This window comes from Chenopodium album, chromosome 1 (genome assembly GCF_948465745.1).
Source record: "Chenopodium album chromosome 1, dcCheAlbu1.1, whole genome shotgun sequence".
NCBI classification, from domain to species: Eukaryota; Viridiplantae; Streptophyta; class Magnoliopsida; order Caryophyllales; family Amaranthaceae; genus Chenopodium; species Chenopodium album.
Window position 1 is genome coordinate 83,223,988 of NC_137834.1, and position 70,992 is coordinate 83,294,979.

Genomic DNA, 70,992 nt, shown 5'->3' on the forward strand with positions numbered 1-70,992 from the left:
TTTTTTTTTTTTTAAAAAAATTTCTTCAAAATAAAAGTTTTACTTAAAAAGATAGTTTTTGAAAATGATCTTCATGCACAACCTTTATCTTATTTTCATGCACGTCTCACATACATTCATTGTCGTGCTTCTCATGTCATGTCATGACAGACTCATAATAATCTCATCCCAAATCGATTGAATTTTGTGTTGGGATTACTGCAATAAGTGATTGCTCTCATATCGACCAAGTCCACATTTATAGGGACGGAGGGAGTAATAACCAATAAGTGTTGTTTTAATTTCCCAACTAAATGATCAAAAAGTGTGTGAAGAGGACAAGTTGGAAGAAGTATACAAAAATGGTAAAAATGGGTGGAATAAGTGTGGGAAGGTGGAGTGTGCCACCTAAGTCACTGACAATTGTCGCAATACACAAGTTGGAAAATCAAAATAGAGATGTGTTATAACACGTGGCTTTTGTAAATGTCGGGAATCTTAATCTTCGTTTTCTTTAACTTATTGCTTATTTTGCCTTGTTGTCGTTAATCCGAGGATTGGAGGACGGACCTACTCTAGAGTACTTCACCCACACAACGTTCTTAACAAATGTAAATACTTATACTACATTTTCTGTACTTTTATTCTTATTATTACCTCTAAAAAAATAGAACAACTAATAAACAAAGAATATCATTAAGAAAGAATTACTACTCCTAATTTTATTAAATGTTATAGTTTGACTAAATATGTATGTCGAGATACAAGTTTGATCATTAATTTATCTAATTATAGGTTAGTAAAATTATAAGAAAATTGATATTTTGAAAGTATACATTATAAGTTTATAACGAATCTAACAATGTATTATAAAACTAGTGAAAAAAGTCAAATTATAACACTATGGAGTAAACATTTTCTCATCTCGATAAAAGATTTCAAACATAAAGATAAAAAAAAGTGATGTTGTGAATACTTTCTACAAACTTTATTATTAGTCAATAAAAACTATGGAGTAATAATTTGTTTTAAGCCATATCATGTGTTGATCAAATTATATTGTGACTAATGTGAGACAATAAGAGTAATTAGTATTTAGTAGTAAAGTAAAATTATATATAATCGTTAATTATTATGAGACGGGGATATATTGATGGAAGTACAAAAACAGATGTAAACAATTTATCATAGCTACAAATGGATAGATTACCTAATCAAAAGTGGCTAATAACTTAACATGGCACCAAATAGTGTCTCTAATCAAGCCTCTATCCCAACTTAATTCAAAATGGTAAAAATTATGAGCTAATTCAAATAATTATAGGAGTATGTTTGCATGGTGTATTATTAGTTTATTACAATAATTTGGCATGATTTGATGGACCTAATATAATAATATTGCGTATATTAGAGTCAAATACAAGTAAATCGGAAAAGATATTATGTAGGTAATCGTACTCGATCTCTCACAATCCTTGCAATCTAAACTTCCTACACACATACCAAAGTTTCCTGCTAAGACACCTCAGCTTATTCTACAACTTGCATTGTTGCAATTTCCTTGTTACGTACGTATGTTTCATAAATGTATGATTAATGGCTTGTTCACACTGAAAACTGAACTGAATATTTTATAAATGAAGAAAATTAGAAACTGAACTGAACGGAAAATAAACGTATGAGAACAGACCCTAAATAATGACGCAATTTATATGGTACTAGTACTAATATAGTGCTATATATGATAAAAAGGTGTTTTAGAAAAAACTAAATTCTTTGGGGAAAAAGGGAGATAAATATGAAAAAGAAAATGAAAATGATGTATTGGAATGGGACTTTTTTTTTTTTTTGAAAAAAAAACTTTAATATACATGTAGGGTATGTACAATTATATCTTCTAGATTATCGTCCTTGATTCCTCATTCTCTCATAGTGTTCAAGCCACCCAATCTCTTTCTAACCCTTGATTATTTACCACCTTAATTTAGAGATTTAGAATCGAACTCTACCTCTCAAGGTTGGGTGGCGGAGATATAAGACTGGCTACCTCACCTACACTTGCATGAATTTCAAGAATAATATGAGAAATAGTGATTGTTGAGTTACGTTGGCTCTGATACTATATTAGATGATGAGCAACTCTTTAATTAATTTTCTATCATTGATTGCGGTGTACTTGTTGATATATTGATTGATTTTTACATCAAAAAATTGTCATTTCACCATTTGGCTTAAGATCGAGTTAATTAATGGCCTGTTCACTTTAGCTGTCAGTTCAGTATTTTCCTTCTATCATAAAATATTCAATTCAGTTTTGTATTTCCTTCTATCATAAAATATTCAATTCAGTTCAGTTCAGTTCAATTTAGTTCAGTTCAGTTGAGCTCCAGTTCTATTCAGTTCAGTTCAGTACAATTCAGATCAGTTCAGCAAATGTGAACAAGCCCTAAACACACCTCATTGTCAAGGCATATAGAGACTCCGCGTGATATACTTTTACATAGAGAGAGTAAAAGTCAATTATGCTTTTTAAATGATAATACGTCAGTGCACATATTATAGAGTAATATGATAATATATATATATATATATATATATATATATATATATATATATATATATATATATATATATATATATATATATATATATATACACTTGATTTGTGTAAAATTTGATCTGTATTGGTAAAAGAATGTTAATATATATATATACTTGATTTGTGTAAAATTTGATCTGTATTGGTAAAAGAATGTTAATAATATAAGAAATGCTATGTTTTTTTTTTTTTTTTTTCTTTTGGTGTTTAGAGAGCCATAAGGGCAAGTGATGAGAATCGATAGATCCCGAGATATCTTAGGATCGGGAGGAAAGTTTTAATCATTTGAGCTATCCTTTACTCTCAGTTATTATTTCTTTTATAGGTAAATGACATTATATATATATACAATCATATTATAAAACCAATTTAAAGCTGACCAACCCAACCTATCAAGTTATACGTAGATTACAAAAGGAGAAATGTAGACCGTTTGATGAAAAAAAATCAAGGGCTGATATTTGTTGATGACATTGCAAAAGAATAAAGTACTGGTAGTAGAGTGAATCATACAATGATGATGAGAGAGAAAACGCTGCGGCTAGGAGACGGGTTAAGGACACGTGGTTGATGCTCGTACTTTGCATTCCCACTTGACACGTGTTTATTATTGCCCATTCTCATGTTTTTTGGACGCGTGTCATACTATCTGCGACTTTCCAGGGACAGCCCCACACTATTTGCTTCTCTAACATTTTTTTTTAAATTTTTTTTAAATTTTTTTTAAATATTTCTTGAAACTCTATTTTTTTTAAAAAATTACTGCAAGAAATAAAAAATTAAGAATTTCTACTCGATTTACTTATTGTTGGAAATGGGGTTCTGGATTAATTATATTATCTGATGTAATTAAATTTTATTATTAGGTAATAGATGTACAGGGATGCTCAACGTGTCATGGTATCTATATAGCCACGTGGCATTTCTAGGCAATTTCCTTACCTAATTGAAGGGCACTATTCTCATTCTTCTGTTTTTCCCCTATTATCAAAAACATGAAGTGAAATAATGTAAACCGGATTTAACATATACGGACAAATTTTGATCCCATGTATCTCATGAGTTTTTTTTTTTTTTTTTTTTTTAATATATATATATATAATTTTTTTTTTTTGAATAACGGATCTTATGAGTTGAGTACCACCTAAAATGTTTACTAACCGAAGGTAAAATTACTACAATTTAAAACACTCTCTTTATCGGTTAATCTTATAATGATGTGCTTGTTTTTATTTTGCAGGCCTTTAAAATATACTTTGACCATCAATACTTTTACTTACACGTTAATTAAAATTTTAAAATTTTGATATCATAGAATAACACTTCGAGATGAATATTTGATCTCATGATTATATATTAATGAGAATATTTGGTAAAAAAATTAATGTTTGACTATAAAGTCTATATAAAACGGAGCTTTTATTTTGGGACATATGAAATAAAATTAAACAACTTTTTCATTATATATTTGTTTGTCCAATTTAGAATAAAGCATAGTTTTTTTTTTTTTTTTTTTTGAATAGTAATGCATAGTTTAATATTAGGAAGAAACATTTATTGATTAATTAATTCCCTGATTTGCACAAATCAATTTCAATAATTACATATTCCTAATTAAATTATATTCATGTGAAGTGAACAATGTTTAAGAAAGATGATTCCTACATTTCCTTTTGGTTCTTTATATGAAATTAACTACGGAGTTTATTTATATGTACATTACACATGATGTGTTAAAGGAGATAAAAAAAAATGACATTAAAAGGATATAGTAAAATTGATTATAACTCGCTAAAAAAACGTAAATGAGCCGTACTTTTCATTCGACAAAAAAGGAACAAAGTAAAATTAATTAGATAACTCATTAGAAAAACAAAAACAAGTGTAAACAAGCCGTACATTCTTTAGAAGGAGTTGACTTTAACTGATTGATAGTACTTCGTGTCCATAAATACTATAAACCCGTTGTATACCAGAATCTATTACTGTTAATTTTTGTAAAAACATGCTTGAATTTCAATTCTAAGATTTAAAAACAAGGTTATAGAGTTATTAATTTACTAATCTTATTAATTTTTTAGTTTTTCAATTTGATTTTTCACCCCTTTTCTCCCCAATCATTAACTAGCAGAAATAGAGAGAGAAAACTAGAGAGAGAGGGAGAAAAGAATGCTTTCACAGTTCTCTTCCCTCTCTGATTTTTGAACACTTGAGGAAAAAAAAAAAAAAAAAAAAGAAACGATTGATAATTTCTTTCTTTCATACAAAACCCAAGAAAACGTTTTATGTTGTTTTCTGGGTTGAGTTCTCCACGTGTTTAAGATTAACAGTCCAATACCAAAAACCGTCTCTTTTCCTGTCTTTCTTCTTTCCTTTGTATCACTACTCATTATTTCACCCAATATAATTTTTTTTTTTTTTATTTTCTATTTTTTATATAAATTTTTTTATCAAAATTCTGGGTTGTTCTGAATCTGGGTTTCTCTCAAATTTCAGTTTCAACCCAAAATTCAACCAAAGATCAAAACTTTACTCAGAAAAAGATGAGAAAACAGCAAAACAATTTGGAATATTTTCTGGGTTTTTGCTGACTTTAGGTGGGATTTAGTTAGAATTAGTGAATGGATAGTTCATCTCAGTTATATTCAAGTAGTAGTTCAAAAGGGATGGGTGAAACAGTGAATATAAGCAGAGGATTTAGTATGAGTAGCAGTAGTAATAGCAGCAGACATAGGAGCAAAGAAATGGAGAGTTTATCATTAGAAATAAGCAAATATCCAAGAGATCTCTTGCAAACATTTCTGGGAAATAATACTAATAAAAATTCTGGTGGAAGAAATAGATCAGATGATTCAAAATTAGGGGAAGAGGAAGAAGATGATGAGGGTTTGAATCTAGGACTTGGTTTATCATTAGGGGGTAAATTTGGGGTAGATAAGTCTAAAAATTTGGGGGGTTTAATAAGGTCATCATCAATTGCTGGTACCATGCCTTTGTTTAGGGAGGATGATACCGGGGTTGCGTTTCCGCCAACCCCGGGAAATAATAGTAATAGTAATAGTAATAATAATCTGGTTAGAACCTCCTCCTTGCCGGTTGAGACGGAGGAGGAGTGGAGGAAGAGGAAGGAGATGCAGACATTGAGGAGGATGGAGGCGAAGCGGCGCCGGTCCGAGAAGCAGAGGGTTTTGAAGGAAACTGGGGGTGTTGGGGGTAGTGGAGGTAGTGGTGGGGAGGAAAAAGGGGTTGAGGGGTTGAAGTTGAGGGCTAGGTTAGAAAGGGAGCAACAATGTTTGGGGTTAACTAGTAAGTTGATTGGCTCATCAATGGGGAATTTGTTTGGGTCATCTAAACCACCTCCACCTAGTAATAATTTGGAGGTTAAAGGGAGGAGAACTACTTTTGGTAGTTTGCAAGGGTTCTTGATTGCTCAGGATCAAGCTCAGGCTCAGGCACAGGCTCAGGCTCAGGCTCAACCGCAGCAGGGTTCGTCTCAGGGCTCAGGGGAGTCACAAGGGGGTACTTCCTCTGATGCCTCTGAGCTTGAGAGTAAAACCCATCAAGGTATCATTTTCTGTCATTGATTGAACATAAATAAGCCCTAGTTTTTTTTTTTTGATTGATTGATTATGTATGTTTTCAGGTTGATCTTGTTATATCTGCTTGGTATGGTTCATTTTGTGCATCTTGAATTCTTTATATCGTTTGTGTTAGGATCCTCGAGAGATTGTTATATACACGGGTGCACAGTGCACCAATGAGTATTTTGTTCTCATTTTGATGATTGTTATTCATTTGATGGGTTAGTTGGGTGCACGGTGCACCTAGGTGTATATAACAATTTCAAAGGATCCTCGATCGATGGTGCTGTTCTTGTTGATTTTATAGTTTATGTACTTCAATTTGATTTGAATTGGATTGGATTGGATTTGGTATTGTGTCTGTAAAAGCTAGGTTAGTAGTTAAAAAATTGCTTTTGGATTTTCTGTTATTGTACCTTCTCTTTATGCTGTAATTTTGTTCGAGTGTATTGACTTGCTTTTTATTTAAACTTCAAATTTTGGGCTTCTAAGAAAGAGCATATTAAAAAGATGGAGGTTACGGAAATGCGCATGTTAAGGTGGATGTGTGGAAACACTTTAAGAGATAGAATCAGAAATGAGGTTATTCGCAAGAAAGTAGGTGTGGCGGGCATTGTAGATAAATTAAGGGAAAATCGTCTGCGTTGGTTTGGACATGTAAGACGGAGACCCGAGGGTGCACCGGTGCGAAGAGTGGAAGAGTGGGACCATGGAGGGATTAAACGAGGAAGAGGGAGACCAAAGATGACTTGGTTGGAAGGAGTGAGGAAGGATATGAAGTGCATGGATTTACGTGAGGATGAAGTTTTGGATCGTAAGGGATGGAGGAGAAAGATTTATGTTGATGACTACACGGAATAATCAAATTTGGTTCATGTTAGCCGACCCCACTTTTGGGATTAAGGCTTTGATTGATTGATTGATTGATTGATATTCAAATTTTGGATTCTTATAGTTGTTTGCACGGGTAACGTGCCTTGATAATTCGTCATTGTTTCAATTGGTTGGAGTAGGATGTTTAGTTTGTCGCCGTTTCCAGCCAATTGCAATAGTTTTTGGTTCTTCTATTGCTTGCTATTTGTGGCATCTCGTTATAGTTTAATTTTCCAAGATATTTTCGTGATACCAATTCATGTTTCGTTGTTTGTAGTTTCTTTTAACTGAAGTGATCCTTAAATTTGTCGCCATTTATAGTCAATATTGATTATCATAACTTTCCTGATGACATGTCTCCCAAATTAGTCTGGTCATTGGCTTAGCTATGTAGGTATCTTTCCATTTCTTGACAGTGGAGAGTGATGCTGTAATCACTAAACTGCAGGGCCATAATTATCTGTCTTTGTTTTCAATTATTACTGGAGAAGATTGTCTTCTCTGGTATGTCATTCACTCATTTGCACTTTAGAGAAAGAAACTGTATTTTGTTTTTCTTATTAATAATAGTTCGTTTACACTAAGAAAGGCGCTTGGGAGTATATAGATGGTGATGATGTAGAAGTAAATCAGATCCATAGCAACATGAATTTCTAATCTTTATTGGTTTGTCAAGGATTGGGAATGATTATTGCTTGATTTACTATGCTGGCGAAGAGGTATATATGGACTTATTGTTTTCTTTGTATTTATGTGCGAGTGTGCGACATTCTCTTTTTCTCATGAAGTTATTCGCAAGAAAGTGGGTGGCTTAAGGATTGCAAACAAACTAAGGGAAAATCGCCTGTGTTGGTTCGGGCATGTAAGACAGAGATCCCAGGGTGCTCAAGTATGGAGAGTGGAAGAGTGGGATCGTGGAGAGATTAATCGAGGTAGAGGGAGACCGAAAAAGACTTGGTTGGGAGTTAGGAAGGATATGAAGCATGTGGATTTGCATGAGAATGAGGTTTTTGATCGTAAGGGATGGAGGAGGAAGATTTTTGTGGATGACTATACGAATAATCACTTTTGGTTTATGTAGCCGACCCATTTATGGGATTAAGGCTTTGATTGATTCTCCTTTTCTCATCAGATAACGATTATTCCATATTTTTAATTTCAATGAATCTATAATATCACGTGGATTACGTGATTAATTTCTCACAAATTGGGTTATTTGCCAAGATTCTGTGGGAACTCTCTGCAATCTTAAACCATTTGATTCCAAACTGAGTGAGCAGAAGTAGGCCTCTTTTTCTAGGATAGGCACATTAGGTGTCTTTTTAATGAGTGGGAATGAAGAGCTCATTGCAAGAGTAATTTCGTGGATAGGAAGTAGGAAGAACAGGTAATCTTTATAGATTGACTAAACATGCCATTTCTTTTTCCGACAGTAAATCATCTGAGCGTGTGTCATTTATTACAGTTGCCCCTTGTTTCTGATCACTCTCTATGGCTCTGAATTAGGTTTATCTAACATTTTCTAGTGCAAACCATATCTTTCAATTTTAGATCTTCAATCTCCTTTTCAGCAAGTCATCATTCCTTATTAACCAGACTGAGAGATTTTGCATCCTTCCTTTTTTTTTAAAGGCCATAATTCACTATGTGTGAATCTTCTCCCCCTCTAACCCTAACATTTCATTTCTACTTCTTTTATTTGTATCTTATTCCTTATATCCTGTTGTAATCATTCTTAAAAACACACATCATTTTATTACATACCAATTGAGAAATTTGACGGGAAGGTCTTTTTTTCTATAAAAGCTAACGATTTGGACGTGTGACTTCAGGAATTTATTTTTCTCGTGTTCAATTCTCTACTTCCCTAGGATTGCTTGCCTAGAATTTATCCTCTAGGATCTACTTTTGGAATGTGTCTCATATATTGGAGCTGAGGGGTATAAGGTTCTGATGGGGAAACCTTGAGAGATTTTGAAGTTAAAGATCAGTGCGTTTATATGATTTTGCGGTTCCTAGAACTTATAAGACCGATGTCCTGTCGTCCTGATGTCCTACAAGCATCTTCTGATCTAAGTGTCGTAATTTTTTTTTTTTTGCAAATTTGTATAACAGTGGCAAAATGGTAGGTATATTGTTTCCTGTACCCTGTAGTACATGCAGAAAGAGTCAGGTACCTGTGAGTCGATATGTTTCAGTAATGTATTTAATTTACTTTTCATGAACAAAATTGAATTCTCTAGTTACTAAGTAGTTGTTGAACCAAAATGGATCACTTGTTTCTTGTCGGATGTGCAAACGTATATGTTGGGAATCTCATATTGTGTATTACTCCGTAGTTAGCAATGCTGCTGCCAGGGTTTTCAAGCAGTTCAAATCTTGATTAATTAGATGAGGATCTGGCTAGCTAATTTCACTTCTAATTTTAGTTGTCTTTAATAGCTAGCTGGTTCTTCAGAATTAACAGGGTTGGTTAGACCTTGAATTGATGGAAGGAACTTCTGTATGTTAAGTAAATCCATATACATTTGATTCTTCCCTATACCTCTTCTTACTGTTTTTTTTTTTTTTTTTTTTTTTTTTTTTTTTTTTTTTTTCTGTCATTTGGTTACAAAAACCTCGTGCCTATTGGAAGTTATAGAATTGAATATTTTTGTTTACATGCTCTATTTATATCGACGAGTACCTCATTGTGGAGATTTTGAGATGTACACTGAGCCGACTTTCCTACCTGGGAAGTTCTGGACTTTGTCTCACTTGAACTTTCGAATTACTGAAATTAATTGTATCTAAAGCGTTGATAATTAAAATGGGTTTCTGTTTATATTGCTTCTCAAATCTTCCTTGTGTTATTTCCATTGTTCATAGGATCAAGCAGCTGTGGTGATACAAGAAGCCCACCTAGTAGTACTCATTCCCTACAAGACCGAGGTAGCCAAGAAACCATGGGCCCCTCGGTAACCAAAGACAATCCTTTCCACCGAGCTAGCGGTCCTGAGCTGGAGAGCTCATCTAAGCAGCCTGAGAGCACAGACCATAAGAAGAAAGAGACAGCATCGGGTGGGATAGAAGATATGCCATGTGTGTTCACAATAGGGGACGGTCCAAATGGTAGAAAGGTGGAAGGGATCTTATACAAGTATGGGAAAGGAGAAGAAGTGCGCATAATGTGCGTTTGTCACGGGACCTTCCATTCTCCTAAGGAGTTTGTCAAGCATGCCGGTGGCAGGGACGTAGAGCACCCTCTTAGACATATTGTTGTTAGCCCGTCGACATCTCCCTTTCAGTGACCTCTGATGGAATTACCCCCTCTAATGCAACCCGGTGAAACCGTGAAACATATAATATTGGTTTGATTTCAATGTAGAGTTATTTGCTAATGGATATGTAAGCTTCTTAGCCCTCTTTTCTATTTATTTATTTTTATTTTTTTCTTCTCGAGGATCTTTTTGTTACCCGGAGTTCACTTAAATGTGATGAGAAATGGTAAGAGGCAAAACATACTTTTGCCTTAATATAGGCTGGGAACAATTTTGTTGTGCCTTTTTTGTTCTTTTAAATTCCTTAATCTAACGATGAGGTCCAACTAGGTATGAAAGTGATAGAAAGAAGAATGAAATCTTTTGCAAAGTTCTATATGAAAATATTGGAAGTGCCTTCAGGTATTTGAAGCCTTGAAGGTGTTGAAACATCTTTATGCACCATTTTTTTTTTTCGATGGTGAGATTTAGTCCTTGGTCTCAAGCTTGGATATAAAAGAACTAGCCAACTGCTCTGGCCTTTTATCTCGATTGTACTGCAACACTTGATGCTTAATGGTACCTTAAAAAGGATGTAGCAACTATAATTGTATTAGTATGACTTCTACATTGAAGTGGACGCAATTTTGAGAAGAAAAAACTTCTTAACTTCTTTGTATATTTTCTTCTAAAAAGTTTTATAGTGGAGCAATTTTACCAACTAGGGTCATAATTCATGGTTCACTCATGGAGAGAGAGTGAGGGATTGTTCAACTGGTTAGAGCTTCCTTTTCGATTCCCTTGTGTCTCATCACCTGCCCTTGTGACTCTCTAAAAAGAAAAAGTTCGAATTTTGCCATGGATGAAGTCAGGTTGTAAACCTGTCGGCTGTAGTTCATACTTCATAATGAAATTCCGATCCGGCCATGACCGGAATGGCCCTTGTAAAATGAGGGTGTTGATGATGGTTATGAGGATGTAAGAGCATACACGTTGAAGAATGAAGATGGTGTGCTACGTGCATGTACACCGTTGGTAATAACCAGCATCTGTGGCTTTTGTTAGGTTAAAAGGAGAAAAGAAGCAAGATCAACTAGTATTAGATTTAACTATTTAAGGCCAGCTGTTTGTACATAAATGGGGTAGTCAAAGATATAAGATGCATCAACAATATCTTGTTCGATTTCCTCGTCATCCATGTTTTTTTTTGCTTTTATTAGTTGCCTTTCATTCTATTTACTAGTGTCTCTATTAGACATGCCAAGTGGGCTAATTGCCTAATTGTTGCAAACCATTTTTAAAAAGTTCTTGTAGTTTGTAATACAAGTAACATTTTACATATTGATACTTTAATAAAGGGACTTTCTAAGTGTTCTAATATGGGAAATTCCTAGAATCTTAAGTTTATATTGCCCATTTTAATTGAAGATCAAACATGTAGTTAGAGCAGGGCATCGTGTCGTGCCGGGCCGTCACGCGCTATGCCTTGCCGCAAATTTTAAGATGCACCGTGCACTTAGAAATAGGTGCATCACGTCTATATTTGTGAACATTTAGTAAAAAATCTGAACAATTGCAAATTTTGAACATGTAGTAAAAATATCTAACATCGCAAATTTTGAACATTTAGTTTAAAAATCTGAACAATCGCAATGCATCACGCCTATACTTTTGAACATTTAGTAAAAATATCTGGACAATCGCGAATTTTGAACATTTAGTAAAAATATCCGAATATCGCAAATATCGAACTTTATTCAACAACAATATTAAAAAGAATTTTTTAAAAAAAAACATACATGATGATATAAGTTTTAGATTGATTACATAATTGAACTGAATTAAATAACGTCTTTTTAAGTCAAAATCAAAAGAAACTCAAAAATAATTATTTCTTTAAAAAACTAATGGCTTAATTACTTAAATTTAACTTTTATGCGAATTATGAGAATTTTAATATATATATATATATATATATATATATATATATATATATATATATATATATATATATATATATATATATATATATATACGCAATTGTAAGGAAAAAGTGAATTAAGTAAAGTAAGATTATGAAAATCTCTTTAGAGAGAAATTGTGCCATAAAATTTTTACAATCGTGTCAAGTTTCCTCTAGTCATCATCAATATATTAGGTCAAGGAGTTTTTGGAACAAAGTAGATGTCATTTTTGGATTTATTGGTGCAATAAATCAATGCCATTGTATGGAGATAAACAATTCTACTTAACTTTCTTATTAAGTAAAAATTATTTACTATTAGTAAAGAAAATTCACTACAAAATAAAATCTAATCTAAGCAAATTAACAACATAGATTAAAACTATCAAATATGATACTTCTGCATCAAAATTTTGTCCATTTGCTCCTACGGATGAGGCAGGCCGATAAGTCGATAACTGTGGAGTTGGGATCATCACTGATTCTGCCAAATGCTTTGGAAGGACAAGAAGAAGAATCCATTCTATGTTAGAGTCAATAGTAGCTTCAGCTCGATGAGGGAGACAATTCCTGTAAAATAAAGTTCGCAATTAGGTTGTTAGCATAGCAAATGGTATGCTTCTTTAAATTATGTAATAATGGCTCTTATATTAACTGAAAAAAAAAAAAAAAAAAAAAAAAAAAAAAAAAAAAACCACTCATTTAACACTACAAAAAGAAAATTTGTTCCACATAAATAAGCCAAAATAAGAGTTTAAAGTTTGGAAAATTATAGTTATAGGCAGAGCAGTGTTTGGAAGAGCTTCCAATTTGAAGCACTCAAAAGTTGAGAGAATAAAAAGAGTGCATTACAAATCCTAAACTTTAATGCTATGTTTGGATAACAAATTAGAAGGGAAATGGAAGTGAGGGAAATAGGAGGAAGGGGAAGGAGGGAAAGTGGAGAAAATGATGAGCTCCATTTTCCCTCCAAATCTTTCCAATTTTAAAGGAATGGTCTTTATTAAAGGAGGAAGGAAAATGGATCCCTTCCTCCCCTTCCCTCCCCCAACATATTATCCAAACAAGGAAGTTTGTCTCCCTCTCTTTCCCTTCCCTTCCTTTCCTTCCATTTTTTGTTATCCAAACATAGCCTAAGGGATTTGTTTTATTTATGAGTGAAGATAAATCACTCAATTATAAAGTAGATAAGGGAAATGAAATCCCTCACTCCATTTCTGAGCTCATTCTCTATTTTCTCCTCTCACTCTCTTTAAACTCCATCTCCCCGCACATTCTCTTTAAAGTTTTTTTTTTTTTTTTTTTTTTTTTTTTTTTTTTTTTTTTCGACACATCATTCTCTTTAAAGTTTAAACATAATAAATTCACCATTCTTCATTTCTACCAATTCTATGTAAACAACTTTTGAGTGCTATATGATTTGCAGCTGCCTCAAATATACTATATGCAAATGATTTTAGATCAGACCATGCACATTTCACTTCTCTTAGAGTAACAGAGTAGTCCCTAACTCCCTAAATATACATATATTATCAAGACACATTTTGAAATGAACAAGTACATCATGAATGAACTACTGTAACCTGCAGCCTCATGAAGCTATTGGATGAATTCACTCCCATTGGCAGACGGGTAAAAACAGTTATTAGTTGCTAACTGCCAATAAGAATCTTTTTGGAAGTCCTATTCAAAGCTTTTGGAAACATAATAGCCATACAGTAAAGTGAATCACCCAAAATACTTTTACCAGGATATAGATTATTTTTCTAAAAGGGAATAAGATGTTTCCTTCTTTAAGGTAAGAAATGCCACATTTCCACCATTTGCCTTGACTTTTTTTTTTTCCTCCCCCACCCCCTCCCTTCTAAATCCTCTATCCCGCCCTATTTAGATGACATTTTTCAGGAATGTTAAAGCTAAAATCCATAAAACTTGATTGTTCAGGAATGTTAGTCGATTTAATAAAAATGGAGGATGTACTTATACATGAGGGGCAAGAAGTAGACAATTATTTAACACCATCAACTAGGCTAAGCATATACATGCAATCAACCAAATAATGAACATATCCTCAATTAAAATTTCTATCAATCTACTCATTTAAATTCTTGCATCAAGTTAGTTTCTATTCTTTCATCTTTAGTTTCAATAATTTGGAGTTCTACTTCATATAGTAGCACTTCATTTTACAAGTCTGCCCCTTCAATATTTTACAAGGTATCTTTCATTTTCAACTGTCTAGCACGATCATTTATCATTGGTTCGAATCACATAAGAGGATGTTGAAAAGAAAATCATATTTCCACTTTTTCTAATCAATCATTCTGACTTCTTTTTGTAACTCCTTTGGCATTGTTTTAGTTTGACTTGCCAAGTGCCAACAGCCCAACAATTGGTGCCGCACCATGCAAAGCAGACCTCAATTGGAGATCTGTTTGTTTGAGGAAAGGCCCTTGCTCAAATGAGATGTGTAAAATCAAATAAGAGCAATACATGGATAAAGTTGACTACTTTAAGTCTTATCCTTAGTCATTGCATCACAGGAGATCTTTGCATTTGTCAAAACTTAGTTAATTCATATATACATATTAATTACTAGGTGGAAATCATAGGTGATTATTTGAATAATCCTTAAGCTTTTCCAACTTACACAATTAAATAATTAATGCTCCTCCAATTTTATTCTACTTCACAATGTCATCCAGCAGATATTATGCATTAAAACTTTTGCAATAAGCATACAAGATACACATTTATGGTATTTTACGATTTGTATGGTCGTTTTGATTGAGATTCGAAAGACTTGTGACTCAAACGTCTCAAATCAGCTGATTTTGATCTAAGACATAAGGATAATTTTGAGCTAGGATCTCCTGGTAGGTCCTTATTCAGGTTTATTTGTAGAGGACGACAATTGAAAATACTTCGTTTGAATCTCCTTAGTTTCCAAAACTATCCTTAGCTATATGCACAGTACAAGGTTATAAGTTTTGGAGCCAAACAATGTATAAATGGGAGTATAGTACATTAGTACATATACATACCTGATAACTACACACCGGTGGATGGAAAAATTAGACTCGGAACAAAACTTGCAACGCGAGATTTCCCCAACTTTTTCCAAGTTAAAATTGGTGTGTACTTCATTGGCTTAGAGCTCGGGTTGATAACCCCTATTGTTGAATCTTCCAGCAGGACATAAAACTTGCCGGTCCCTTTGAATCCAACAATGCCTTGGCATGATCTTAACCTCAAGTGTCTGGAAAGACGAATAGATTCTATCTTCCCAGGACCCTTCAACATACTTATAGTCATATCATCACGTATATTCATCCCACATTTAGACAGACATCCTCCCATGACACATAAAAATTTATCGCGATACACAGCATCCGAAACCAAATCCAAATCAACAGATGAATTAAACGTCTCAAGGGCTAAATCAAAGGCAAGAATCTTCCGACCAAAATCATCCACCTCAGACACAATCCAATACAGAGTCTCATCAACCAAAACTCCCTGCCTAGTATGGAATGCATAGGGGTTCCGAATAGGCTCCTCGCCGTGACTAAATCCAATCTCTTCATACTCATCAGTCCTCAATGAAACAATATCTTTATACAACTCATCAGAAATTCTTGTCCATTTATTCGATTTTGATGAAAAAACATGCACCCAAATCTCTCGAGAATCATTCAATTCAAGAATTCTAACAATCTTATAATCATCAATACTCGAAACATACCCAAATCCCCACGAAACCCGGCAAGGAGAATCAAGTGACAAATCAGGGGCCATATATTTCTTAAACTTGTCAGTAATTGGGTTCCATAAAATGAAGAAAAACCCAGAAAAAGAAGCTAAACAAACCAACCCATTACATATTCCAATCAAAACAAGGTCCTCACCACTTCGAAAATCAAACCCTAATTTCATCAAATTCTTGTCGGAAATATCATAAGAATCATCAGAATTACAAGAAAAGAGGTAAAATTTATTCCTGTATTGGATAAATATGAAATGGGGAGGGGAAAAGAGAGAAAATTTGAGGTGGGTATTAGCAAATTGGGAAGAAGAAATAGTTTCATACCATTGTTTGGAAACGGATTTGAATTGAAGAAGAGATTTGACGGGCAACCTTGTAAGAATGTGCTGGGTAATTAGATCGTCAGGAAGGTATCGTTGTTCTTCAACTGTGTTCGTTGCATCTGCAATTTCTTCCATAGTGTTGTTGAAGCTGGGAATTTGATGCAATTGCTTCGATTTTATTTTTTTGGAAGGTTTTGTGCAAAAATTTCGAAAAAATTGAGTTTTTATTGATGGAACCCTAGTTGATTTTCTAATCCTTGATAAATTAGGAAATCAAAATCTGAAGATATTGGGGTAAATCGGTAGTGGTATACCGATATTAAGGGTTAGCGGTTATACCTTTTTTTTTTTTTAAATCCTGATCTCCACTTTTTCCATTGATCAATTTGTATTTTCTCTTTTTTATTTTTCGATTTGGTATAAAATTAATTATCCGATTATTCATATTCTAATAATCGCTAATAAGTTTTCATGGTGTCAATAAGAGTTAAAAAATTCAAGATTTGTATTGTTTTTTTAAGAAAGTTTTGTACTCCATATTGATTTACTTCGTATTATGGATAAATTTGTCAACATGGACCGGATTTGAAATTTAAGCCCAGTGAAATTAAGATTTTTTTTTTTTTTTTTTTTTTTTTTTTTTTTGCGGAAAAGAAAAAATAGTTAGGATAGTGTTTAAAACCAATCATCCTATAACCAAGCTATTATGCTCGTATTAATTTTAAAATTGAGTGCTAATTGTCCATTAAATTTTACACCTAGCTTGAGAGAGAGGTTTTATGGAAGAAGTTTAGGGCAAAAAGAGAATTTTTTTTTTCATGCATATATTCTTACTAGTCAATTTACACAAAAACTAAAAATTAACGACTATCTAGTATTTACCAAGCATATTTACATACACAACTAATCAAATTAGCTAGTCGCTTGTCAAATTTGTTCATACAAGCAGCTATCATCTAACAACAAACCTCATGTCACGTCATCTTTTGCTCACCATGCATCTTTGGAAGAGAAGAAAAGGACATGGACTATACACCTGTATTTGAAATGAAAATAATGATTCAATATTAACCTGCTTAGTAAAAACTTGTACTAGTAATATATCTCATGATATGCGAAGCTAAATTAAGCTAAGCTATAATGATTAGAAGAATATGAAGCCAATAATACGTAGTATATTTTAACATTTGTAACCGTCAATAGAAAGGCACTTTAGCCGTGAGTTGCAAACTAGCCTCAAATGCGACCTTTCCTTTCATTTTCCATAGTTTTTCTTTATTTTTGACGAGTCCTTTTCCATATTTACGAAAGCAGATTTTCTATGAAAATGTTTGCATGAATAACAGGTGAGAATATCCTAAACGTATCTTTTTCTTGATTTGGCAAAAGTCGACAAATCTTCAACACGATTTTTCAACTCAGCTTACAGTCAATGTAATCCAATAATGTCCACCACATATACTGTTGTGGGGTTGAACTCATCCCTATCTTTCTGTCTCTTTAGGAAGACTGAAACTGCACTAAAAGTCTTTGATTCTGTAATCAAATGAACCAAGATGTTATTCCATGGGGATGATATTCTATTACTGATCCCGCTCCTTCACAGCAGTTTCCCTGTCAGCTGAAGCGAGTGCCCGTCTGCCCGACATATTGAGGTGATACATCAATAGACTTAGTCACCCTGTCTCCAAAATTCACATCCATGACCATGAACCAAGACGATATTATATGAGGATTTCCTTACTCTTTTCGTGGATGATCACACAAGATAGACTCGGATCATGCAGCCGATCCCATCTCTTTGGAAAAAAAAAAAAAGCTACTCCAACTCCAAGTCACATATAAGTCACTTTGCAAAGGGGTGACTGTCTGATGTATACAATAAACAGTATTGCACAAAATAAAACCTGCTGGCAAATGAAGTAAAGATACAGACATGGAAAAAAATACCAGATAAATTTTATCCATCTCTTGATATGTACATTTCAGATGCTGCAAGAACCAAGTTACAATACTCTCAAATTGTACCCTAACAGCTTTTAAATTGGGACAGACTAGTAATATCTACATTCTAATGAACATTCACAACAGGCCCCCTCTTAAATGGCACTAAAAAAATACATAAGATACACTACATAAACAGCCATTCGCTGATGCAAAACTGGGTGAAAAATACATAAATATAGAACTTACATAAACCTAGCCAAGTGGCCGAAGCTGCTTCAACAGTTGTACAACTTGCTTCATTGTAGGCCTGATTGAGAGTGTATCAACGGTGCATTTTACAGCCAGGTGTAACACCTCCACTAGATCATCATGCGGACCAGTCTCCCAGATTCCGGCTGTGAAGACCTCCTTTGCTCGACCCTGTCGCAATAGCATATGTGCCCAAGAGACGATATTGAATCCATTCCCATGAGAGGAAAACGAAGGATCCAAAGCTTTCTTGTCTGAGATCAATTCCAGCAAAACAACACCATAGCTGTACACATCAGCCTTCTCGGACACACGACATGTCATAGCATATTCAGGGGCTAGATACCCAAATGTCCCAGCAACACCAGTGGTGGCATGGGTTTCAGAATTCTCCAACAGCCTGGATAAGCCAAAATCAGATAGGTAAGCATTGTAGTTGTTGTCCAACAAGATATTACTTGGCTTGACATCCCTATGTATAACCCTTGGATTGCATTCATCGTGCAAGTATGCGATTGCATGGGCCACATCCAATGCAATCTTGTGAAGTGCTTTCCATTTAATGGACTTTGTCAATCTTTCTTGGATGAACCTTTCCAAATTTCCTCCGGGGAGATAATTATAAATGAGGAACATCTCTGTTTCACTGGCATGATAACCTATGAGCGTAACCAAATTAGGGTGGCGAATCCTTCCAAGGGTCTTTACTTCAGCATCGAATTGTTGAATGCAATGAAATCTTCCAACAGCAAGCCGCTTTACAGCCACAATCACTCCTGGAGATACCTCGGCCTTGTAGGTTGCACCAAAGCCACCACACCCAATGCAGTTGCCTGCACTAAAATTGTCTGTTGCCTTGACAATATTCTGGAATGTCAATGGGACCCCAATGTCAGCGAAAACTCTGATCTCCCTTCTTTCATACACTTGAATCCTAGAACTATCTCTGGGAGCACATTTCCTTGTATAAATGAAGAGGACGACAAGTGCCAGCAAAACAAGAACAATAACAGATGCAGATGCAATGGATGCAATCTCTATTGAGTTGAATTGGTTTTTCCCATTACCATATCCAGTTCCTGATGGAGAATCAGCATCAGCCTGCAGATCCTCATCATTGCTCTGTGCACTCGTGGCTGGCACTGTTTCATGTAATGATGAGTTGATTTCTGAAAGTAACCTAGCATTTTCAGATCTCCTTACCACGCTCTGAGCATCAGTGAATTTATTATTCCTATTTCGGTGGATCACAAAAAATTTGGTCTTCAATTGGAGAGACGAGATTCTCAAGCAAGCTCTACTGACAAAGAATGAAAGATATGCAGTAGGGCCCTTGTTCAACTGGCGAAAGTTTAAAATTTGTGAAGGCAGTGAATTGCAGGCTCCAAATGTGAATTGAGGGCCATCCCAAGAATTAAACTCAGCCAAGCTAGAAGCATGATTATTGTCTATGAGCTTCCTCGAAAACCTGTTTAAGCTAACATCAACATAAACTAGGCTTTTGCATCTGTCAAATACTCCATCTGCTCTGCCAATTAAGAGATTTTGAGATAAATTTATCATTTCCAAACGGTCACAACTATCCCAATTGCGCGAAATCTCACCCTCAATACCAGCCTTCGGAGCCCACAGAATTCTCAGTTTCGGCAATGTAGTGATTTCCATGGGAATCGAACCCTGGAAGATATTGCTTTCACTATGACTCAATGCACCATTAAACTCCCCATAAACCGGATCCTCAATATTCGACAACACAAGAACTGATAGGTCACGACAATTACCAAGCTCAGCTGGGATATTACCAACAAGGCTATTCCTTGAAACATCGAACACGTTGAGCTTCCTCAACTGGCCAAGCTCACGTGGCATAACGCCTTGCAACTTATTCGAAAACAACAAGAGCACTCGCAACTCCCGACAATTCCCCAATCTAATTGGTATCTTCCCATTCAATGCATTACCAGATAAATCAAGATACTTCAGATTTCGACAATCATTTCCCCAAACATCCGGAATTTCCCCTCTTAACCTATTCTTCGACAAATAAAGCCCCCACAACCTCGGAAAACCACCAACCAACACCGCAATCGAACCCTCCAACTCATTAGCAGCCAAATTGATCAATTCCAACCCCACCAATCCTGATACCGAATTCGGTATCTGCCCACCAATCCTATTCAACCCTAAATTCAAAACCCTCAATCTCCTCAAACCCTCAATAGAATCCGGCAACTTCCCAGTAAACGAATTCCCTTCTAGATCAAGCACTTCTAAATTCTCTAACCTCCAAATCTGCCCAGGAATTTCCCCACTAAATTCATGAAATGGAAGCGATAAAACCCTAAGTTTGCCCAATTCAGCAATCACACCCGGTAACCCCCCACCCAATTTCCCAACCCTAGCATCACAAATTCTCCTAATCCCTAATCCATAAAACGGAAACTCAGAAACATTAAAACAATCAACAACTTCCTTCAAATCATAATCAAATTTACCTGAATCACCGCCTCCTCCTCCTCCTCCGCCGCCGCCGCCGACAATCTTGAGCGACGAAACCCTAAATTGAGCGTCGCAATCAACACCGACCCAAGAACAGTGATGGGTATCGCTGGAATCATTCCCAAAAACCCACGAAGCAAGGATTCCCGACGGATCAGAAACCAACGATTTGAACTCCAGCAAAACCCCTCTTTCTCTTTCTCTCTCCTCCTTCAACAACAACGAATTCCCAGAAAAACTGAAAATACCCAGTAACAGTAGCAGCTGTATAACTAGAAAAGGGACTAAACGATGCATTTTTGGGATTCAATCTTGTCGAAATCTAAGCAAAGGAGAGAGATTTAGGAGTGAAAAAATTCTGGGCAAATGAGGAAATTTCTGGGTTATTTAATTTAATTAAATTATGGTTTTTTGTTTTTTGTTTTGGGTTTTTTGAAAGAGAAGGTTGGGAGTTTTACTGCTACTACTGCTTTGCTAAAAAGGACAGCTTTCTCTCTCCTATTGAAATTCTCTCTCTAGTTTCTCTCTCTAGAATAAATTTGCTGAGTGAGAAGTGAGGAGAGAGAAAGAGGGGGTGGCTTGGCATGGCCGCCGTTAAAGGTGGGTGGGGCCCAACGGAGGTGGGGAGAAGGGGAGGTTGGAGAAATAAATGCGGGAGCCAATGAATGGGAAACACGTGGCTAGTCCGGTTCGTAAAGTTAGACCGGGTAAAGTAAAATTTGGGAGGAGAGAGAAAATTGGTGGTGTGTTATGGTGGGGTCGGATTGTGAGGAGATTTGGAAAAAGTATGATGTTTTCTTTCTTTTCCACCAACGTATGTTTTGGGTTGGGTTTTACTTGGTCGTTACCAATGCTTGACTCCATGAGTCATGACTTGTAAACGTTACTCCGTACTCCCTCTGTGCCTTACCTGTTTGAGTTCTTTCATGGAAATTCAGGATATCGGAGGTTTTTTACATTAGTAAGTACAATTATACATGTCTGTACGTAATTAAGGAAGGAATGGAGGGACTAAGGGTCTGTTCTCATACATTTATTTTCAATTCATTTGAGTTCAGTTCAGCTCAGTTCTGTTCAGCTTAGTTCTGTTCAATTCAGTTCCTAATTTTCTTCTCTTATAAAATATTCATTTTAGTTTAGTTCAGTTTAGTTCAGCTCAGTTCAATTCAGCTGAGTTCAGTCAATGAGAACATGCCCTAAGTTATTGATATAAAGTCATATCGATATGTTCATATGTATAAGTATAGCGGTTTTAGTGTATATACTCAACGAACTACTTAAGTTTACCGTCGGAGTGCAATGGTGTAGCTGAGTAGGATGGTTTAGATGAATATGTGAAAAATGTTTCAACAATGGATTATATATTGGTTTAGATTGAATGAAGATTATTCATGCATCGTACAATTAAATTGGATTTAGATCAGAGGTAAATATTGTTTCCTATTTGAGATTGATCTTGGATGATATGTGGAAGACTCGGTTCTAGAAAATAGTCAATCTTTCCCCTTAGTGTATATTGAACAAATAGCTCGTCAAATCATGAAAGAGATATAACAAAAGTTTTATGTAAGGGGACTAGTAACCGGTAAAAAATACTTCCTCCGTTTCTTTTTACTTGCAACACAGCCTTGTGGCACATGTTTTGAGGTCGGGTTTATGTAATGTAAACGGATAAATTATTCATTATAATTTTTACAAATGATACTTAACCCTATTCTAATCTTCGTGTAAAAATTATATTGATAAAATCGCTCGTTTATCCTCACTAATCATCTCCTAAAACTGCGTGCCTAAAAGGTGTGTTGCAAGTAAAAGAAAACGGAGGAAGTATAACGTAACGTATAGAATTGAACAACGATAAAGGTTTAATTAATTAATATATTTATTTCATTAAAGTAAATTTTGGCTTAGAGAAGGAAAAAAAAAAAAAAAAGAGAGAGAGAAAGTGGAAAAGGAACAAGGGAAAAGTTTTAGCTTGCATGCTTATATTGTTGCTTCACATTTTTGCTCATGCTCACTTGGGACGTTAGAAACATGATAATGTGGATCATGCTCTCCGAACTAACTGTTGCAAGCAACTTTCATGAGTTTTATTTATTGTATTGCCTGAATTTAGGGTTTCCCCAAAGTTGTTATTACTTTTTGTAATTACTAAATCATTGTACAGCAAATCATATCACTATTATTAAAGGAATTCTATTATTTTCATTACTTAAATTGTAAACATATAATGTTAATTTCTAGGTTTTTTCAATTTATTTGCTGAACAATTTCTAACTTCTAGTACATTATGTACAGTACGTACAGTTTAGAGTATTCTTGTCAAAAAATAATGTATAGTGTTTAGAGTAATAGCATGATTGGAAATATTAGTTGAACTATTTAAACACTAGAATTATAATTAAAGTTAACATTACTAATAAACAATATATAACTATATAATTATCTAATTAAATAGGTTCCTAAAAAAGTTTCTACAAATTACATGTACAAATTTACACATTTTTCTAATATAGAAAAAGGCTAAACAATACTCGCGTTTGGACCAAAAAAGGCTTCTAATAAACCATTTTATACATGGTCGTTTACCATTTTCATCTTCTCCTTATGCTTCTAGATGATTTGTTAGGCAACATATACGTAACATGCCTAAGGCTGATAAATATGAAAAATACAAAGACTTCAATCTCATTCGACAAATCTACCATAATTGTATTATAGAGAAAGAAAGAGTTATATAAATGCCTTAATAATAATTGTAAGTGGATCGGAGAAGGAGGGTTGAGCACATCATTTTCTTAACGAGCACCGCAACAAGTCTTGCAAGAGGCACAAGAGAAACACGAGCAACAAGAGAAGCATGAAGGACAAGCGAAACAAGACGTGAAAGATGAGCATGAAACACAAGAGCAGCAAGAAGAGCAATTCCGACAAGAGTTGCAAGAGAAAATTCGAAAGATAGAAAATATTCCTTTATTTTTGGTTGTCACGGGTGGTGAAGGCGTAGATTGGCTGTTTATGTCTACTTGTTGTTGATGATGCCCTTTTTTGAAAGAATTCCTTCCCACTTCGCCAAATCTGAAAAACAATGAATAATTAGTCCGTTTACATGTGTAAAAATTACTTTAAATAATTAATCCGTTTACCTTGTATAATCTCAACCTCAAAATGCGTGCCGCAAGGCTGTGTTGCAAGTAAATAAAGTCAAATAAAAAGACGTATAAATGAAGGCAAACTTACACTGGGAAAGCAAAGGAAAAATTGCTATCTTCACTTGTGTTAGAGTGGAAGGAAATGCTAGATGAGTGGATATTTTGTTGTTTGTGTTTATTTTGTTGTTTTGTAGCTTCTTCATCATCTGTTTCAATTGTTACTCTCTTATCTCCTTTTTTATTCTCATGTTCAACTTTCCCATTATTTGTACACCCAAGCATAGTTGTTGTTGAAGTAGTGCTTACTACATTATTACCTTGATCATCACTTGTCTTAGATAAGCCTGCAAGTTTTCTCATCTCTTGTAAATTATTTCCATCAAGCTCGAATTCTTCTCGTGGTTTGGGAAATACTCCACCGTGATTCTTCAGCTCTCCGCTTAATAGAAGAGCTTGTTCTCTTCCTATACTAGAATTACCGATATGAATGCTGAATAATGATTCATTAGACGTTGCACTCCACTCCGCGGGTATAAGAGAATCACATCTTTCAAACACCGAGGATGGAATTCGTTGTGGATCGTATTTTTCATCATCTTTGTACATAACTTGGATAGATGGTTTATCCATTGGATATTCGGATGAACCTTCTGATGATAACGATGTTTTGGTAGGTTCAAATTCATGTTCGAGTTCCTCTTGTCCAAAGATGTTTGTAACAATACTAGTTGAACTCGAGTCAATTTCCATATTTGTATGAACATAATTAGGAGATCCCATAGAAATAGTATCATTGCTTGTGTTTGATTGTTCACCTCTAACCATTAAATTATGGTCTATTAAAATTATGTCCTCGGTTGAAGAATCTGATAAGATGGAGATTTGTCTATTATGTCTTCTTCCAATAATTCCCCTTTCAATGTTTGCTAATGGGAATGACTCATCAATTCTACCAACATAGCTTAAGTTGGACTGATTGCTATGTTGGCTATCATACCTTTGATGATGAACATTATTGTTGTTGATGTTGCTATTGGAATTGTTTGTGTCTTGGACAACCTCAGGAAACAACAAACGCCAACGATCTCCCCTTTCATGTGTGTTAGATTGATCAGCTTCTACAATGTCAGGTTGAGTTGAAAGTTGGGTGTATCCCGCTCTAAATAGATCACATTCAAAATCATTTACAACCATTTCCAATAGATTTCGACGATCTCCTTATATTTGCATCCACCAAGGTATGGCGATGCAGGAGCTTAAATGAGCTCAAGGTCATTAAATTATTCTTTGCGTTATTTCAGAACTTGTATCATCTATATTTAGATAGAATAATCTATCTGGTAAAGAAGTTTTATCACCTGTATGACAACCTGTTGCAATGATTAAACTACTTTTTAAAGATAAGAAAATTAAACTATTTTGTTGGTTTAGAGAGATAGAGTAGCAAAAAAGCCTATGAAACAATGCTTTACACTCCATGCTAAAAAATTGGAATAATAACATTGTTCATTGTTCATTGTTCACCTTAATGAAGCAATAAATATTCATCATTTACCTTTGGATAGAAAATTTTAATAATTCACTTATTACCTTATTGATCTGATCAAACTTGGTTCATTAAGCAAATTCAATAAAACATGATTTTTTATGTCTAAACTCTAAAAGTATATCCCACATCTCAGGGAAAATTATATTTATCATCTTCTTTTTTCTTTATTCAATCAAAATATTACTGGGATAAATTGTTCCAAATAAATACAAACTATTTTATAGTATGTACACACACTTCTTTAAAATAGGCATACAATCAATAAATCATCAAAGTTTACATAAACTCATTCAAATTATATCTAACAATAAAATTGATTTTTGTTTTTTGTTGATTTGGTTCATATTTTTTTTATTGAGAAAAACAAATAAAAATTATAAGAAAAAAAAAAAAAGTCAATTTTAATATTTTATTTGCAATGTTGAATTAAAAAAACTCACCTTCTTCTAAGGAAAAAAAAAGATGGAATCGACCATTCAGAATTGCCGCTATTGTGATATTTCTGAGAAAAAAATTAAGAAACAATTTAGCTTCTTACATTAATGTAGAAAAGAATTAAAATAATTTGAAGAATTTCCTCACCTTGATAATTCAGAAAAACTATATGAAATAAACAAAATGATTAGATTAAAGTGTTGGATGAGGATATTATGCCAAAAAAATTAATTACTAAAAAATTTCCTTACTTTCTAGGTAATCATTTTTTTTTATAAAAAATTATTAATGCATTGTTAGTTTAAGATTTTGGGTTCTATGAAAGGTATGGTGCAAATAGAGAAAAAAAAAAAAAAGAAAAGCGATAGAGTCAAGGAATAGGGTTGCTGACGAGAGGCATTGCGAAGCTCAAGGTAGCTAGACTTAATTATATTGATAAATTGAAACTAAAAAAAAAAGACCTTGCCTCAATATTACTTGTTCATTGTAATTCTTCAATAGCTAGCATTTTTTTTTTTTCCTTTTTTATTACAACGCATATTAGCGAATTTTTAGATGGTAATATCTTTTATCCTCATCTTATTGAGATGTTGTATTTGAATTAGAATTCAAAGTTGCCTTCCCTGAATAGATCCTCATCATTGACCCATCTCCAAAGTAACGAAAATTCTACAGTAAATGACGCGTACCGCTATGTACCATTAAAGTAATGTACCACAATGTACCACTACTAAATTTAATTAAATTTATTATATATTTTTTGTATGTCTTTATCATAGTTTGACTCTAGCTAAGATGGTAAATTGCATTATTGTTTTGATTAGTGGTTTAAGGATCAAATCTTTGTGCTCACCATATATTTTTTTTTCCCTTCTCACATATTTTTTTCCAAAATTGATAACTATATAATTAATGCAGTCTCTTCTCATTTTTTAAAAAAATTTTCCCTTCTCATATATTTTTTTTGAAAATTGATAACTATATAATTAATGTAGTCCCTTCTCATATGTTGAATTCATACCCCTAAATGTATCTTAAGGTAAAAAAAGATTAGACATGCATGCATGCCAAATAATGATTATAAACCCAAATGGTTAGAGCTAGAGCCGAAGTCAATACCTAATTTTGGTCTAAAATAAAATTGGCCCAAGTTGAACCTACTTGATTACAAGCAAATGCACCGTAGCTCATGACTTTCAATTGTTCGACTTGAATGAAACAATTTGGATTACTTATGTCCAAACGGAATATCCCTTTACCTATATCCGACTATACTCAATTTGAAATACCTAACCCTAGACCCAATTTGAACTCGAACCTAGAGGCGGTGTCCTTTCAGTTTTTGGTTTGGATTTAGGCCAAATCCAATCCGATCCGACATATGATTCGATTTTTAATTTTCAATCTGATCCGATCCGAATTACTTTCCCAATCCAATCCAAATTAAAGTTCGATTTTATCTGGATCGGATCCGATCCGAAAATCCGATTTATATTACATAAATTTATAGCGTCTAATAGACTAATACGATAATATCATAATAATAAGTATGCAATTATAAAAATAACATTTTGTCCAATCCTAAAGATTAATTAAAATCTTGAAAATAGTCATTAACATAAATTGTTTAACCTCAACTCAAAATAATTTGTTCAAAATAACTAGTACAGCCAAAAGGCAACAGCATTAGTCCATTACAACAATTACTCCATGCACTAAATAGCAATAATAAGCAGCAGCATTCTGCAATTTAAGACTTCAGACAAAATCATCCATATTATACATGCATAATTCTAAAATTTGGTTTTCGGTTTTGTTTGGATCCTATTAGGTTCAATTTGATCCAATCCAAAAGTCCAAAATTTCAAATAATCTCAATTCGATATGATCCGATTTAAAGTTCGGATCCAATTCAAATTGATAATCCGGTTTGAATTGAATTGGATTTCGGTTTTAATCCGAATTATGGACACCCTAACTCAAAAACAACAACTCGATATCTGAAATAACTTGAACCACATTTATCTTACACAGTTACGTAGTCCTTCACATTTTACACCACTCTCTTATTTTTTTACTACCCCCACTCAACTTTTTTAATGTTTTAGTTGATAATTCACTTTGAATTAAATTGGATTTCAATTTTAATCTAATTATGGACACCCTAACTTGAAACAACAACTCAAAATCTGAAATAATTTGAACCACATTTATATTACACGATTACGTCCTTCACATTTTACACCATCTCTCTTACTACCTCCGTTAACTTTTATTTGTAACTTTGGGGTAATATTTGTGAGACATAAAATATTCCAAAGTTGCAAATAAAAGTTAACGGAGGTAGTATTTTTTTCCTACCCCCACTCAACTTTTTCAATTTTTCCTTGAACTGCAATATAACGTTGTTTGTCACATACTCCCTCCGTTTTTTTTATATGCATCACTTTGACAATTGAACTATTCACCTATCATGGTTGACTTAATTTTTTCACCTCTAAAAAATGAATAAATGTTATTATATTATATATCATTAGATTCGTCATAATGTCTAGTTTCATAATATAATTTTGTTACAATTTTTACTAATAACAATTAAATATATTTAAGGTCAAAGTAGTGCCTCGGCAAATGTGCCGGTCAAACTGATGCATATAAAAAAAACAGATGGAGTAATCAATATACGAGCAACTGCAGTGATATAAAAATATCTTTTTTAATTTAAAAGAGGTGTTAAAAACTGACTCAACCGACCCAACTCGATCTAACTCGGAAAAACCCCAATTCATATTTCATCTCTTATAGACACATTAATTTAAGTATTTAACATAAGTCAATATTAAACAGACCTGACTCGACCTTACTGAACCCGACCCAAGTATTCAGATTACCCCATACCTCGATATTTATTACGCGTACTCCGTAAAAAAAAAAAATAAAAAATAAAAAATAAAAAATAAAAAGGGTATGTAGATGGTGACGTTTGTTGCTTAGCATCCAAATGATCTACTAGTGTGTTCTAATAACCACTAAAACCATGCTTAGGGGAGGAAGGTTCACATTTTACATTTACAGCGTACTATACACTATTACAAATACAAGTACAAGTTCAACCCATTAATTAGCTTGATTTTGCGTCTCTCTCCTCTTCTTTGCCGAAGTTGATTGATCAATCTTGAATTAGTTGACGGATTTAACAACCTAATCATTATCACCCAGGTAATATTTCCCGCTTCTTAGCTTCTTCATACAATTACTTTTGTGTTTATGTTAAATTGGAACAATTGGGTACATGTAATTTCATTTTTATGGGTAAGAATTTGATGGGGTTTTGGTGTACTTGATTAAAATTCTCTGTATTGTATTGGGTTGTTTGCTGATTTTTGTTTGGTTGTTTGGAATTGGACGAAAATCTGAGAGGATTAATTCATGTAATTCCTTGGTCTCGGAATTGATAGTCGCGTTGATAGTGTAATTTGAACTAGTTATGCGACAATTAAGTCCGAAGGGACGGAATTGTACTCCTTGCTATATGTATGTGCATATCCGGCAGTGTTTGTGGATGTGTTCGTTTGTTGTAGTTGTTGCAAATGTTATGAATATCAGTACTAGTTATCTTGTTTGTCAGCCAGTTGTTGTTGCAATTGTTATAAATACAATTTCTAGTAATCTCGTTTGTCAGCCAATTGTTGTTGTAATTGTTATAAATACAATTTCTAGTAATCTTGTTTGTCAGCCAATTGATATATGATGTAGTACTGAGTATGATCACCAGTTGAATTATTCTTGTCCGCAGCCATTTATTTGATTCATTGCATTGGCTTGATGCTTTTTTTCGACGTGCTGATTGTGTTCTGTGGTGTATTGCTTCTGAATTATTTGGTTAATTGAAAGAGAATATTGAATACTAAAATCATTTTGTGACTCTGGTGTATCAAATGAAACTCGCCCCCTTGAATGTTTTTGAATTTCGGAAATGAGAGATGTAATCGTAGTGAAAGTTGCTTTGTTACATAGTTTCCATTTTCCAGTATCAACTTCTTGTGCAATCAATCAAAACTACTTGATAGTGTATATTAAATTTTCTGGTATTGCCTTTGTAGTAAGACAATTTACTACATCCATTTCATATTATTTGTAACGATTTGACATAAAGTAATATGAAACAAAGGGAGTACTTGTCTTGTTTGCCATTGATTGAGCTATGTTGAATGGCTAAACAACGGTTTACATTTGAGGCGTCCCGTCTTCACGGACAATGGATAATTAATGGTAGAGATGATTTACACTATTATTTAAGCAAAAGTTCTCAGAAAACTAGTTGCCTTGACCACAAATTTAAGATCTAAAATATTATCCTTTATTATTGTGTAGTTAAAACATAGAGTTGTCAACAAAGTTTATTAAACTTGAAGGTCCAAGATGACCATGGTAGACCTTGAAATTTTATATGCTGTTGCCTCAAAATTATTACTATGATGAACTTGATACTCAAAGGCCAAGGTGTTCAATCCCTTAGTGCTGTTAGCGTGCCTGAAGTTGTCAGATATTTTAGTTAATCAAAGAAGTTTGACCAAGTTGGCATGAGGTGTTGCGGAGTTGCGGACTGCTTTACTTTTTGTGTAAAATTGCCTTATGTAGTTGATGTTACATTGTTACCACTTCTTGTACTATTGTTTTAAAAAATAATTCTAGTAGCACAATTATCTTACTCCTGTGTCAGCATTACTTCCACAATATGATAAAGTAGTATATGATACCCTGAACTTGCGTGTATGGAAAGGTGAATGGGAGATTTGTTATGAATTTGCAGGATTGTTGGGATTTTGCACATTTGCTGCCGGGAAGATTACTTCCTAGATGAAATATATTAGCATCTTGGAAATCTAAGATGGGGGGTTTAAAGAAAAGCCAAGTTGATATGTATTGATGCAGACTCTTGTTATGAAGTTCTGCAGATTTAGACAAGGGAGCATTTAGTGAAAGGTGATGGAGAAGTCAGAAAATTCTAATAAAGGTGTTCCCAGTGGTGGTGCAAGGGCAGGTGCCTTCGGGCATGCATTTGGCTATTCAGGTGTAAAGAAGAGAGGTCATGGAAGTCGTTCATGGATAAAGATTGAGCAGAATGGGAATGCAAAAGTTATGGAGCTTGATAAGTCCACTATTATGAAAAATTGTTCCTTGCCTTCTCGGGATCTTCGCCTTTTGGACCCTTTGTTCATCTATCCTTCTGCCATATTGGGCAGAGAGAAGGCTATTGTCGTCAACTTAGAGCAGATTAGATGCGTAATCACTGCTGACGAGGCTTTTGTGATGAACTCTTTGGATGGCTCTGTCATGCAGTATAAGACAGAGTTGTGTAATCGACTTCAAGCAACCAGAGATCATGCTGGTAATTTTAAAATTTTTTTAGATTAGATATCCTTTCAAAATTTATTTGAAACATATATGGCTGTAAACACGCAGACATGCTTACTAGTTATCTGAACATAGGAGTTTTCATAGTGGATATGCATCTTCTCAATGAATTAAAATGATACTTCTTATCTCCCAGCACACCTTAGTGTTCATTATCTCACCTCTGTTCTTGGAAATTTATTTGGTTTTTTTACTCTGTTTCACAATGTTTGTCTTGATTGACTTGTAACAAAGATTGGAAGAGGGCGATAACTTTCAAGAATAATAGCTCTTGCTGTATTAGTGTATTAATTGTAGAGTGGAATTAAAACCAGGATTCTCATTTTGAAATATGGCTAAATTGAAAACAAGACAACATTATGAAACATATAGAGTAATTTTTTGGAGCTTGATCACATTAAAATTAGAGTTACTGACATTATTGAATCTGTAGTGTTGTAGCATTTTTTTTCCTGAAACATTAGATTTGGTCCTTCAGATCACACTATATGAGCATGTGGTTGATATTTTCGTGACATTATATATGTAGTCTGCCTCTTGATTAAGTTTTACAGGGTAATTTTGCAAAAGGAAGCTGCTGCTGGTTGTAAATCAAATGAAAAGAAAAAAATACATGTCTGCTGAAAATTGTCTTTTGTCATGTGATGTGATTCGTGTCACATTCTTTTGCTGTGTCTTTTACAAAAATAGCTGTGGTAAATTGTTTGTGTTGTGTGCTCTTACAGATGGATTGCCTTTTGAATTTAAAGCACTTGAATTGGCTTTGGAATTAACATGCACGTCCCTGGATGCCCAGGTATGCATTATAGCTTGACGTGTCTTGCTTGATGCTAAAAAACCTGAAAGAAACATGCAATGATCTGTACTTAAAGAACATTCCATTGAAGTAAAAATGATTAAGCTTTCTGCGACATATTCCCTCTGTCTCACTGAAAGTGATAGTTTCCATTGAAGTTTCCTCCTTTTTAATTGAATGAATGAATGTTGTATATTTACCAATCATCTTCCCTTATTACAACTATTCCAATACAAAATTTTGTTTCACTCGTTATGTACACTTCTTAATACTCAAATGTTGGTTAACCACTTTCGATGGAACAAAGGGAGTATTCTAAAAATTTCAGTGTAACACACATGTTGACACCCAGAGTTTTTGTCTGGTTTGACACTAATTCCCAATTTTGTGAACTTGTGCATTCTGCTTGCCAGAACCAAAGCTTACCTTTTGAAACTTGATTTTATGTTTCATCATGAATTCTGTTATATAAATTTTGAAATTCTTCAGGCAAAAGAATTGACCTCAGAGATACGTCCAGTGCTTGACGAGCTGACATCATCTATTAGCACTTTGAACCTGGAACGTGTTCGGAGATTCAAAGGCAACCTCCTTAGTCTGACTCAGCGAGTTCAAAAGGTAAACTCTTCAATTTGCTTGATGCAGTGGTATTATTTTGTCTAAGGTTGAAGACTTGGCCCATTGATTAATTAGTGTGACTGAGGCAAGAGGCATTTGTGGGTTATATAACTTTGGGATGATGAACTCTTAAAATACGCTTGTGAAAAAGTGCAAGTTTGCATTCCCTGAAAATATTTTAGCTGGTCAGCTGGTGTATACTCCATATTTGAGCTGTCATAAAATTTTCAGGTGCGCGATGAAATTGAGCATCTCATGGATGATGATGGCGACATGGCAGAAATGTACCTGACAGAGAAGAAGGAGAAAATGGATGGATATATGTCCAATGATTCAGACATAGATAACATTCCTTCAGTTGTGGTGAATTCCGACATAGATAATATTCCTTCAGTTGGTTTAGATTCAGTGAAATGGTTATCAAAATCTGCACCAGTTTCACCTGTTGCTCCTGTTTCTCCTGAGGCTGTTACAATTGGATCTCATAAGTTGCAGAGGGCCTTTAGCAGTATTACCAGATCAAGCCAGCATGAAACGCTTACAACGACTTCATCCAGTCAGAAGGAAGACATTGTTCAACTTGAGATGTTGCTTGAAGCATATTTTGTTTTTATTGACCACACTCTTAGCAAATTGTCGTCAGTAAGAATTGATCTCTCTCTCTAGTTTAGTATATAAGATTTTACTTTTTGGATCTTGAAAGATGCAGTCTGTCAGCGAACTACTTCAAAGCTGTTACTTTATCATCAGATCCCCCCTCCCTCAACACTATTCTTGCGTTTTTCGGTTACTTAAAAGCCATCTACTTTTGATGCAGCTTAAAGAGTACATTGATGATACGGAGGACTTGATCAACATCAAACTGGTGAATTTTTTGCATTTTAAAATCTTCTCTATTATTTACTCCATTAAGCCTTTTGCCTTTTCAACTCAGAAGATCTAACAGCTTTTGATCAATTTGGTTTTCATTCTAACAGGGCACTGTTCAGAATCAGCTGATCCAATTTGAATTGTTGCTGACGGCAGCAACATTTGTTGTTACCTGTTTTGCCGTTGTCACTGGTGTCTTCGGGATGAATTTCGAGACCTCGGTGTTTGATAATCCATTTACATTCAATTGGGTCCTGGTCATTAGCTGTATTGGCTGTGGGATCTTATACTCCTGTTTTTTGATTTATTTCAAAGGGAAAAAATTAGTCCCTGTTTAGCTGTTTAGTTATGCCTTTGCATATATTGTAAACTAGAAAATTTTTGGCCATTAATTAAATTCAAATTTTATTAAGGGTGGTTGCTCCTACGTTTATTATTACTCACTGGCTGGAATTATATAAATACGTCATATGCATATAATCGAGTTATTTGAGAGCATTCTGGCCTGACATTGCAAATGAAGAGCTGAGATCAGCTGACAGGCTAAGTCAGAAGCCATTGTAGGAGCTTGGTAATGAATGATTCACAGAGACTGGCTTGTCCTTATGATATCATGCCGTGCCATTGTAGTACCTTGGTAACGATTCAAAGAGCACACTGTCACACTGACTTATCCGTAAAATATCATGCCTTGACTGAAAGAGTGAAAGTGGCAAAAACCTGCCCTTCCCAACTGTTGTTTGTACGTGAACAAGTATTCCTAGTGGTCAAGTGCTCTCAGTGTTACGAATCCATAATCAAGATCTCTATTCCATTTCAGCTGGATATCTGCTATGCAAAAAATCTTACCTGATATGTCTGGCACATATGGGATGTGCATGTTTCGTAACTGTGGACATGGCTGAAAATAGACGCTTTAACTTTGATAATCCGCTGTAACTTCAGAAGGCTCTCTTCACATTGGTTTCTAAAGCAATCCATGCTCTGCACTGTACTGGCAGCCTGACAAGGCAAGTCATCAAGCACACAATGTGCAAGAAAGATGAGCCACAGCTGCTATTGGCAGTCCATTGATGCAAACTAGGCAATGTTCTACGAGTTTTTAATGTCTAGACCTCTCTCCAGTCTTCTTCAGTGTATGTTACGTATAATCTGAAGTTCTGAACATCCAATAGCTTGTGCCATACCCGGCCCGTAGGCTGTAGGAGGGATCAATATTAAAGAGCAGAACATCTGATAATAACTACTACCTCCGGTCCAAATTACTTGCAACTTTGGGGTATTATTTGTGCTGACATATACGAATAAATATTAAATATGGCAAATAATAAATAAGTTGGCCCATTAGCTCAGTTGGTTAGAGCGTCGTGCTAATAACGCGAAGGTCGCAGGTTCGAGACCTGCATGGGCCACACATTTTTACTCTAATTTTAGTCATATAGAAATTTTATTATAATTATTATTTATATATAATGTGTCTAATTAACAAAAAGGGGATGTAGCTCAAATGGTAGAGCGCTCGCTTTGCATGCGAGAGGCACGGGGTTCGATCCCCCGCATCTCCATAATGTTTTAAACTTTTATTCTTAGCCTTCGTTACTTTTTTTTTGACCTCGTATTTGTTAGATGATGCCACCTTCACTGAATTACCTTACGACCTTAACCAAAATATATTTCTGTCATCGCCACCATGATCAAAACTATAGTACAAGGTGATGTGCAACGCGAATGTCTTCGTCCTACGACAGTACGACATATACAACCAACTTGCCTTGTGCATAAAAAGTAACATAATATACAAGTGCTAATTAGGCCATTATTGAGGACATATTCAATGCAAAGCATATTATGTAGTGTGAATGAAATAGCTTGCCCATCTACTTCCAGCCTATCATATAATTATCTACATAAAAGGCTGAAAGGCAGAAGGTTCTTGCTCAGGAAGCTTGATTGGTATAAGTGGTCGTTGCGATTTTGCCAAACTGGCTTATCACTAGCTTAATCTATAATTGACTGAAATAATTCAATCGATCACGTATCTATACAGCAGGGATAGCGAGAAGGGAGACCTATTGTCTAAATTTGAAATTGGCACCATGCTTCAACAAACATGATCCCTTACAAGGTTTACTAAGATGCCATGGTTGTTGCCGGGCAACTGTCCACAGAGCAAGCCAAGATATCCCGGTAATCCCTTGATATTGTGAATGAGTCATAAACTTTCCCATCACTGCTCCGCTTATACTCAAACAACAAGCTAGAGTGATTGAATGCCGTCATTTTAACAAATCCATAATCTTCGTCTCTAAATATACTCCAATTTGGCTTGAGGGTTGAAAATTCTGCAAGACTCGCTCCTCCACCACCTGCAACTACATGTATTGTTCCACCCAAGGTACCCTTGTAATGGTTCTTTTCTTGGTTGGTACATGTGTTCTGCAACAAAAGACATCAAAGCAATGAGACTTTGAGAGTTGCTATTCTGAAATGTCTAGAGAAAAGTAGTTACTTTCCTGAAAGACCTGAACAAGCACATCAGTAGATATAATGGATGCCCAGAAAAAAGTAGTTACTTTCGTGCTTCAATTAATTTATGGAAAGAAAACAGGAATAATTAAATCATTATGACAGGATATTTTGGCCAAAAAATTGTGAAATTCTAGATTCGAGGTTAAATGTGATTATATTGCAACTCAAAAAGGAAATGAAAACGAACCTGGTAGATAGGGCATGTTCTCTCGTAGTTATGTACATGACCATAAACAGCAATATCAACCTTGTATTTTTGCCACAACTTTTGAAGGCTCTCTCTGCCCATGGGCTCCTCAAATGAGCCTTCTTCAGCGTAAAAATCGCCTGAAGAATAACCCAACACACGATGTGCAAGAAAAATAAGCCATGGTTGCTTTTGTCTATCTGCAGATGCTAGACAGTGTTCAATGAACTTATATTGTTCTGTTCCCTCTCGCCAATCATGTTCTGTATCAGCAATACAAAATCTGAACATGCCATAATCGGTGGAATACCTGCAGAAGACAATAGATTCTTATTTCATTCTTATTACTGGTTTATCAATTTGTAGATCATACAGAATAACTTATTGCATCCCAAATTATGATATCCTATATATATACCAGAACTTTTCCCTGTTTTCAGCAGGAGTATAGAACATATTCTGAGCTAACACACCACATTCTCCCCCTGAATCTGTATTCTGGTAGAAGGAACCTGTCCCTGGCCAGTCTCTCTCATGATTTCCACTGCAAGGAAAAAAATAAAATAATTTGACCTTAAGATACACATCGACAAACTAAATATTTCAAAGAGAGATAAGATAAGTTGACCAACCTAGCAATCATATATGGAACAGCTGAGGCAATGGGCTCAACTTGAGCAGTAAATTGATCCCACTGAGACAGATAACCATTAGCATAGCATATATCTCCTATGTGGAAGACAATGTCAATGTTCTTCAGATCACTGATGAGTTGTGCAGTAGTATTTAGAGAACCGCGCTGGTAATTGTTGTATTCATTGGAGGCATCCAGTTCATCCTAAAACATTAAATGTATCAACGATACAGAAGGTACTACAATGAAAACAAACAAATGGAATAAATGGACGTCTAACAGTTTTACAGCTATTGACACAGGCAGGTAGATAAAAAAAAATGATAACAGAACTGGCCTTTTATATGGAATGTCCAAGGTAAGCATCCCTGATTACCAAGCATGTTTTCTTTACTAAATCTTATTTTTCTTGTATCACACCTCTAGGTATGAATAACTGGCCATGAGACGAAAAAAAGAAAGAAAGGAAAATACATGCTTGGAGGTGGGGATGCATTAAATTATAATGGATTGGTTCCTTAAATGTTCACTTCTGTTCATAGTGAAGTAGCAAAAAACACTAGAATATAAAATCAAAAGTTTTTGGGAACATCTTCTCTGCTATCTTAGGTATAAGGATATATATAGATGAACCCAGCCCCCCTCTCTCTTTCACCCTGCTGAAGTCTTTTTAGATGCATTGTGTTGCTGATTATATTTAAAATCTCAATACATGGTTTAGTAGATTTGCTTTTAGACATATAAAACATGCCTTGAAGAAAGTATGTGTTTCTAAGATCAACATAAGCTTAGATGCAACCACCAGTGAAACCAGAAGTGCTATCAATTCCTATCAAATATCCCATACCTTTCCCATATCTCCAAAGATGATAACTTTCTGAACAGAATCTTGACCTGGATAAGGAGATGCTCTAAAGTGATAACGAACATTCCATACATACGTTCCATCATGCAATCTATGTCCAACCCTATATGTGTACCTGCATGGCACGAAGAAGAAAATAAATCACGTTAAAAGAAAATATAAAAACTTACAGTCCAAAGGTGATGGTAAAAAGTTCAGGAAACAACATAAGAACATTCAAAATTAAGCATGAGTCAGAACTTTATACGTCAGATCATGGAGAAAAAAAGTGTACTGGACTGAGATCAGATGTACAAGACCTTAGTCTTATATTTGCAAAGAGGCTCTTGTAGCCTTACCCCTATATTTCAAAGGGAATGTTTCTGTTAGATCCTATTCCCTAGTCTTATAATTTTAAAGGCAATGGATTTGGCGTAGTGGCCTACTACTTTAAACTCAACTGATGATAATTACTTTGACATACGATTTTTCATTAGAGGAAAAAGTTTGTTTCCAAGGCCTGAAATTAAGATGAATAGATCTGAAAATCATATTTGAATATGTATCTAAACTTATACTCAATATTTAACACCTTTAATTTGATTTCTCATAATGTTATCACAGTATAGAAGACAGTCAACAAGACAGCATGATGTAACAAAATGACAATGTTATATGACATACACTAAGTTGGGCCACAGCTCCTTCATGAAACCAGTGTGTATATAGCCAGGATCACGCCATCCTACAGTACTGGCTGGTGCACCTGCCCAAGCACGAATGGAATTAAGTGATTATGAATTGCCAAACTGTATGACATATTGACTCAGATGAGCACCATTAAATTAACTAGGACAAAAGCAAATAAGATAGAGTGATTAGATATTCTTGCAAGATAATATGAATCTAGTTATTACTCGAACTTGCCAATTAACTGCAAGCTCCAAACAAAAGACTGATGTAAAGAAGAGTGCAAAGTGAAATAGACTTGAGAGTGTTACAATTCAACCAAGTGCTAATTTGATGCAAACAAATGTATAGCTAAATTATCCTGCTTCATCAGAGTGACTACATACTTCACTAATTAAGCTGACAAACAACAAAGTAGGGCAATCATGCCAATCAACCTCAGAACACATTTGGATCATTGGATGTTTCATGAAAAGTTGGATTCATTTTGTATTCCATTCGATTGGATTGTCAAGGAGTTCATTAGGTCGATTTCTACAGTTCAGACAAAAGACAACCAAAAACACTTTGGCATTAAGATGTAAGCCGTTCATTTGAAAGTAGCTCAAGTTTTTAAGACATACTAGACAGATATATATTTAGACATCTAGTACAATCACTTAGGAATGGACACTAGGTACAGCAAGGTCCCACGCTGTAAATATCGCATTCCTTAACATTTCTTTTTACGAAGTTATATACATAACATAGCAATCTGAATGTAGATGTTTTGTCAATCACAGAGCTTTTATTCAATCAACAAGCATGAATAAATCTTCAAACCTGCAATAGGAAAGAAAGAATTTACACTCACCACACATGCTTCTGCGATCAAAGGTTAATGTGCCAGCTGGGGATATAGTTTTTTTCTCTCCTTGCAAACCCCATTCAACAACAGGAATCGCTTCATCAATTCCGTATCCACTAGTCCAAGTAACTGTCATCTGAATATCATGTCAAATTTAGATTTCAGAAATATGGTTTAGACTACAATATGCTCTTTATATCCCAAACTACATGGCTCATTGCTCTTTTACTTGCTGTTAAAGGAGGGTGAATAAGTAGACAGAAAAATGTAAGTGGGTGTGCTGTTGTGGGCCCCAACTTTAATGAAAAAGCTTACTGCGTTAAAGATTGAGCATTCGAGAAGGAGGTAGTAATACACTAAGAATTATGCACAATTTCAGGATAACGATCAATTAAAAAAAAAAAAAAAGCTACAACAGATAACAGTAATGAAGGGAAAGGGAGGTGCCGAGGTGGGAGGGAGAGATTGACCATCCATTTGTCTTCCAAATCTCACAAACAATGTAGGGATTTGGTATATCAAAAGGAGAAGGAAAATGGATCCCACCATTTCCTTTCCCTTGCTCCAAGTCTTTTTTAAAAATATGCAAAATGCCAAAATGTATCCCTCACTTTTCCTTCCTTCCCTTTCCCTGCAAATCTTCTTGTATTCTCATAAAAGTAATATATATAATAACAGAAATGAAGCTCACCTCGTCCCAAGATTTTCCTTGAGCCAGGCGTGGGTATACAGGTGCTTTAGGGTTTGCAAAAGCAACTACATTTGAGACGGCAACCAGCTTTGGCTGTTGGTAGAAAGAAAAAGAACATAATATGATAAATTACAAGAGTTACATTTATGATGCATCAGTAATTCATCACAACTACAATTATAAAGAACGGGAAATGGGAATATAATTTGTAAATACAATACCCCACAGTTCGATGGCACTAGATAGATGAATGTAATTCAGAATTTTGATGTATTAGTTTTCAGCCACAGTTTATTGACATAAGAACAACATGCAGCCGGAGTACAATCAGAACTCAAAATAAAAACAAGAGAGATAAAATAAAAGGTACAGGAAGCATACACTAAGCAGTCCACCAGTAAATAGTGCAAATGAAAAATCTGCTCTCTGATTGATCAAGTGCAGCTTCAGAGATCCACGTCCTGTTTGCACATACTTAGGATTCGAGAAATTTGCAAATTGATACTGCGAAACAAACACACTAAGTTGTTTATAGAAGCATATATACATATGCAGGATGATAAACAGTGCTCAAACTTCAAGTGATTATCCAAAAAGAAAGGATCAAAGTCACCAAATTTCCAGTACCCACCTTTATTGGAGCAGTGCACAGAAGAGGAGGGTAAACTCTAGGATTATCTGCCAAGCATGTAGACGAGCTGAAGATAAGGAGTTTGGTCATTAAACGTCCCAAAATATGGAGTAAAGACAAAGTGAGTTCCAATTAGGCTGTTTTAAGGAAAAATAAGTATGTTACCTGAAATCGGCAGGAGAAAAGACTCCTATCCAATCATCTACTGTAGGATTGGGGTAGCTGAATTCTACAGTAACCCATTCTCTATTTGTTCCCTAATAGAAATCAAGTGCCAATTGATAAAATTAGAACTTCTAGTAAGCAACTCTACTAAGATAAAAAGTTCTCTACTTCAAATTATAAAAGCTACACCTCAAATATAAACAATATCAGATGTGCAAGCTGACTAAAGCTTACCCCTAATCCAAGCAACGAAGGAGAAACTTGAACAAAAGATTTGTCATGGAGAGCAACTTCTGCTTTGTGAATAGCAATCTTTGACAGGGGTTGAACCCCATGGGACACAGCACATTGAAGGATTGAAGCAACCAAAATGGCCACGTATGAAGTAAGCAATAGGCCTCTCATCTCCTTTAAAACCTGAATTAAATGGAAGAAATAAACGACTCTTAGGTTGATTAACAAGATTATGGCAACAATCGTAGAAATGAAACTTTGTAAATCCACCAACAACCAATTTCGTGCAACGTTTCCCATCATTATTCTCATTTATTATGCGAGTTGGACAAGAGTCACGAGACCATATTATAGACCCTCTTTAGTGTATTAAAGAAATTGATCTAGGATATGGCAGTTCAAAACATTATCAGTTTTTCACCCTACAAAGTTCACTATCCTACATTCAATTTCATAATTATGCAATTCACAGAGTACCTACCTACCTCTCAAACTTGAGTTTCGGATCAATTACTAATTTCGATATCTCTAACTTGCATTAAGCTTCGACAGATTATGGTTACAAACAACACAAATACGGATATACAAGTATCTATTAAGCAGCCAAGAACATTTTCATTCCCTACTATTGTCCACATTTCAATACAAAGTAAATTTTCTACTCCTGAAATCTAGATATAGGCATGAAACCCATAAAAATAGGAGGGAGCCCCAGTTAATCTCGGAGATTAACATTCCAGTTACAATCCACTGAAACAGACCCATACCACATTTAATCCTTGCCATCAATCCAATAAATCAAATAACACCCACTACTTGAATGACTGAAATTACAAATTTACAATCAGAAATTCTCATATTCCAAAGTATATAGTTCCAAATTTTTACTAGTACAAATTCATGTTTTCATTCACATATACAACACCCCCCAGATTAAATTAAGCATACCCAGATACAGAAAATTAAAGGGTATCCAAAATTAGCCATACTAAACAATAAAGTAAGCAAATTTCAACCTTTTTAGTGAGCAACATTCATACAGAATATGAAGAAAAATAAGCTTGAATTTTAGAAAAATAGAGTGAACGCTGACCTGTGAGAAGGGCGTATCTATTTGATCAAGTGGAGAAAAAAGAGAGAAGTACGGAATACTCTAATGATTTAGTTAATGAGTTGAAGAAAGTGGATAATAATAATAATAATAATAATAATAATAATAATAGGAGTGGGGGTTGTATCTTGGCTTCCCACTAATTTATTGTAGATAATAATAATAATAATAATAATAATAATAATAAAAAGGGATTAATTTTCAATTTGTAAAGTTTAATTAGGAGTTGTACTTGACTTCAGAGGTTTTGATATTGACTTAGAGTTGCTTGATTGGATCCTCCCACTGCTACGCCGGCAAGTTTAAGCCATAAAAAGTACGTAGAAAAGCATATGCTTCTGAGGTACTATTTGGTTTAAGAGAATCTTAGGGTTACATTTGGAAATCAGGGATTCGATACTGATAATTATCTCAATTAATTATTTTTTTTGGACAATATCTTAATTAATTATATTGATAAAGACTTAATCATATTGATAAACACGATAAATTTTGACAAAAGTTAGCTTGGTCATTGAATAAGAAAGAATATAAAAATTATCTATGAAGATAGAGCTTTCGTCATCCACTAATTATACTCTGAGTTATACGTATTTTTTTGAAAAAGAAAAATAATTTGATCGGTTACATTTATATGAGCTGAGTTCAAATTTTGAACTATGCTCAAGTTCGAGCTCAACTTTTTTTTTTTCTTTTTTTTTTAAAAAAAAGCTCAACTTGTTATTAGACTTATTACTACTCAATTTGTAGCTCTTTGGCACCGTTCTCTTCACCTTATTTTTGCTTAACTGAAATTATTTTTATTGAAACAAAATTATTTTTACTTAACTTAAATTAATTTTACTGAAATGAAATTATTTTTGTTGATTTTTTGTTATAATTATTCTTTAAGAAAACTGAATTTTACTAAACTGAAATTATTTTTAGAGAAGTGAAATTAATTTTCTTGGACTGATCTTACTTTTACAACTATTATTAACCTTTCTCCATTTATAAACATCAGTTAAACAAACACTAAATAAAATCTTAAGCATTGCAACATTTATTACACCAAATTAGAGTGTTACCTTACAATAGAAAAACATTAAGGGCAGCCTGGCTACCCAGGGACCCGGGTTTGGTAGGATAGGGAGGGTGAGTGCTAGCCATACTAGCAATAAGTAAAATTAACAAGTAACCCGAAAATTGTAAAATTTAATTAGGGAAGGGTGTTCTACAAATAATACAGCCCCTAAGGCCCTAAAATAAGCCTGTATAATCTTCGAGTACATACATACAAACTCTACCCTTGATGGGTTCGGTATTCCAAATACTGATGGAAAGGCCTACGGGCGCATTGCCCTTAGTGGCAGAAACCTTAGTTGTGAGAGAGATTGATTAGTACCTGCAAAACAAATTCAAAAAGAAGGATATGAGCAAAACAATCTAAAATGCAATTTAGCTTACAAGCAGCAGAGCATAGACAGATCATGGCTAACTTTTCATTCCTCCCATGAAACAGGTATTCCCGATCAATTATTATTCTGATGTTGTCAACAATAACAGCAGAAATACTCATGACTTCAACAAACTTCAAGTCTTCAACCACTATCTTCTTCACTTAAGAAATATTCAGAAGCACAATGATTATAATGCTACAGATGCTCATAATATATTGTGGATTTAGCAGAATATATACATGCCCTAACTGCTCAAAAAATCTGTCTGTTAAGTGTTCGATCACTGAGAGATGTAAAGCAAAGACTGAGCACAAGTAATGAACTCAGGACCAGAAATAAAGGTATGGTCTTCATTGTCAGTTCGTACACAGAACATTGAGGATATTACAGTAGAGCTTAGAGGCGGGAAAAATCACACTGAAGTACTGAACATGACCGCAGTGAGCTTAACAACTAATTCAGCCATTCTCACATGCTTACAGTATGTCAGCGGCATTCAGGCTGTTCAAAAAGTAGACTTATACTGTAATCAAACATTTCAATGCAACGTGAATCATAACTACCAATAAACGGTCTTGGATTCAAGTAGAAATAGTGATAACATATTCACCTAGGTCCTAGAACCAAAATAATCATTATGCGGATACGAACAACTTAGAAGAGCTACAGAGCAAATTACTTCATCTGCTCATCATACATATCAACCCTGAAACCCTGATCACACAAAGTTGGGAATCTAAGCTCAGAGTTTCAATATTCAACCAAAATTAAAAATCATTGATGATGCTAGAATGAAAAAAAAATCATCAATCTAATGGTACTATGCATAATAATCATTCCTCAAGTTTAAGGCAAAAAAATTCACGGCAACTATCATCAATGGATTGGTTCTACAATACTTTCATCATTATCTGACAAATTACTATCCAAATCCCACAATTCTTACATCAATTCCCAAGTGAAGATTTGAAAAGCTACTCTCCACTTCTCCAGCATACTTACAAAAGATAAAAACATGAAGAAAAAGTTTCTTCACCCATGAACATCTATAGACAAGCTTAACACGCTCAAATTTATGATTAGGACCAAAAGGCAATGGAACTGATATGCCTAGTGCCATTTTTGCTAAATCCAAAACTTAATCCGTCTACCTATAGAAGCAAAGCATTACATCACCAACATAAATACTGAAATTTGCTCAATCTTCTTTTTTTAAAGTCACAAAAATGTTCTTTGTGAAACTTGATTTTATCCAAGAATGTAGCCAAAAAACCTGGCATGTATAGAAGCAAACCGATCCACAAATTCATTCCAAAAATAAAACCATAAGTTTAGATTACAGCAAAAGTTGTCAAACAACAAGCACAAAATATGAAAAGTTAGAAACATATAATGAATTGTCAAACTATGTACATAATGTGCAATGGTTGTCATATTTCATCAAACAAACCGCCATAAACATGGACTGTCAAGCTAACTAATGTGACTAAATTTATAGCATACAAAATTTAAAAAGAGGCATTTACCATGGAGCAGAAACACCACAGAATATCCAGAGATTCCAAACACAATTTACAATGGAGAAGTAAAGAATTAACATAATAAAGACATAAGATGACTGCAGGGAATACAAAATTACCTGATATAGCTGTGTATGCTTCATAAATTTTCGAAAGAGCAGCAGATAAAAAGTAATGATTTTGAGTACTTCCTCCATTCTCTTTTCTGCCCTGGCAAGAGGGTTGACAACAAGCCACCATCATCCAATTTGATAAAGTTCAAATTTTTGCCTGGAAGTAGGCATGGAACATCTATAAGCTTCATGTACTCAAGCCAGCCCAATTTTTAAAAGCTATTAAGGCCTCCATCTTCTTGAAGTTCTTTCTTCTCATTTTTGATACCTTCAATTTCTTGTGGTTCTCCATGAATGCTTGTTTGTATCTCCACTTATCTACGAAAATCTTCCATTCACGAGATAAATCCACTACTTGCATCACAGCATCAAAAAAACCCCCTTTAACCAGGGCATAGAGAAAAGCATCAATCAAGCTATGGTCTAACTTTAAGCCTACAGAGTCATCAGTCGAAGCTCGCCTTTTAACCTCATTCCAAAGCATCAAAACGTTGAAGTATTTCCCTGCAGCTACATAACCATTAATCAATGACAAATAAGTCTGTCCATTAGGTCTAAAATGAAGAAAGGCCATCCTCCTAAATGTTCGACTAGCATCTTCGATCCGACCAGCCTTACAAAAGGCATGTATAATAGAATTCCAGTCATGTGTTCCTACTTCAATGCGAGGGTCCTCAACTACCTCATCCAAGAATGCTGCCATCAATTCAGGCCTGTTATTTTCTGTCAAGCCAGTCATTATGGTAAGATAACTCCCTTTCAACTCCGATACTCTTGCATCCCTCATGTCCCTAAATAAAGTAAAGGCAGACTGGAAATCCTGGCTTGACATCGCTGCTTCTATTAAAGAATCATAACAACAAACATCCAAGTGCAAACCAGAATAATTAATCTCTGCTACCATTTGTGCAGCCTCAGCTGTCCGATGCTCTTTGCAATAGGCTTTTAGTATTGACAAATACACACCAAGTCCAACAGCAGCTCCTTGAGCTTTCATCTCATCCAATATACTATGTGCCTTATCTAACATCCCAAGTACAATACAAGCATTAACAATGCCAAAACCCGTCGTACTTTCCCCTACAACACTTTCAGGTTCCAACATTTGAGCTTCAACAACCAATGCTGCTAAATCCTTAACACTCCCATGTTTAAGAAACCCTTTCACAACCTCACAATAAGTTTCCTCACTAAATTTCGAACCTTCTTCACCCCCTCCTTCCAAACTCCGCAAGACAGTCTTAGAGACAGACTCTACATTTCCTGCCTTAACATACCCCCTAATCAAATTACTCAAAAACACCACCCTGTCAGTAAGCCCAAATCCACCCATCAAACCCTCTAACTCACTAATCTTCCCTTCTAAACCCTTCAATGCATACAAATACCCAAGCAACCCGAAACTCAATTCGTCAGGCCTAACCCCTAAAACAGACATCAACTCAATAACCCTCTCAGCCTCCTCCACCGATTCAAGATCAAAACAACACCCTTCTAAAGCAGCATTACAAGCATCCAAATCAGGAATCATAAAATCCAACTTCTCATCAATAGCAACCCTACAATTCTCATGAAAAAGACCCAAATAACCCACAAAACTCCCATTCTTCCTACTAATCTCAACCAACAAAGAACCCCAAACATCAAAAGGCACAAAAAACCTATTCTTAAACATACATTTAACCAAAGCAAAAGCAGGAGCAACAGTATTAGCAACAACCATAGAACTCAAAACCCTTTTCACAGAATCAAATTCCAACAAATTGGGATTCTTCTCGATCAAAAAAACAACCGAAGCAAAACCCCTTTTGAGATTATGAACACCAGAAAGAGAACATAAATGGGTAATAAGTGAATTTGTAAGAGACTTACTGGGAAAACAGGAAGTGTTGGTGAGTAACTTGAATGATTTCCAAGCTTCATCTGTGTTGCAGGAGGAGAGAGAATGGTGGAGGGTGGTTTCTAAGGTGGTTTTGTGTTCGGAGGTTAAAGGGATTGTTGGGGTTGCTGGTGACGGTGACGGCGGCGGCGGTGGTGATGGTGACGGTGACAGTGGTTTACGGGAGAAGAGAGACGGTTGAAGGAAAGAGTAAAGAGATGGGGTTTGTTCAGAGGTGGTGGAGAAGGGTGTAGAGTGCGGTGGTCGGAGGAGAGAGAAAGTGGTGAGCCGCCGCATATTCCGCCGGTTTTGGGTGGTTTTGGGAAGTTTGTTTTGTGTTGTTTTTTGATTGTTTTCTTTGTTAGTTGAAGTTTTTCCATTGTTTTTGTTGTGTATTTTGGGATTTTGATATAAATTAATTAGTGGAGATTTGTATAATAAGAAGCTGGAATAGCTCAGTTGGTTAGAGCGTGTGGCTGTTAACCACAAGGTCGGAGGTTCGACCCCTCCTTCTAGCGTAATTTGATATAATTTTTAAAGTTTTTTTTTTTTTTTTTTTTTTTTTTTTTTTTGGTGACAATTTTAAAGTTTGTTTGAATTAATGTTTTGTACATGAAACAAACATTTTACTTTTTGTCATTAGACTCAAACATGATGCATGAAAAATTGAAAATTTATTAATCAACGACGAAGTCAACTTGTAATCTTTATGACTTTATGCATGTAACTTTATGTGTATGAAATCTTATTCTAAGCTCTCTTCTTTCTCTCAAAAGAAAGGGTTGATCCATTCGAAACACAAGTATAGCCTTCTCTATTTAATTTTTGTTTATTTTTTTGTAAATATTAATTATAGATGCCGTTAGAGCTAACATCATTATATGAGATAATTAGTGTCATTACTCGGACTTTTTTTTTGTTTTTTTTTAAATGTGAGATAAATAGACAACAGATGTAATAAATTAAATGTATCTAGATATTCCTATTAAAGTTTTTTTTTTAAAAAAAAAGCAAGATACTTCCTTAAAAGTGATTAAAAAAAAAAAAAAAAGATAAGTATTGCTTTAGTTAGAATGCATCATAAAACCGTGAAACCAATAATATTAGATAAAAGATTTGATTTATTTATTTATTTATTTTGGAAAAGATTTTATAACAAATCATGAATGGATATGCATCATAAATCCGTGAAGCCAGTAAAAGATTTGATTTATTATCAATATTTTGGAAAAGATTAGATAGCAAATCAATATTAATTTTCAACAATTAATTCATGATTTGATCATGCAATGTACGGATCAATTGATCATTTACTATCAATTGCATTATCAATTTAATAATCAACTGGGATGATCGCTCACCAATTCAATTATCACTATTCACTTTTCAGTGAAGATTTACAATTATCAATTAATTAATTTGCTTATAATACCATTCACCAATTCAATTTTTAATTTGCTTATAATACCATTCACCAATTCACTTTTCAAATTGAATTACAATTTATCAATGACGATTATCAATTAACTTATCAATTAGGATTATCGTTAAGCAATTTACTTTTCAGTAATAATTATCATTAAATTATATGAACTTTATCATATAATGATATCAAGAATATCACATATCAATCTATCTTTTTACTTATCAATTAAGGTTATGGTTATATATGATTGATTGTAATTATCAATTATTGTTCAAATATAAAAATTAATTAATTAGGTATGAGTTCAAAGTACTACTCAGTAACGCTATAGTAATATAATAGGAGTTAATAAATTTAAATAAAATAAATACTCCGTGTTATATTAAGAGATGAAATCCTAGACAAGGATAAAGAATGTGGTTTAAAAATAACCAACTAACCGTAAATATAGGTAGAAAATCACACAGATTTCATATCTTTTGACTTACAAAATATACTTATTAATACTTGATAAGTCAAACTTAACAAAATTGCATGATAACATCCTAAAATCCCTCTAAGTATTCCGGTTTAATTAATTTCTTTTTTAGAAACACTTTTTAAATATTAATTCACACTATCACAATTTATCTACAAAACCAACAAAAAAATATCCAAAAAAAAAATAATTATAAATATCATTCAACTCACACACTAAAAAGTCCTAGAGTAGCTAGGAAACAAACTCTAAGGTTGTTAGGAGACACAACTATTCACTCCCTCCCAAATTTGCATAAATACGTGACACCAAACCCAACGTGTCTACAAAAAAATCATAATCATATTCTCTTCATTAAAATTGAGAGAGCACAAAAGAGAGATCCTTAGTTTTAATTTGTTGAAACGAAACTTGATTGATCATGGATCCAATGATGAAGGAAAACGGTGAGGTAGTGAAGAAGGAAAACGGTGAAGGTGAGAACAAACTTAATGGGTGGCTTCCTGTTACGGCGAACCGTGAGGGAAAGTGGTGGTATGCTGCCATTCACAATGTCACCGGTATGGTTGGTGCGGGTATTCTTGGATTACCATACGCTATGTCTCAACTCGGATGGTACGTACACAATTACTCCTTTACAAAATTTAAATTAAATAATTTAACGAATTAACACTTATAGTATAGGTATATTATAGAGAATATAATGTTTGGCCTTATAATCACTATTTTTATGTTTTGATGTATGTAAAACTGTAAATGTATATAGTTGATAAAAACTTTGGAAAAAGATTTAATAATTTAGTAGTCCGAATTGATTATGTTAACTTTTTTTAAAAAAAAAAAAAAAAAAAAAAAATCGATTATGTTAACGAAACAGAAATTGAGAGTATGTAAGTGCATGATGAGGTAATTTTGTTACTTTACAATTTATTTTGCTCTTGTTAGTTCAATCCAACAATTTTTATATGTATATGTTTGTTTGATAGCATCATCATCAACTACATCTATTTTTAATGTGATTTTTTTAATTCAATAAAAGTTTGTATTTGCAATTTTGCATTAATAATAATAATAATAATAATAATAATAATAATAATAATAATAATAATAATAATAATAATATGTTTAGTTCAAATAATAATAATAATAATAATAATAATAATTTTATGTTATATAAATAAGTAATTGAATTATTTTAATTTATTTCAGGGGTCCGGGTGTTACATTATTGTTGGTATCATGGGCTATAACGTTATATACGTTATGGCAAATGATCGAATTGCATGAAGCTGTGCCTGGAAAGCGATTTGATCGTTACCATGAGTTAGGACAATACGCATTTGGTGAGAAGCTTGGACTATGGATAATTGTTCCACAACAATTTATGGTCCAAGCAGGTTGTGATATTGTATATATGGTTACGGGAGGTAGTTCGTTAATGAAATTTTATAGCATTGTTCACCCAAATGGACCGCCAATCAAGCTTACTTATTTTATTATGATGTATGCGGCCGTTGAATTTCTGCTTTCGAACTTACCAAATTTTAACTCCATTGCTGGTGTATCTTTAGCGGCTGCTATAATGTCTCTTAGGTAAGTTTTTACTAACTTTATATAATTTTTTTAAATAACAATTTTTGATAATATTTAATTTTTAACTAATATATTTTTGTTTGGACTTTTTTTTCCAGTTATTCAGCTATTGCTTGGATAGCATCACTCATAAAAGGAGTACAACCAGATACTAGTTATGCTAGTAGGTATTCTACTAGTGCTAGTCAAATATTTGGATTTTTGAGTGGAATAGGAACGGTTGCATTTGCCTTTTCCGGGCACAACATAGTACTGGAGATTCAAGCAACCATTCCTACACCTCCAGAAAAACCTTCTAAAAAAGCAATGTGGAAAGGATCTTTAATTGCTTACATAATTGTAGGATTGTGTTATTTTCCAGTGGCTTTTGTGGGTTATCTCGTGTTTGGGAGGGTTGTTGAGGACAATGTTATGATCTCACTCGAGAAACCCGATTGGCTTATTGCGGCCGCCAATCTATTTGTTGTAATACATGTTATCGGCAGTTACCAAGTAAGTTATATTTTATGTTTTTAATCATGTGTTTTATTCTTTTAAATATAAATTATAAATATTAGTAATTTTTTTTATTTTTTTTATTTTGTTAGGTTTACGCAATTCCAGTTTTTGACATGCTGGAATCTTTTATGGTGTTGAAAATGAAATTCCAACCTAGTAAGAAGCTTCGAATTATAACTCGTGGGACTTATGTTGGTAAGCTATTTTATAAATTTATTTTCCATATTAATTTTATTAACTTATTAATATTAATTAAAATATGTATAATACTCTATGCAGGAATTACTATGTTTATAGGCATAGCATTTCCTTTCTTTGGATCCCTCTTAAGCGTGTTGGGAGGAATTGCTTTTGCACCTACTTCCTTTTATGTAAGTCTAAAAACTTTTACTGTATTTTATAATTTATAATACAATAATTGATTATTTTTTTTGTATTAATAAATTTTTTTAACTTAATTGCAGCTACCTTGCATAATATGGCTGATCATACGCAAACCGGAGAAATTCAGTCTATCTTGGTTTCTTAATTGGGTAATTTACAGCTTTAATTTAATATTCATATTCATCTAAAAGTTTATTGTAAATTTTTTTAATCCCTCAAAATCTCTAATAATTTTCTACTCTTGCAGGCTTTCATCATTTTTGGCATGTCGTTGACGATTCTAGCCCCTATAGGAGCCATAAGGGACATAGTTGTTCAATGCGGAAGCTTTAAATTTTTCTCATAATTTATTAGAGCGAGGTGAAAGGACGGTTAATCCTATCAATTTTTTAAAGGGATTACCTTAACAATTGTTTAGTGCAGTAGTGTTTTTGATATTTTATTATCTAGAAAAAGTTTGTAATTTGTAGTTACCTTCTGAAATATTACATGAATCGTGATTTATAAATTATAATTGATGTTTTTTTTGAGAGTCTTCCTAATAATTAGCTTTTATCAAGTTTTGTTTAATTATTAGTTATTAAAGTACAAAACTTGATAATAATAGAGATTAGAGATCATAATTTCATTGATAAAAACCATAATAACACTAACAATAATGATACTACTCTAAACATTAGTAAAAGATTCTAGAGAATCCATTACATTAGGGTTGATATGATAGATGGTCCAAGACCTAATTCTTGCGAAGATCACGAAAGTAACCAGAAGGGTTCCTCTCAAAAGCATCCCTTGGAATACGAACACCGGGTTGCCCTGGAGCGTTCATCATATTATTGGTGTCGACGTCGTTTCTTCGACCCGAAAAAAGACTATAAATTCCCCAACCTAGTGCTAAAACAGCAATACCTATTTGAAGGTAGTCTAAACCTTCATTCTCCTCCGACGATGCCATTGCTCTATCACTTTTGTTACCCGTACCTTCCTTACTCATCTTGAAATGTGGTTATTTGAATTATACTAGTAATATGCTTTTTAAGGGAAGGGTAAAATTATTTACGATCTTGCTAACGAGCGCCCCGGGGCGTTAGATAAGGATAAATTATATTGGTTGAAATGGTATTAAGTTAGGAATTCATGACAAAATCACGCGTCGTTCGGTGTAATTAATGTTAATTTTACTCTAATATTTACACTTTTATTCTCTTATCTAACGCCCCGGGGGCGCTCATTAGCTTTTGCCAATTATTTATAATAAAAATGTTGGTAGAAAATGAAGAAGAGCTTACATATATATAGTCATAGAGATGCTTGGTACTAAGTTGAAGGTTTGTTCCCAATGCAACACTTATTTGCAACGCTTAATTATTTTAGGTATGTGACGCTTTGGTACTCAAAGTCAAAGCCACTAGGAAGTTGTAACGGTTGGGAGGTTAATTACTTAATTGTTGATGCTTCGTTCTTTGTTTGTGTGGGTTGATGACTTGATGCATGTATGGATTTCCAATGCTACAGCTAATAATTAATTATCACATTTGCAATTTAATACCTAATCTTTTATTGATAATTGGAGAGTCGTAATCTGGCCACTAGCTATTTACTTCCTCTCTGAGAATATATTTGTCTTTTACTTTTTCAAGATTATTAAAGGATATACTCCTTCCGTCTCCTTTTGTGAGTCCTTTTTGGGCAAATTTTAGTTCTAAAATGTTTACCCATTTGCTTTTTTCAACAACTATTAATATTAATTTTTTACTCCGTATAATCTAGACTAGCTAGACTAGACACAAAATAGATAAAAGTTGAACTCAACTTTACATATTTATACTTTTAACAATTAAGATGAGCTCGAATTAAAATAATTGTAGTTTGGGGGCTAAATAAGCCGAATGAGTTGCAAAAAGCGTACAAGTTTTATGTAAAAACTAAAAAGTACTCATCAATCCCTACTTTACAAAAAGTGGGAGATTGTTCTTATGAATAGTGCACGGACTATTTTACCCTCAAAATGTTTTTCCCTACTTTATAAAAAGTGAGAGATTGTTCTTATGAATAGTGCACGGACTGTTATACCCCTCAAAATGTTTTTTTTGCCTCCTTACTCCCAAGTGTAATTTTGTAATTTTTCTTAAGACCCATCAATTAATTAGAAATTAAATAATCCCTACTTTATAAAAGTGGGAGATTGTTCTTATGAATAGTGCACAAACTATTATACCCTCAAAATGTTTTTTTACCTCCTTACTCCCAAGTGTAGTTTTGTAATTTTTCTTAAGACCCATCAATTATTTAGAAATTAAATGAAGAATGGAATAATAAAGTTTAAAATTTTCTATATTTAATTAAAGGGGTTATGATTTTAGGAAAAATTGACCAGAATAATCCCAACTTTCCCTCATTTGCCCAAAATAATCCCAACTTTCGATTATTTTTTAATAATCCGAACTTTAATGTGAATTTACTCTCAATGGTCTCAAGTAATCGGTAACCGGTTGAAAAGGTAATTTTTAAAAAAAAAATTAATTTACAGTAAAAAAAATACTAATTTACACTTAACTATTAGTTATTAATCCACTTAGAATTGATCCCGAATCCGGATTAGCCCAAAGGGTGAACCGGGTGGAACACCAAAAAAAAAAACTATTAGTTATTAATTAATAAAATTAATTAAGTTAATAATGGTTTCAAAAAAAAAAAATAAAGAAATAAACCCACCACTACTATCCACCTTCCCTGCCAGCCTCTGCCCCAGCCAGCCACCTTCCCTGCCCAGCCCTCCTCGCCCAGACCCCGGCCCCTTCCCTCGCATCGGTGATGCCGCGCTGCCCTCACGCTACCCTTGCGTCGCCCCCTAAACCACCATACCCAACAATGGCGAGATGCCGATATTAACAAATAGCTCGATTTTCATACCTCGAGCTTCATCCATCAATGGCGGCTTCTTTTGCAATTCGAGTATAAACCCTAGATATTTCTTGCTCTTCTTTCTGATGATTGTAGCTGATTTTCTCACTAATTGATTCTTGATTTTACGATGGGGGTTTGCGGGGGAGGGAGAGGGGTTTCGGGATTTGTGGTAATGGTGGTTTAGAGGGCGGCACAGGGGTAGGGGCGGGCCTTGACGTCGGCTAAAGGGAAGGGGTCTGAACGCGGTAGGGGGGCAGGGGCGGAGAGCAGCGGATATGGTGGTTGGGCTGGTGGAGGATGAGGTGGTGGTTTTTTTTTTAATTTAATTATTTTTGGAATTTTTTTATTTTTAAACCAATTACATGCCAACACGTGTTATTTGACCTGTTAGGCTGTTATAATAAGTTAGATTACCGATTGGGACCATTGGAAGCAAATTGCTATTAAAGTTCGGATTATTAAAAAATAATCAAAAGTTAGGATTATTTTTAGCAAATGAGGGAAAGTTGAGATTATTTTTGTCAATTTTTCCATGATTTTATTACATGACAACATTAGTCACTAGACAACGAAAGGTTGTTGCTTTATGTGGGAGCTTTTTTTTCTACATTTTGTGAAGGTCGAAATTAACGACTTACCATAATTGTGTTTAAAGGACATTGAAACTAATGAAATTAATCTATGATTGTGCCGAAATAGATGTACTAGAAAGAAAGGAAACCAAATTGACTACGGTGAAAAGGGGAAGAAAGTAAGAAAGATTCGAGAGAATTATTAAGGGAATTATGGGTTGCATAGGGTTAATTTACTGCAAAACCAAATTGTTAGAAGCATTTTGTCCGAGTTCATAATCTGAATATCTGCTAATTTTTTAGCATTGTGAAATCATGTGTATTTGAGTAATATTATGTGTTAATGCCACTCCATCATGTACTGCTATATGATGTTCCTTTTTGTTTCCAATTAGGTCAATGAGCGCAAAAAATATATTAATATCATAAATTCCCATATAAAGTGTTAGCACGTTGTGTTTTTTCACTACTTAAATAAATAAGAGTGCAGCATGTTGTATCACATTTCCGAGAATATTCTACAACATAAAAGACAAGAGCCTTCGGTAGCGAACGATTAACTCCATGTGAAGTGCAAACACAAGCCAAGAAAAATTAAGGCTAAGCAATAGAGAGATATTCCTCTATAAGTCTATTAACTTCTTATCAAGAGCAAACACAAGCCAAGAAAAATTAAGCCAAAAGGGTTGGCCACCCTGCACGCAACGCGCACTTTGGCTGCCCTATTACAAATAAAGCTTTTCAAATTGTAATGCAATTAGTGTTTATCCTATTCCTAGTATCCTAAACAATCAAGCGTAATTTTTTTTTTTTTAAATGAAGGCATAAGGAGTTTACAACTGAGATATATGACGCTTGCTATTACGGCAAACCGTAAGGGGAAGGGGTGGTACAGCCGCTGCCATTCACAATGTCAGTGTTATGGTTGGTGCGGGTATTTTTTTGGATTATCATACGCCATGTCTCAACTCGGATGGTACGTACACAATTGCTCCTTTACAAAAAATTTTTTTTACAAAATACTCCTTTACAAAATTTAAATTAAATAATTTAACGAATTAACACTTATAGTATAATTTATGTCATGATAATATAAAATAATGTGAGACATGGATGGTATTGATGTTATATTAGGTTAATAATTTTGTACAACTAATTGCATGAAAAAGTATAGAGTATTATAGAGAAAATAATGTTCGGCCTTATAACCACTTTTTTTTATGTTTTGATGTATGTAATTAAAACTTTAAATATATATAGTCCTTTTATTTATGATTATAGTGATTAATTGAGTTGATAAAAACTTTGGAAAAGATTTAATAATTTAGAAAGTCCGAATTTTTTTATGTTAACAAAACAAAAATTGAGAGTATGTAAGTGCATGATGAGGCAATTTTGTTACTTTACTATTTATTTTGTTCTAATTTGTTAGTTCAATACTTCAATCCAACCAGCAATTTGCGATTTGATCTGAAGTTGTGGATCATCTGGTTGTACTGGGGAAGATATGTCAGTAAGAGTATTATATGTATATGTTTGCTTGGTAGCATCATCAACTAGATCTATTTTTAATTTGATATTTTCAATTCAAAATAATAATAATAATAATAATAATAATAATAATAATAATAATAATAATAATTATTATTATTATTATTATTGTATGTTTAGTACGCATGTTAATAATAATTGTATGTTAAGTTCACATATTATTATAAATAAGTAACTGAATTATTTTTCTTTCAAAAAAAAAAAAAAAAAAGTAATTGAATTATTTTAATTTATTTCAGGGGTTCGAGACTCCGGATGTTATATTATTATTAGTATTATGGGAAAGCAATTCGATCGTAACCATGAATTTGGAGAATACGCATTTGGTGAGAATCTTGGATTGTAGCTAATTAATCCACAACAATTCATGGTCCAAACAGGCTGTGATATCGTCGATATGGTTACGGGAGGTAGTTCGCTAATAAAGTTTTATAGTATTATTCACCCTAATGTACCGCCGATCAAACATACTTATGTTATAATGATGTATGCGACCATTGAATTCTTGCTATCTAACCTACCAAATTTTAATTCTATTTCTGGTGTCTCTTTAACGACTGCTATAATATATCTCAGGCAAGTTTTTACCTCATTTCACCTATTGTTTGAATATATTCAATTATTAAAGGAGTACAACCATACACAATAGTAGGTATGTACCACTAGAGCTAGCAAACTATTTAGATTTTTGAGTGGAATAGGAACTGTTGCATTTGCCTGTTAATAAAGGATTTATGTTTTTATGCAATCTTTTTTTTTTGACATGATGGAATTCTTTATGTTGGTAAGTATTGTATGGATTTATATTTCATATTTAATTATATTAACTTATTAATATTTATTATAAAATATATTAAAAGATATATGATACTCTATATACAGAAAGACAGGAATTACTATGTTTTTTTTTGGTGCAAGGATGGAATTACTATGTTTATAGGCATAACGTTTCCCTTTTTTTTTTTTATCCTTCTTTAGCGTGTTAGGAGGAATTATTACTTATTTAAGAATTTTGTTTGAATTAATATTTTGAACGTGAAATAAATCTTTTACTTTTTTATTAACTCGGAAAGACTGATAGAAAATTAATGATTGAAAAACATTTGAAGGCATCAAGACTCAGATAGAGAATATTTATAAATTGAATTGATAATTGGAAAGATAATTAATATATATGAAGGTTTGTGGATGGTATGGAATCTTGTGTTGTGTTCAGTGATTGAATGTCCATGACCTATATTTATAGGTATAGATGGAGCTTGGAAGAAATGGTCGAAATATTCTAGAAATGCCTCTATATTCATAATGAGAAAATTCACGAACCATGTATTATATTCTAATACTTCTAATGTCAATAATGCTCTAGAACATTCTAGTAGGATATTATTCTAGAGAAATCAAGTGCAAGTAATGACGTTGCTTGATTATTTCGAAAGCCTCTAGAATATGCGCAATACTCCACCAAAATAATGGGCCTATAAAATTGGGCATATTCAACATCTATTAACTATTACTAAATCAAAAGTTTGCTGACATCATACACCCCCTTCCTATTCTATGTGTCGCTCCACATTAAAAAAATTCCCGCCATTTTGTTGTATGATGTCATCAATTTTTTAAAATTTTTTTAAAAAAAACTACCAGTATTGTATTAGTTAAAGTATTAGATAATAGATGCATACTATGGTTGTTGTTTGCCTATAAATACGAAACTATCAAATCCATAACTATAATTAAAGTAGAAACTGCGTGCTGACGTCATATTTTTCTCTAAACAATACACGTGTCATTATAATATGCAATTTTTTCATGCCTAAGTAAGTTGATGCTGTCATTTTTTTTTTTTTTTTTAATCCGATATTTTTTTTTAAACAAATTTTAATTTGATACTTTAGCCTAAACATTGATAAATGTTGACGGACATATATAACTATCTCTTCCAAAAAAAAAGGAGTATTAAGTACTGCAATTTAAATAAGCCAAAGTTTTTCATCTTTTCAAAAACGAAGTATATTGATTGGTTGATTTATGAAGAAGGAAGTCCATTGATTTTGTTTTCTTTTTAGTTTGGTTTGCATTGGAGCTCAATATTTAAGGTTATATATAAAAAGTATTTATTGTCTTATTGAAAAGGAAAAAGTATTTAATTCTTAAATAATTTTCATAATTATTTGTAGCCATGAAATATGTACAATGTAGTCATGTATTGTTTTCTATTATTAAAATACTTCATTTGACATATAAGAAATACGAGTATAAAAATTATGACAATTTTAGAGGTATTTTTTTCCTTTCAATTATTAACTTTTTAAAACTGTGCATCGAGGCACGGAAGCTAATGTAGTTGATAATAATAAATTTCATTTCATTATAATAGAGTTCATTTCATTGATAAAAGATTCAAGATAACATAAACATCGATATGGTTGGTTGATATGGTATGGTAGATGATCCAAAACTTAATTCTTGCGAAGATCACTAAAGTAACCAGAAGGGTTCCTTTCAAAAGCATCTCTTGAAATACGAACACCGGGTTGCCCTGGAGCGTTCATCGTATTATTGGTGTCGACGTCGTTTCTTCGACCCGAAAAGAGACTATAAAATCCTCAACCTAGTGCTAAAACAGCAATACCTATTTGAAGGTAGTCTAAACCTTCATTCTCTTCGGACGATGCCATCGCTCTATTGCTGCGTTTGTTACCCGTACCTTCCTTACTCCTCTTGATCTCTCTCGATCTTTCGCTTCTTAAAATATGTTATGTGTATTTGTATAGTCGTAATATTATGCCTTTGTTTGAAGGTAAGGAAAAAGGATGATACAATGATAAAAATGTAGGTAGAATATGAAGGAATGTATACTTATATATAGAGATGGTTGGTACTTTGTGAGAGTAGATGTTAGAATATATGTTAATATATTCTTGTATATATCTTAGTTAGTTGAGTATATATTATATACCCAATACAAGCATAACCGTAGGCTATAATTAAGCTACAAAACCCCCGGCCCAGCCCACGCCGCATGCGCAGCCCACTCCCCTCTCTTCCTCAAGTCAGCACACACACTCACAGTTGGATCCGCAGGTGGGCTGCGGCATTTCAAGCCCAACCGCAACCCCCTTGCGGACTGGACTGCCCTCCCATTCTTCTCCACTTGCTGTCACATCTCCTCCATTGGGCTCCTCTACCCACGAAGCCCAACACACTCCCATTTTAACCCCTCCCATTTTTGACAGTCCACACAATAATCTTGACCCACCTACTTCTCCACCTCGTACCACTCATCACATGACCACTAGAGCTAAAGACGGCATTGTAAAACCTAACCCCAAGTACTTTTCCAACTTAAACACCATGACCACTACACCCATCTCTCCCATTCCCAAGGACCCGGTTAGTGCTATTCGTGACATAAATTGGAAAAATGCAATGTTAGATGAATATAATGCTCTTATTGATAATCACACTTGGGACTTGGTTCCACGACCTCCTAATGTGAATGTTATTCGCTCTATGTGGATATTTCGTCATAAACGGAATTCTGATGGTTCTTTTGAGAGGTATAAGGCTCGTCTTGTAGCTGATGGTAAGACTCAGCAACAGGGTATTGATTGTGATGAGACTTTCAGTCCGGTTGTCAAACCGGCTACTATTCGCACTGTCCTTAGCATTGCTATTTCTCACTCTTGGCCGATCCATCAGTTGGATGTCAAGAATGCTTTTCTGCATGGTTATCTCAATGAAACAGTGTATATGCATCAGCCCATGGGTTTTCGCGACAAAAGTCGCCCTGATCATGTGTGTCTATTGCGAGGATCTCTCTATGGTCTAAAACAGGCTCCTCGAGCCTGGTATCAGCGGTTTGCAGATTTTGTCACATCTATTGGATTTGCTAACAGTAAATCTGACACTTCTCTGTTTATTTATAGGCAGGGATCTGATACTGCTTATATATTGTTATATGTTGATGATATCATTCTTACAGCATCTTCTGATCGTCTGCGGACGAATATTATGGATCGTCTGAGCTCTGAATTTGCAATGAAGGATTTAGGTCCTTTGAGTTTCTTTTTGGGCATTGCTGTGACTCGTAATGGGAATGGTATGTTTTTGTCTCAGCAACAGTATGCCTCTTCTATCATTGACAGGGCCGGTATGTCCAACTGTAGTCCTTGTCCTACTCCTGTTGATACGAAATCTAAACTTAGTGCTACTCATGATGCTCCATATGAGGATCCCACTAAGTACAGGAGTCTTGCAGGTGCTCTTCAGTATCTGACTTTCACTAGACCTGATATTTCATATGCCGTTCAGCAGATTTGTCTACACATGCATGATCCGCGCAATGCGCATATGGGTGCCTTGAAGCGTATTTTGCGCTACTTACAGGGTACATTGTCTTATGGTTTGCATTTGTATAAGTCTTCTTGTGACAGGCTGGTTGCTTATACCGATGCTGATTGGGGGGGATGCCCCGACACCAGGCGGTCTACTTCAGGTTATTGTGTATTTTTAGGGGATAATTTGATTTCCTGGTCTTCCAAACGGCAACCCACATTGTCTAAATCTAGTGCAGAGGCCGAATATCGTGGAGTTGCTAATGTCGTATCTGATTCTTGTTGGATCAGAAATTTGTTGCTTGAGCTATTCTTGCCGATTCGTAAAGCAACCATAGTTTATTGCGACAATGTGAGTGCCATCTACCTCTCTGGTAATCCGGTGCAACATCAACGCACGAAACATATTGAGATGGATATTCACTTTGTTCGTGAGAAAGTCGCTAAAGGCGAGGTACGAGTACTACATGTTCCCTCTCGTTATCAGGTTGCAGATATTTTTACGAAGGGACTACCCCGGGTTCTGTTTGATGATTTTCGTGCCAGTCTTAGCGTCCGTGCGCCTCCCGCTACGACTGCGGGGGAGTGTTAGAATATATGTTAATATATTCTTGTATATATCTTAGTTAGTTGAGTATATATTTTAGAGTGTATCCTTTCCTAGTTTGTAGCTTAATTATAGCCTACGGTTATGCTTGTATTGGGTATATAATATTTACACAGCTAATGGAATTCGGGACGATTACATTCTTTCAGTAGATTAGATAGGATACCAAAGTTGTGAGGAAGTTAAAACGGTCGAGAGGTTTTTATTTTCACTTGTATAAAAAAAATACTCATATTTGTACTCGTATTAATGATACTTGAAAAAAGTAAATAGAATTATCATTTTAGGACTTAAAATTGGTCATAAGACACTATCAATAAAAGACTGAAGGAGTAATTTGTAAACGTTCTTTGTATCTATTTGTCCATTTGCTTTCACTAAGATTTTGAATAATAAGAAGCTAAAAGTGAAAAGAATAGACAATAAATAAACATTTATTGTACCAATTTACTCGTGAATTGTCAATAAATTCTCAACTTAATACGGAGTACTAAAAAAGGAAGTATAGTGCTTACATGCAGCACTTATATAGACATATAGTTATATAGCATTATTCTTTTATTTTTTGGTAAACATATGATACTTTATTTTGTAAAAAAAACCTACAAGTCTCATGTAAAAGAACGAAAAGAAAGCCTATGTGTAATACTTAATTTTAGTTTTTGCTATTTAAAGGTAAGTTAAGGACGGAGTGCTCAAAACTAATATGCTTGGTCATTATTACGAAGTCCTCCGTAGTCCATACTTTGTATCTACTCTGTATCAATTAAGTCTATTAATGTAATGTTAGTTGACAAGACATGGCATGGTATAAACGAGAATCAATTATTACTAACACAAAACTTAAAGATTTTATTTTAATTTTTATTATTTATTCGTATTTTCTAAATATATTTACTTAAATCAAGGATCACATACGGAGTAGAAGATTAGAGGATTTTTTTTTTTTTTGACGGGATTAATTGTTGATGCTTCGTTCTTTGTTTGTGTGGGTAAATTTCAATGGGGTCGTGACAATGCATGTATTTCCAATGTTACAGCTAATTAATTACTATCACATTTGCAACTTAAAACCTACTCCGTAATTATTTTTGATACTTGGGAAGTCGTAATCTGGCCACTAATTTACCTTCTTCAAGATTAAACATATAGAGTAGGTCTTTCATAATCTAGGGAAAATTTGCAAATTGCAGCCATTTAAAGTTCGTATTTTGCAAATTACAGCCATTTTAAATTTTTTTTTTGCAAATTACAGTTCAAAAGTTCATATAAATTGTAAATTGCAGCCCGATTCAACTTTTTCATCGGTTTACAAGTTGAAAAATCTTCGATTAAGGTTTTAGGGGTCATTTTAGTTCTTAGGGGTCCGAATTGAACTCGGAATTAGCAAAAAAATAACGCAAGTATCTCGTTTTGCGTAACAAAAGTGTATCGAATTGTGGGAAACTGTAAATTGTGGGGCCCACATACTTAACCAAGGGTACTAAATTCTTTAACCCAAGGTACTGAATTCTTTGGCTGATTTAATTTTTTTGGCCTGAATTCTTAACTCAGTACCCAAAAGCAAAGTAAAAATAATTGAGTACCTAAAAGGTGAAATTTTTAACAATTGAGTACCTAATTGTGTGCTTAACTCATATTTTGAGATCTAAATGAGTCTAGCTAACTCAATAGAGTTGTAAATTAAATAACCTACAAGTCTTATGTAAAAAGTACTCCCTTTACAAAGCTTTCCAATTGTAATGAAATTAGTGTATATCCTAATTGTATTTCTCGTATTTTTTTTAATGAAAGAAGGCATAAAGAGTTACAACTTAGATTTATGGAGTACTTCCTATCTTGAGTCTAGAAAGGAATTTATGCTCCAATTCCATGTTAAGGACTTGGGTTATTTCATGCTATATTTAATTATTTATATAAATGACTTTATTATTATTATTTGTATTTTTATTGTATGTGAACATTTTGCTTTGCACCAATACAATCAAGCTGAGCTTAAATTCAAGTTTTTTTCATACAAACCAATCAAGCTCAAAGCTAGAGAGTGTACATGTTAAGCTTGATCGTAATATTCTTCATCCAAACCAAGCTAAAGCTAGTTTTACTTTCATAGTTTGTCTAGTATATCAACAAGGCCGATTTTACAAACATAGAGTGTATTTTTATTTGGTTAAAAGGCGTTACTTAGTCATTCATTATCACATAACCAAATTTCAAACATAAAGTGTATGTGTTTGCAAAAAATACAATGTATTAAGGTTTAAGACATCATTATTAATTCAACTAAAATAAGTGAATGTTTGAAATTTGGTACAGTGTTATATCAATTCAATTGATTTTAAATCAATCCTAACTAAATTAAAAAAAAAAAAAAAAAAAAAAAAAAAAAAAGAGTGTAATTAAGAGACACCCTGATAAATATTATAGTTAAGTTGACATGCATTAGTAAATCAATCCTAAGTAAATCCCCCCATTTGCGCACTTTTATTTCCCAAACAATGTTATTGATGCATGAATGTACAAGGAATTAAGGATCATAGTCATAACATGTTTGCTAGGTTAAAGGAACATAATTTATCTCCGTAACACGAAACACCTTTGTGAATCCATGTACCGCGAGTATGTATTAGATAAGCTAAAACTATACCAACTACAAAAAGTAATATATATAATAGAAGTAGTAGTTCAAACTTTGAGATGGTAGAATATATATTTCATAGATGATAATTAAACTTCTCCATCAAAGGAAGGAAAAGAGAGTACTAATAAAACATCAAATATGTTTATATGTATATGTTTGCTTGGTAGGATCATCAATTAGATCAATTTTTGACAATATTTTCAATTAAATAAAAATATGTATTTGTGATTTTGCATAATTTTAAGGAGTTAATTAAGACAACAATTGGGTACTCAATTGTTGATTTTTTCACCTTTTGGGTACTCAATTGTTTTTCTTCACCTTTTAGGTACTCAAACTCATTTTTCGGCCCAAAAAAATTAAATCACCCAAACAATTGAGTACAAATTTTTCCCTAGACTCTAGTGTATGCAGCTTCCCCTACACCCCCCCTCTATATTACGTCATTTCATCATCTAGTGACATCTTTTGCTGGTTTTTTTTCCTCTTTCTTTACTTTCTAATCAAGCAAGTATGTAAATATTTTTACATAACCAAATTGCTTCATTTTCTCTCTCCTCATTTCACCAATTTCATTTTCTCTCTCCTTGTTTTCACTGATTTCATCTTCTTTCTCCATTGTTTTTTTCCCCTCTCTCTTCTTCCATGGAGATTTCGAGCTCAATTCCATGGAGTCAATTTTATAGATTTATTTTCTCCATTTTCTTATAGTTGTATTTTTATTTTGATTTTTTTTATCTAGTTTAAATTTATGGTTTGATTGCAATTTCTTCTATTCAATTGATTTATGTATTTGTGTTTTTTTTTATTTGATTGCAATTATTTCGATTTTATTGATTTGAATTTAGTTAGTTGTATGTTTCCTATTCAATTACATTTGTTATCGCTATTGTTATTGGCAATGTAGGTTGTTACTTTTGTATTATTTGTTGTTTTTGTTTTTTTAAATGATTGTTAGTAGGTTCAATTTGGTAAAATTGAGTATTATTGATTTTTGCAGCAGTCCTGTATTCGTGATTTACGAAAATTGAATAGGAAAAATTATTGGAAAACTTTTATACACCGTAATTGAACATGTACTAGTTTATAAATGAACAATATTTTTTAATGATTGTAAATAAATATTTAATTATTTATAATTGAACATCTAATCATGGAGTATTAAAATTCACCTATTATGGTTAACGTATCATTTACAAATTTATTAGTGATCAATAAAAACAATAATCAACCTTCAAGTATTACAAATTTATTATGAACAAATAACTCTATATCTAAAAATTAATAACATACAAGTATTAAGATATGTTATAGACTATTCATTAATATGCAAATGAACATATATCAACATGAATATGTACTATTTTAATGTTCATTTATATATGCGTAAACGTTTACTATTACATTCTAGAATACGAAATATATTTTATATTAAAAAAAAAAAAAATTAACATGTTCATGACATAATAGGTGTTTTAGTATCAAAATGAACATTTAAGTATATGTATATTTTTATTTAAAATAAATACATTTAATTGTTAAAAATAAAATGATAATGAATCATAATGAAGATGTGCATTTATCAGTATAAAAATGAACAATTTTTACATGATAAATTTTTATTTGAACAACTAGTAGCTTTATAATTACATGCATCTGTTCCTTAAAAAAAATAAATAAAAAATTACATGCATCTGATGCATGTTTTATAGGATAGACACTATTTTATTGGTATTGCTGAGTAATTTAATTGACTGTCTTTTAGTCTTCTTTATAATAATAATAACACGTGTATTGAATTGAAAATGAACATATATACATTAATATGTGAATAACCATGTTTATAAATATTGTACTTTGTAATAAATATATATCTAAATGAAAATAGATGTTTATAAATATGAACATATAATTATTTAAAAGTGAACATATGTGTCTTACAAAATGAATAACTTTATGTATGACAATGAATAAATATTAAAAATTAATTGTACATTTTTCTATATATAATAAAATATATTAAAACTTAAACAAACATCTAATAAATTAACATCTTATATCATTATTATTGCAATGTAAATCTATCTATTAAAATGAAATGATTAGAATGAAAATGGATATCTATTAATATGAAAATAAATATTACAATATAAAATACAACTCCACACATATTATCCAACACAATAAACGTTTCAATCCGAATTTGAAAAATCCAAGCCCATGTTATTGGTTCATGTTGCTTGACGAATCCATGCCTTATTGATCTCCTTATTTTTGCTGTAATGTCTTCCCTTTTTCCTTGCTATTGTGTGATCTAACGTAACTCATCACTATATCTACGATTATTTGTTTAACTAATAGGAAAAAAAATTAATGTATTAGATTTGAGCAATATCAGAATAAGTGTTAAATTGAACCAATATTTATATGAATATGAAAATGAGTGAATATAACAATTGACATGATTGATATGGAAATGAAAATCTATTAGTATATAAATGAATATATATTAGTATGGAAATGACCATTTATCGATATAAAAATGAACAACTATTAACACATAAATGAACATATTTACGTATTCAATATGAAAATGAACAACTATTTCTTTATAAATGAGCATATATTAGTTTGAAAATGATCATGCATGAAAGATAACAATTGATGAACATGAAATATATACGCGAATGAACTCTTGAAGCTATATATCAATATGTGATTGACCATATATTCATATGAGAAAATGTATATATTGAAATATTCAAAATTGAAATGTTCATGAAACATTTGAAGTAGATAACAAAAGAATATGAACATTTATCAAATTTCTAATAATCGTATGTTAATATATGAAATTGTGAATGACCAAATACTATTGTGTGATTGAACATTTACCAAAATAAAAAATGAACATTCGTCAAATAATTTTCCACTTCAGACTATGAAAAAAATGAACATTATTACACGAATGATTATGAATTATTAAATAAATGAGCATTTATATTAATTATCTATTAATATGTAAATGATAGTTTTTAAAAAAAAAAAAAAAAAAAAAAAACAGAAAAAACATATGAATAATAGTATACAAATGTATAGATGAGCATTTATCAAAATAAAAATGAACATTTATCAAAAGTAAAAATTCACAACGAATTAATTTTATTAATACTTAAATTTTTCCAGAACATATGTTTTCCTTCTTTGGAACTGTTTTCTTCACTGTACAAAAAAAAAAAAAAAAAAATCAACTGACTAGTTTTTGAACAAAAATTCCTAAAAATATAGCAAATACTTACGTTGATGCATTTTCCATTGTTGATGTTTCGATTTTTGTTTTGAAATACAATAACAACAAAAATTTAGTAAAACCTAGGGTTCATACTTGTTTTTGAACCAAATATGAACAAAATATCTTATTTTTTTTTCGAATTTCGACCTTGTTTTGTTGAATTTTGTAATGATTGAACAATTTTTATTGATAATTTGTCACTAATTCGTAGAAATTTTCTATTAGAAAAAGTATATCAATGGGTTTGGAGAGAGAAAATACAAAATGGGTGTAGAGAGAGAAAATGGAGAAAAATGGGTAAGGAGAGAGAAAATGAAATGATGTTTTTTTTTTCTTTAAAAAAAATTAATGAGGGGGTAAAAAGTGTGGTTATTGTGCAGTTACTACACAATTGCAGAAAGTGGGGTTATTGGGATTGTTTAGGTGTTGTTTAGTAAGGGGGTGTAGGAATAGATAGCTACACTAGATTCTAGGGGTATATAATTAACAATTGAGTACCCTTGATTGAAAATTGAGTACCTTGGGTTAAGTCATGTGAGCCCACCCAAAACAAAAAAAAACCACGGTTTGCTTCCTCTCTCTCCCCTTTTCATTTTCCTTTATTCTTGTCTTTTTTGGAAAATTTGCCGTGGAGATTGGTGAAGAACACAAGCTCGATTGTGGCCAAATTTGGGGAAAACAACAAAATTCGCAGCTATTTTTTGAGGTAAGTTTGATTACACAGCCTTGTAGTTGTTAATTTGTTAAATATATTGATTTTTTTGGGCGATTGATTACCGTTGTGTTGCTATTTAGGGATTTTGGTTTTGTGGGTTAATAACAAAATTGAAATGTTGATTTGTTGTTTTTTTGTCGAATTATTTGTGCTTGTGATGTTGTATGTTGCTGTTATATGTGAGTGATGGTGTTGGATTGTGGGTAAATGTTGTTGATTTAAGAATTTTTCATAATGGGTTTTGATGTGTTTGGGATATTTGGTCATTTTTGAATCATGGATTCAATTAGCTGGTTTTCGAGAGGTAAGTTGGTGGATTTGGATTAATGGTTTCATATAGTTTGGATTTATGTGTGTCAATTAGAGTGGTTTTAATGCTAGGTAAAGATTATGCTTTTGATTTTTGAGTGGCAAAGTAGTGAATTTGAATTAATGGGTTTTGTTGGCTTGTAAGTGTTTGATTGGTGAAATTAGAGTAAAAAATTAGGATTTTATTGATTTGAATGCCCAAAATTCAAGCTATTGTAAGTTTGTTATAAAGATTGCTACAATTTCTATTGAAAATCATCAATTGGAGAAAGTTTTTATTCACCTGATTGATCTGTATGCTATTGTTTTGGCCTCTTCTCCTTAAAAAAAAAAAAAAAAAAAAAAATACAATCTCTATTAAAAATCATCAATCTAGGCCGAGTTTCTGATTTTGCAATTCTTCAACTAGGAAGCTGTATGGATGACAGTGGACTGAATCACACAGTGGATGAAGCAGTAGATCTTCACAATTTTATTTTATTTTTTAAAATTTTGGGCTAATTGTGGATGATGAAATAGTTGAATTAATTAATTAATTTTAATTATGTATGGTTAAAGGTGAGTTAGTTGACCTGAAAATTTGTTAGAGTACCTAAAGGGTGAAAAAAAAAATTGAATACCCAAAAGATGAAAAAATCAACAACTGAGTACCAAATTATTGTCTTAATAACTCAATTTTAAGTTCTAAAGAAAATTTAATTGAATTTAGGAATATTTCTTTTACAAAACTAGAGTTTATGAATATTGAACATTCATTAGAATTCGTATGAATTTTTTTGTAGGTTACAAAAATAGAATATATTATTATAACAACAATTATTATTGTATGTTTAATCCGCATGGCTATAATAAGAATTATTGTTCGAAAAGCGATTCGATCGATATCATAAATTAGGGCAATACACATTTGGATTAAAGCTTGGTATATTGCTAATTGTGCCACAACAGTACAATTTATGGTGCAAGCTGAGTGTGATATCGTTTATATGGTTACCGGTGGTAATTCACTGATGAAATTTTATAATATTGTTTACCCGAATGGACCGCCGATCAAACTTACATATTTTATCATGATGTATGCGGCCATTAATATTTTCCACTCCATTGCTAGTGTCTCTTTAATGGATACCATAATGTGTCTTAGTAATTTTTTTTACCCCTTTACCCATTTTTTAAAAAAAATAATTTTCGATAATATTTAATTTTTAAATAATATATTTTTGTTTAAATTTTCCTAATAATATTTTATTTCAAATAATATATTTTTCTAATAATTAGGCTTTTTGAATTAATGTTTTGAATGTGAAATAAACTGACCTTATAATTTTTGTTAATTAATTCAAAAATAATGATAGAAAAATAATTATAAAAAAACATTAATTTGAAGGCATCAAGGCTCAAAAAAATAGTATGTAAATAAACAAAGTTGTAATCCTTTATTATAATGGAACTTGATTGTTAGGGTTGAAGAGTGTGCAACGGAAGTGAAGATGTGTTGCTTGAGAATTATAAATTGAATTGATAATTGACAAATAATTAATGTAAATGAACACATAAACATTCTAAATAATTAATAAGTAGGGAAGGTTTGTGCATGTTATGGCTTCTTGTGTTGTGTTCAACGATTGAATGCCCATGACCTATATTTATAGGTATAGATGGAGCTTGGAAGAAATGACCAGACTATTCTAGAAATTCCTCCACCATTCTTGCATGTATCCATAATGTTTTAGAAAACGAACTAATTATTATATTCTAATAGCTTCCAATGTCAATAATGCTCTAGAACATTCAAGTAGTATAAATTCCCCAACCTAGTGCTAAAACAGCAATACCTATTTGAAGGTAGTCTAAACCTTTATTCTCCCCCGATGATGCCATCGCTCTATCGCTCCATTTGTTACCCGTATCTTCCTTAAAATGTGTATCTCTCTCGATCTTTCGCTTCTTAAAATGTGTACTTGTATTATTATGCTTTTATTTGAAGGTAAGATGATACAATGATGAAAATGTAGGTAGAAAATGAAGGAAAGTATAATTATATAGAGAGATGGTTGGTACTTAGAGAGAGTAGATTAGATAGGATATCAAAGTTGAAGGTGTGTTCCCAATACAACACTTGTTTACATTTATTTGCAACGCTTCATTAAACATTTATACGTATGTGACGCTTTGGTACTCAAATTATTAAAGTCAAAGCCACTAGGAAGTTGAAACGGTAGGGAGGTTTTTATTTTCACTTACTCCTATATAAAAAAAATAAAAAATAAAAAAAAAACTCATATTTGTACTCGTATAATGATACTCGAAAA

The 70,992-nt window shown here is 33.3% G+C and overlaps 8 protein-coding genes and 3 non-coding genes across 14 annotated transcripts; 6 read left to right on the top strand and 5 right to left on the bottom strand.

Annotated features, from left to right (window-relative positions):
- The first annotated feature begins 4,711 nt into the window (after nucleotides 1–4,711).
- Nucleotides 4,712–10,571, top strand: LOC145558968 (ninja-family protein AFP2-like). Its single transcript, XM_081620349.1, has 2 exons — nucleotides 4,712–6,142; nucleotides 9,901–10,571. The coding sequence occupies exons 1-2, from the start codon at nucleotides 5,200–5,202 to the stop codon at nucleotides 10,320–10,322; spliced, it is 1,365 nt and encodes a 454-aa protein (XP_081476475.1). The 5' UTR covers nucleotides 4,712–5,199; the 3' UTR covers nucleotides 10,323–10,571.
- A 1,840-nt stretch (nucleotides 10,572–12,411) lies between these two features.
- Nucleotides 12,412–16,740, bottom strand: LOC145618969 (F-box/kelch-repeat protein At3g23880-like). Its single transcript, XM_081673600.1, has 2 exons — nucleotides 15,279–16,740; nucleotides 12,412–12,804 (listed from the first exon to the last, which is right to left on the bottom strand). The coding sequence occupies exon 1, from the start codon at nucleotides 16,456–16,458 to the stop codon at nucleotides 15,286–15,288; it is 1,173 nt and encodes a 390-aa protein (XP_081529726.1). The 5' UTR covers nucleotides 16,459–16,740; the 3' UTR covers nucleotides 12,412–12,804; nucleotides 15,279–15,285.
- A 1,532-nt stretch (nucleotides 16,741–18,272) lies between these two features.
- On the bottom strand, nucleotides 18,273–21,609 carry LOC145558976 (LRR receptor-like serine/threonine-protein kinase RPK2). Its single transcript, XM_081620361.1, has one exon. The coding sequence runs from the start codon at nucleotides 21,313–21,315 to the stop codon at nucleotides 18,523–18,525; it is 2,793 nt and encodes a 930-aa protein (XP_081476487.1). The 5' UTR covers nucleotides 21,316–21,609; the 3' UTR covers nucleotides 18,273–18,522.
- A 2,645-nt stretch (nucleotides 21,610–24,254) lies between these two features.
- On the bottom strand, nucleotides 24,255–25,364 carry LOC145637030 (uncharacterized). The gene has a single exon (XM_081688548.1). It carries the CDS (start codon nucleotides 25,362–25,364, stop codon nucleotides 24,255–24,257), a length of 1,110 nt encoding a protein of 369 aa, XP_081544674.1.
- Nucleotides 25,365–29,233: 3,869 nt separating this feature from the next.
- On the top strand, nucleotides 29,234–34,283 carry LOC145558985 (magnesium transporter MRS2-5-like). Of its 3 annotated transcripts, none has more exons than XM_081620386.1 (7): nucleotides 29,234–29,373; nucleotides 31,113–31,546; nucleotides 32,298–32,368; nucleotides 32,858–32,986; nucleotides 33,218–33,628; nucleotides 33,804–33,851; nucleotides 33,964–34,283. In XM_081620386.1, the coding sequence occupies exons 2-7, from the start codon at nucleotides 31,144–31,146 to the stop codon at nucleotides 34,192–34,194; spliced, it is 1,293 nt and encodes a 430-aa protein (XP_081476512.1). In that variant the 5' UTR covers nucleotides 29,234–29,373; nucleotides 31,113–31,143; the 3' UTR covers nucleotides 34,195–34,283. The 3 variants fall into 3 exon arrangements, with proteins under 3 accessions (XP_081476512.1, XP_081476497.1, XP_081476504.1); XM_081620371.1 differs by having other exon boundaries at nucleotides 29,236–29,373; nucleotides 30,968–31,546; XM_081620378.1 differs by having other exon boundaries at nucleotides 29,245–29,373; nucleotides 31,105–31,546.
- A 911-nt stretch (nucleotides 34,284–35,194) lies between these two features.
- Nucleotides 35,195–35,268, top strand: TRNAI-AAU (transfer RNA isoleucine (anticodon AAU)). The gene has a single exon. It is a non-coding gene; the product is annotated as a tRNA-Ile (tRNA).
- Nucleotides 35,269–35,348: 80 nt separating this feature from the next.
- Nucleotides 35,349–35,421, top strand: TRNAA-UGC (transfer RNA alanine (anticodon UGC)). Its single transcript has one exon. It is a non-coding gene; the product is annotated as a tRNA-Ala (tRNA).
- A 407-nt stretch (nucleotides 35,422–35,828) lies between these two features.
- Nucleotides 35,829–42,529, bottom strand: LOC145619059 (putative inactive purple acid phosphatase 1). Of its 2 annotated transcripts, none has more exons than XM_081673765.1 (13): nucleotides 42,402–42,529; nucleotides 41,309–41,491; nucleotides 41,075–41,166; nucleotides 40,910–40,976; nucleotides 40,660–40,782; nucleotides 40,279–40,371; nucleotides 39,594–39,723; nucleotides 38,735–38,816; nucleotides 38,054–38,186; nucleotides 37,205–37,410; nucleotides 36,991–37,116; nucleotides 36,573–36,882; nucleotides 35,829–36,292 (listed from the first exon to the last, which is right to left on the bottom strand). In XM_081673765.1, exons 2-13 carry the CDS (start codon nucleotides 41,477–41,479, stop codon nucleotides 35,987–35,989), a joined length of 1,839 nt encoding a protein of 612 aa, XP_081529891.1. In that variant the 5' UTR covers nucleotides 41,480–41,491; nucleotides 42,402–42,529; the 3' UTR covers nucleotides 35,829–35,986. The 2 variants fall into 2 exon arrangements, with proteins under 2 accessions (XP_081529891.1, XP_081529819.1); XM_081673693.1 differs by lacking the exon at nucleotides 42,402–42,529 and adding an exon at nucleotides 42,325–42,401.
- Nucleotides 42,530–43,408: 879 nt separating this feature from the next.
- Nucleotides 43,409–47,682, bottom strand: LOC145619208 (pentatricopeptide repeat-containing protein At1g69290-like). Its single transcript, XM_081673885.1, has 2 exons — nucleotides 45,498–47,682; nucleotides 43,409–43,803 (listed from the first exon to the last, which is right to left on the bottom strand). The coding sequence occupies exon 1, from the start codon at nucleotides 47,665–47,667 to the stop codon at nucleotides 45,679–45,681; it is 1,989 nt and encodes a 662-aa protein (XP_081530011.1). The 5' UTR covers nucleotides 47,668–47,682; the 3' UTR covers nucleotides 43,409–43,803; nucleotides 45,498–45,678.
- A 132-nt stretch (nucleotides 47,683–47,814) lies between these two features.
- TRNAN-GUU (transfer RNA asparagine (anticodon GUU)) lies at nucleotides 47,815–47,888 on the top strand. Its single transcript has one exon. It is a non-coding gene; the product is annotated as a tRNA-Asn (tRNA).
- A 1,634-nt stretch (nucleotides 47,889–49,522) lies between these two features.
- Nucleotides 49,523–52,218, top strand: LOC145619294 (lysine histidine transporter 1-like). Its single transcript, XM_081673997.1, has 7 exons — nucleotides 49,523–49,889; nucleotides 50,484–50,867; nucleotides 50,966–51,359; nucleotides 51,455–51,560; nucleotides 51,645–51,736; nucleotides 51,830–51,898; nucleotides 51,997–52,218. The coding sequence occupies exons 1-7, from the start codon at nucleotides 49,696–49,698 to the stop codon at nucleotides 52,093–52,095; spliced, it is 1,338 nt and encodes a 445-aa protein (XP_081530123.1). The 5' UTR covers nucleotides 49,523–49,695; the 3' UTR covers nucleotides 52,096–52,218.
- Nucleotides 52,219–70,992: the final 18,774 nt, after the last annotated feature.

Excerpts from the sequence above, each read along its gene's own strand:
- LOC145558968 (XM_081620349.1), top strand. The coding sequence starts at position 5,200 with ATGGATAGTTCATCTCAGTTATATTCAAGTAGTAGTTCAAAAGGGATG. Across the intron at positions 6,143-9,900 it reads TGAGAGTAAAACCCATCAAG|GATCAAGCAGCTGTGGTGAT; the intron begins GTATCATTTTCT and ends CATTGTTCATAG.
- LOC145618969 (XM_081673600.1), bottom strand. The coding sequence starts at position 16,458 with ATGGAAGAAATTGCAGATGCAACGAACACAGTTGAAGAACAACGATAC.
- LOC145558976 (XM_081620361.1), bottom strand. The coding sequence starts at position 21,315 with ATGCATCGTTTAGTCCCTTTTCTAGTTATACAGCTGCTACTGTTACTG.
- LOC145637030 (XM_081688548.1), bottom strand. The coding sequence starts at position 25,364 with ATGGTTGTAAATGATTTTGAATGTGATCTATTTAGAGCGGGATACACC.
- LOC145558985 (XM_081620386.1), top strand. The coding sequence starts at position 31,144 with ATGGAGAAGTCAGAAAATTCTAATAAAGGTGTTCCCAGTGGTGGTGCA. Across the intron at positions 31,547-32,297 it reads AGCAACCAGAGATCATGCTG|ATGGATTGCCTTTTGAATTT; the intron begins GTAATTTTAAAA and ends GTGCTCTTACAG. Across the intron at positions 33,852-33,963 it reads ACTTGATCAACATCAAACTG|GGCACTGTTCAGAATCAGCT; the intron begins GTGAATTTTTTG and ends TCATTCTAACAG.
- LOC145619059 (XM_081673693.1), bottom strand. Across the intron at positions 38,187-38,734 it reads GAGCTGTGGCCCAACTTAGT|GTACACATATAGGGTTGGAC; the intron begins GTATGTCATATA and ends CGTGCCATGCAG. Across the intron at positions 37,117-37,204 it reads GTTCCATATATGATTGCTAG|TGGAAATCATGAGAGAGACT; the intron begins GTTGGTCAACTT and ends TTTTCCTTGCAG.
- LOC145619208 (XM_081673885.1), bottom strand. The coding sequence starts at position 47,667 with ATGCGGCGGCTCACCACTTTCTCTCTCCTCCGACCACCGCACTCTACA.
- LOC145619294 (XM_081673997.1), top strand. The coding sequence starts at position 49,696 with ATGGATCCAATGATGAAGGAAAACGGTGAGGTAGTGAAGAAGGAAAAC. Across the intron at positions 51,360-51,454 it reads ATGTTATCGGCAGTTACCAA|GTTTACGCAATTCCAGTTTT; the intron begins GTAAGTTATATT and ends TTATTTTGTTAG. Across the intron at positions 51,737-51,829 it reads TTGCACCTACTTCCTTTTAT|CTACCTTGCATAATATGGCT; the intron begins GTAAGTCTAAAA and ends ACTTAATTGCAG.